This window comes from Heterodontus francisci, chromosome 41 (genome assembly GCF_036365525.1).
Source record: "Heterodontus francisci isolate sHetFra1 chromosome 41, sHetFra1.hap1, whole genome shotgun sequence".
NCBI classification, from domain to species: Eukaryota; Metazoa; Chordata; class Chondrichthyes; order Heterodontiformes; family Heterodontidae; genus Heterodontus; species Heterodontus francisci.
This window is the reverse complement of record NC_090411.1, coordinates 16311872-16382583: the sequence shown is the minus strand read 5'-3', so window position 1 is coordinate 16382583 and position 70712 is coordinate 16311872. Positions and strand designations below refer to the sequence as shown.

The following is a 70712-nucleotide window of genomic DNA, read 5'->3' as shown; positions in this document are numbered from 1 at the left end:
TGGATGTGTCCGATCCACCGAAGCTGCCTCTGTTTGATCAGTGCCAACACACTTGGGAGCTCTGCCTTTGAGGGCTGCCACATTTGTGATTTTGTCCTGCCAGGATATACCCATAATGCCCCACAGACAGCGAAGATGGGAATTATTGTCAGCCCGCATTATGTCAAAATATTTATTTATTTATTTAGAGATACAGCACTGAAACAGGTCCTTCGGCCCACCGAGTCTGTGCCGACCATCAACCACCCATTTATACTAATCCTACACTAATCCCATATTCCTACCACATCCCCACCTTCCCTATATTCCCCCACCACCTACCTACACTAGGGGCAATTTATAATGGCCAATTTACCTATCAACCTGCAAGCCTTTGGCTGTGGGAGGAAACCGGAGCACCTGGCAGAAATCACTGCATGGGCTTGTCCCTCCCTATCTCTCCTCCAGCCCCGCAACCCTCCGAGATGTCTGCGCTCCTCCAATCCTGGCCTCTTGAGCATCAGAGATTTTAATCGCTCCACCGTTGGTGGTCGTGCCTTCGGCTGCCTAGACCCCAAACTCTGGAATTCCCTCCCTAAACCTCTCCACCTCTGGGGGCTGTGGCCTCTACTTTAAGACCCTTCTTGAAACCTATGCCTTTGATCGATTGACGCTCATCTGTCCGGCTATGTCCTACTGTCTCCGTGTCAAATTTTGTTTGCTCCTACATCGCTATATAGCGCCTTGGGATGTCAGAGGCACTATATAAATGCAAGTCGTTATTGTTGCTGTGAGATATCAATCCTGCTTGAGCTGTCGCCAATCGTTAAAAATCAGGCCACTTCTCGACTTCTTTTTTGAATCATCGCTATCGCAAAAATCAGCTTCCGAGACGGCCTGCATTCCGTGTGAACTGAACCCAGGGTTTGCACCTGCGAGATTGTGGGGTCCCTTGCATCCCCCGTGAAAACCAGACCCAGTTTACCAGTGGGGTTTACGCTGGAAACTGTGGGCAGTACCCTGGGAGGGCAGCTCGCCCACTCGCCCATTTATCATTGACATCCAGAAATGGCAGGGTTTCTGCTCCAAAAGTTGGTAACGTTGAGAATTCCCCCCCCCCACCCCCCCGTGTGACTGTTCACTACCCTCCCCAATCTCTCTGCATAAACACAAGGCACCAAGCTTTGTGATCTGGCTGAATATTAATTCCCACATTATAACATGTTACAAAGTGTTTCATTGGCTGAAAAGTGCTTTGGGATGTCCGAAAGTCACAATAGGTGCTATATAAATGCACATCCTTCCTTTCAACTTCAAGTTTATTAAGAGATAGAAATGACACAGAAACAAATATGGATCAATTAATGATTAGAACAGTCGCAGTATAATTTATTTTTCAAAGTCTCAAACAAAAAATTCCAAAACTCACATTGGGACCCACTCATACACAACACCACCCATGCACGCACGCGCACACACAAACACACACATACCACCACACTCTGACACACTCCTGCACTCTCACACACTCACACACGACCTCACGCACACAAACACACTTTCACACATCAACCACATACACACACAGCCACGCTCACACATGAACACACTTATGCTCACTCATGCACGCACGCACACACACACACTTTCACACACCACCACACTCCTGCGCTCTCACACACTCGACCGCACACACACACAAACATACACACATACACATTCACACACCAACTACATACACACAGACACATTCACACATGACCGCACTCATGCACGCACACATCCTCACACACGACCGCACTCTCACACACAAACACACACACGGGCACAAACACTGTTGCCTAAGGAAAGGACCAGACATGGCTACGAGGCCCTTTGTGGCTGAATAACCGATGCTGACAGTCGGGTCATCAGTGGACTCCTGAGAGAGTGGACTAGTGCCCATGGAACTGGCAAGAGGGAGGGAGTGCTTTAAAGATATCCAGAGAACTCTGGAACAAGCTGATCCAATTTGGCGGATGGTGCACTTCCTTCATGAATGTGCGTGCCATGTCCGCCATATTGGGTGCTTAGGGGCCTGTTTCGCGCCTGAAAGAATGGCGCTGCCATCAAATCTCTAGCCCATTAATTACCATTTATCTCACTGACGTTCTTGGGATCCTTCTATGCACATATTGGCTGCTGCGTTTTCCTGCACAGCTCCAGTGACGACTGATCCAAATTGGCTGAGAGTCACCCCCTGGATGATCCAGCAATGCTGCACTCGGGGTCTCAAACAGCAAGTTCGCATTTTCTTGACAACTCCCCCTTCCGATCCTTTCCTTCCTCCACTCACTTCTTGAAACTGCCTGTTTCGTTTCTTGGTGCTGTTCCTCTCTGTTTCACCAAACTCCAGATCAGTTCCCTTTCTGCTAACGTCCAATAATTCCAGCTCTACCCTGTATATTTCGAACGGGTTTTTCTTTTTTTTTGCTAAACGGCCGCCTTTGTTTCTTACGACGTAACCTACTCCAGCCATCCATCCCTCTGAAATCACTGTGCTCCTCCAATTCTGGCCTCTTGAGTATCCCCGATTTTCATCCCTCCACCATTGGCGTCCGTGCCTTCAGCTGCCCTGGACCCCAAGCTCTGGAATTCCCTCTCTAAACCTCTCCGCCCTCACTTTCCTCCTTTAAAATGCTCCTCCAAAATTGACCACTTTCACCAAGCTTTTGGTCATCAGTCCCACCATCTCCTTACGCGGCTCGGCGTCAAATTTTCTTTGATAATTGCTCCAGTGAAGCACTTTGGGACTCTGGATCATCGGGGGTGGGGCTTGGGGGGGGGCATAGGTGAGGGCTGTACTGTCGACTGCCTCTGCACTTGGTCCTCGGGTCCTCACTGGCCTGGCAGAAGCACTGAACAAGGAATTGTTGACCTGACATTATCTGCAAAACACTGGCCCCGGGTCGTGGGAGATGGAGTGGGTGTATGGAACAGGCCTTGTGAGTTGGGACTGACAGCTGCATTGGCCTGCCAGTGGTCAGACCCCCCATCTGGAGTACCTGTGTTCACTCCAGGTAGGATATATTGGCGTTGGAGGGGGTGCATTGCAGAATGATACCGGGGGTAAATAGGTTAGATTATGAGGACAGGTTGTACAAAATAATTTAGTATTCCAATGAGTGTAGAAGGTTAAGGGATGATTGAATTGCAGTGTTTAAGATGATCAAATGAGTTGACAGAGAGAAATGATTTTCTCTGGCGAGGGTGGGGGGGTTTAATCCAGCTAGAAAAAGGGGCCGTCACCTTAAAATAAGAGCCAGGCTGTACCCAGTGATGTCAGGAAGCAATTGTTCACACACAGTGTAGTAGTAAGGGCTTTCATCCTGTCAGTGTGGGCTGCATCAAAGCTAGGCCCGAGAGGTGAAAGGTCAGTGGTGCGAGACCACTGAGCCCCTGGAAGCAAAGCAGCACTGAAGGAACCGCCAGTCAGTCCGGGCCTCAAAGGACCTGCGACTGATACAAAGGCCTCGACTGAAAGTTCAGTCATGAGGGACAGAAGGCGAGCAAGGCACTGAACAGCTGGTAACCTGCGGCCACGGCCTTCAAAAGGGATTGGTTGGAGGCAGAAGGTGGGGGCCTGGTTTAGCTGCTTTGTACTTTTTACTAATGTCGGGATTCATTGGGACACAGGTGGCCTAGCTTCCTGGAGTGGGGCCTTCACCACCAAGGCACATTGGAAAGATCACGCGTGTGAAACTCGGAGGCACAAGCATACCAGCAGAAAATATCCCGACTCCAGCTACTCTCTGGTACCTCGTCGAAGGAAACTCTCTCCATAAGTGAGGGGTGTGGTGGGGGGGAGGGGAAAAGGGAGGGGAAGGTGGCAGAGCGGAGATAAGGAGGGTGGAGGTGAGGAGAGGGAGGGGAGAAGAGAGGGAGGGAAGGGAGATAGTAAGGGGGGTAAGAGAGAGTGGGGACAGGAGATGGAGAGAGAGGGGGAAGGGTGAAGAAGCGGAGGATGAGGGTGTTGGGGAGGGGAGGGAAGGGAGGAGAGGTGGGGAGGGAGCGGAGGGAAGGGTGGAAAGGGGAGAGTGAGGGGGAGAAGAGATGAAGTGGGAAGGAGGGGAGGTGGGGGAGGGGGAGTCGGGGGTGGAAAGATGGAGAGGAGGTGAGGAGGGATGAGGGTCAGAAAATAGGAGCAGGGGAAGGGGTCCCGCTCTGAGTCATCACTGAGTCAGCTCTGTTCTGGAAGGTTCCATTTACAGGTTACCTCCTGACAGAGAAGACATGACCAGCATGAGTTAGCACCATTGGACACCCCTCCTTCTCTAGAACTTTCCAGAGCAGCTGTTTTACGAGAGCTGCAACAATTGCGAAACACCCCATTCCCCCCTACTGCTGTGTCAGTCCTGATTGGGGCACAGGCACTGTTTGCCCACACTGTCCAAACTGCACCCCCCCCCCCCACTCCCCCCGCCCCCCCCGTTTGAGGCAACCCTCCGCTCCAACCCTGCTGCCCCACATCTTCTGATGGGAATCGCTGGAGAGTTGGATTGTGGATTCACTGATCCTGAGTCCTGTTCAAAGGCACCAGGGTCAGAGACGGGGTCATGACCCCTTGCCGCAATCTCCAGCCTATTTGGGTGCAGGAATCTTTCCCCAAGGGGCCCCTTTACAAATACCTTCAGCCCGGTGTAAAAAGTTACTGCACGAAACAGGCCATTCAGCCCGTCCGGCCCAGACCCTCCACATGAGCAAATAGATCAAAATCAGATTTACCCTCTCTCTTCGGTCCCCTTTAACCCCTTTCCCTTCATTCAGCGACTCAATCTGCTCTCGTATGTCGACAGTTACTGCCTCAATGTCCGCCCTGACTCAGCTGGTATCTTTGAGTCAGGAATTTGTGGGCTCAAGGCCCACTTCAGTGCTTCAGCACGAAATCAAAGCTGACACTCCAGTGCAGTACCGAGGGGGTGCTGCACTGTTGGAGGTGCCGTCTTTTGGTTGAGGCGTTAAACCGAGGCCCTGACTGCCCTCTCAGGTGGATGTAAAAGATCCTGGGCTGCTATTTTGAAAAAGATTTCCCGGCCAATATTTTTCCCCAACCAACATCATCCAGCCATTTTTGTTTCCATTATTGTGTGTGGGATCTTGCTGTGCACCAGTTGTGTTGCGCTGCATGGTACATGCCAGCAACACATCCATACAACATAGAGGGAACATTGATCACAGCTCAAGGTGTTTCTCCTGCCCTTTGTGGTAACGCTGTGGCACTGGCAGTCGAGGAGTTAAACCTCATGTCAAGCTGATTGCTCACCAACTCAGCCTCTAACTGTGTGACGGGAGGCCAAAGGTTTAACAGAACAAATAACACAGGGTAGGGTTTTGGGCCGTCTCGCGAGTCAGTCGTGTGGGGAGCGGCGCAAACTGCTGAGGAAGTGAAGTCAACATCCTTTCTGTGCAGAGTCTTTGTTGCTGAGGTATCATGTGAGATTTAAATGGTGGGAGGGACCTACCAGCTCCAACAAGAGAACTGAACTGCAACCTCATGTGACTGCACTCCAGATAAAAGGGTCCGGAATTCTCCACTTCCATCAGAGCGTTCAGCAAGCAGCCAGGAATCAGTCAGAGAATCCGAAAGAGAAACACACCATGGATACTAGGAAGGAAACTGTCAGCCACATGGACACAGACAGGTAGGCGATGGCGGTTAGATCCATTTGTGAACCCGGAGTGAGGACAGTGTCTGAACCCGGAGTGAAAGCAGTGTCTAAACCCGGAGTGAGGGCAGTGTCTGAACCCAGAGTGAGGGCAGTGCCTGAACCCGGAGTGAGGGCAGTGTCTGAACTCGGAGTGAGGGCAGAGTCTGAACCCGGAGTGAGGGCAGAGACTGAACCCGGAGTGAGGGCAGAGACTGAACCCGGAGTGAGGGCAGTGTCTGAACCCAGAGTGAGGGCAGTGTCTGAACCCAGAGTGAGGGCAGTGTCTGAGCCCAGGTGTTTCCTCTCTGCTTGGTGCGTTGGGACTGCGCGAGTGACATATTCTCCTACGATGTCACCCTCCCTCCCTCTCTCATAGGGCAAAGTGCCTGCCCATGGCCAATCTTGCCTCAGTGAAGGGTGGCACACAGCTTTGCTGCTGGCTGGCACTGTTTTAAAGCTGCTGCCAGCTGGGCCGACTGATCTGTGCAAAAACAACAAGGGATTAAATATTTACCCAGAGCAGGACAGGCAGTTTCAGTTTGCTGGTTACCAGGCAGTGGAGATGGGAGGAGGGGCAGGGCTCTGTTACCATGGTCCGGAATTTGCCAGCAGTTTCTCAGGGTTGGGGCAAATAGCCTGACCAATCCTGAGTTAGATGATTGTAAATGGGGCAGCGTTCCTCTCCTGATGGCTGATGGTTAATCTGTTAATCGTGTGTCAATAGTTTGATTATATGCAGGTGAAGGGTGTTAATTGGGGTCTTAGTTGAACACTTATAAGCAGGCACTCACTGAGTCTGGGGAAGGGTTTGAGTGAGGAGCTACGTGTTTGTAATCCTTTGACTCTGCACAATAAATGTGAAACTGAGTAAATATAGGCTCCAGCATTATCCTTCTATAACAAGCTTTCTGGAATTTAACACTCATCGCCACTACTTAGGCCCTGAGATCACCCCTGGCCCAGTTAGGGCATTAGTGTTTATTGATTGTGTCGAACGAGCGACGCAGATGCAGTGCAGTGTTCGGGACCTGGAAGTTATCTGGGTTCCCAACCCTAATTTGAAAATCCACCAGCCCTTAGTGTCTGTCCTCGTGTGCAAATAAGGGCGACACGGGCGAGTGGGCAGTGACTGTGGAACCTTGCTGCATTAGGGAGTCGGCTGGAAGTGAGCTCCATTGGCAACTAATTGAGTCTTATTCTTCCCAGTGTCCCAGCTGGCTAACCATACCCTTTGACCTCTGTTTGTCTCAGTGTGACGGCCTGACCACACTCACTGTTTTAGATTCCCACGCGGAGGATGCAGAGGGGAATCTGGTAAAAGCTCCATTTATGTTTTGGGTGGGGCGGTGCGGTGGTCGGAGGGTTCATTGTGCGAATGAGGGAGCCGACCCGTGGCTGCTGCTGGATAAAGCCAACCTAACCCTTCCCTTTGACCTCTTCGTCCCAGCATGCCTGCCGACCTATCAGAAGCGCTGAAGCTGGCCACCAAGGAGTCGCACGAGCTGGCCGAAAATTCGGAGTTCATGAGAAACTTCCAGAAGGGTCAGGTCACGCGGGATCAGTTTGAGGTAAGGTTTCATCTCTAGATTCAACCAAATACGTGCGGAACACAAGAAAACACAGTGCTTAAGCAGGAGGGAAGTGAGTCTGGGGACCTCTTAATCTACCTATGCATCGCTCTTCCTATCTACAGTTAATCAATCCTGTATTCATACATCAGGTGATCTCTCTGGAATAGAATCACTGACTCTTTCTGCACAGAAGGCCATTCGGCCCATCATGGCAATTTGTCCCACACCCCTGTTCTTTCCCCATTGCCCTGCAAATTACCCCCCAACCCTTCAAATATTTATCCAAATGTATTACTGAATCAGTTTCCACCACCCTCCCAGATCACCACACCTCACTGCGTAAAAAAAAATTCTCCCCAGCTCTCCCATGGTTTTTTTGGGCAAGTTTGTGTCTTCCTATTTACCAACACTCCTGCCTCCTTTCTCATTTTATCCTCATTTACTCTAACAAAACCGTTCATGATTTTGAACGCCTCTATTTAATTATCAGAAAGTGCTGGAAATACTCAGCAAGTCTGGCAGGAGAGAGAAGCAGAGTTAACGTTTCAGGCCTGTGACCTTTCAGCAGAACTGGCAAAGGTTAGAAAAGAATTGGGTTTTAAGCAAGTGAAAGGGGAGGCGATACTGCTGATTGGCTGGCTGCTCTTGGAGGTGGGATTTCTGTCTTTAAAGGGACGGGGATCCCGCATCCAGAAACTTTGATTAAAGAAGACCAGAGGATCTCTCCTGGGGGGGGGGAGGTTCCCCCAATCCTTTCGGCCTAGTGCCAGGAGCCCCACCTCCAGTACAATATCCAGCCCAATTCGTCTAAAAGAGACCCGGATATGAGGTGAGGAAATCCCAGTGGTGGAGGACTTTGGGAATCATCGGACCAAACTCATCTGTTCCTCCCAAGCTACACTCACCGTACATTGCTCATACTGTATCCCAAAATAGAACTTTCTGGAAGGAATCGAACTTGTCAAATGTGGTTCAGTTGGTAGCACCTTCACCTCTGAGTCATAAGGTTCTGGCTCCTCATGATTGTCCTCAATCATTCTGGTTGCCCTCTTCTCTGTCCTTTCAGTAGCTGCAATGTTCTTTCTGTACTTTGGTGACCAGGACTGTACACAGTGTTCGAAGTGAAGTCGCACCAATGAGTTATGAAGTGCTCCTCAGGCTACAATTATAAGCCCCTGCCCCTAAATATGGGGGTAAGGGGATCCCCTGCACAGTCTATTCCTTGCCCTTTGCCTCCAGGGATTTCTGAACTGTGCCCCTCCCCTCCCCCATCCCGAGCACAGGCTGCAGCTCCCAAGGACCGACTGGGTAGCTGGGTGCAGAGGACCTGGTGGCACCCTGGATTTGACCAGCAGAGCTGCCAAGGCGACAAGGTGCCAAAGGGATGATTTACCAGGATAACACTTTAAGAATGTATAAAGAAAGCTCCCGCATCGCCACCCACCCCCCCCCCCCCCCGATACTGTCCTTGACACAATCAGCTGCCAACAAATCCTAATTTGCATTTTTATAGCACCTATCACCAGCTTGGGACATCCCAAAGCGCTCTACAGCCAATGAAGTCCAGTTGCAATGTAAGAAATGTGGCAGCCAATTTTCACCCAGCAAGATCCCAAAGAAGGCACCTCCAATAATGCAGCACTCCCTCAGTACAGTTTGGTGAGCAGGCGGAACCTGCCATTGGCACTCTGTCAGTGCCCTCACCCTTAGTTACCTCTCCCTGTATCCCCTCGCCCTCAGTGTCCTCAGTGTTGACATTCTGGCAGTGAGTTGAGCCGAGCCCTGCTGACCGTCCTCTTGCCTTTCCTCCCTCCTACAGCTGTTACTCGACTCTCTGTACTTCATCTACGCGGCCCTGGAAGAGGAGATTGAGAGGAACAAGGACCATCCGGCCTTCGCCCCCCTCCACTTCCCCTCGGAGCTGCACCGGAAGGAAGCCTTGGAGCAGGATCTGGAATATTTCCACGGGCCGGGCTGGAGGAGCCACATCAAGTGTCCGGAGGCCACAGGGAAATACGTGTCCCGGATCCAGCACGTGGGGCGGAGGGAACCCGAGCTTCTGGTCGCCCACACATACATCAGGTACATGGGGGACCTGTCGGGGGGCCAAGTGCTGAAGAAGGTGGCCCAGAAAACATTGCAGCTTCCGAGTACGGGCGAAGGGGTCGCATTCTTCACCTTTGACCGGGTCACCAACGCCACCAAGTTCAAGCAGCTGTACCGCTCGCGAATGAACACTTTGGAAACCGATAGAGAGACACAGCAAAGGATTCTGGGAGAGGCGAACCGGGCCTTTCAGCTCAACGTGGAGGTAAGAGAAAGATACTGATCAAATTTTGCATTGATTGTTTTTATATTATGAGATCTCACAGGACTTTGTTTCTGATGCTTCCTCAGCCTTGGTACTGACCTGACCTTGGCTCGGTCTCGGCCTTCATCATGAGGCCTGCTCAGCCTTGTTGCTCAGCCTGCCTTGGCCTTGCTCTTGTTACTGTTTCAACCTTGGTCCTCATGAAGCTTTAACCACCTGGTCCTGAGGCTTCTCTGGCCTTGATGCTCGGGTTGGCTCAGCCTGAGGCTGCCTCAGCCTAGCTCCTGAGGCTCACCCAGTTTTGGCCCTAAGGCTGGATTCTTCCTTCGTCCTGGGCCCTCATCTTGTTTTGTTTCCAATGCAGGTCTTTGAAGAGTTGCAGCAGCTGGGAGCTCAGAACCAGAAACATGGTGACTTCAAGAGTGACAGGTAAGAACTATACTCGCCAGGCCTGTAACTCTGTACCACAACCACATCCGTAGTAGATTAGATACAGAAAAAAAGCTCCCTTTTAACGGCTCATTAACCTGGCTCAGGCCCAGCCTCAGAGATCCTTCCTTCACATGCTGGAAAGTATAAACTTGGTAAGATACAGTCAGTAGTACAGGGCCTTGTGAGGAGAGGTTACTCTCTGTATTGGTGGGTCAAGTGCGGTTATTTGACCAGGATACTGGCAGGTGGCTGACTTCTGTGGATCGGTGTCCTGTTGAGAATCAGCGCCGTTGTGAGAGGACGGGACAGTCGGCACTGGACTCTATCCCCACTGGAAGTTCTCTGGACACTTCCCAACAGCAGTCTGAGGCCAACAAATCTACTGGATCGAGGAAATGCATGTGTGTGCGGTGGGGGAGGGGTTGGGGAGAGGAAGGAGAGGGGGAGGTTCCTCTTCAACATGGGTTGCAAATCCGCCACTAGTAGGATCGGCCTGCGAGAATCCCGCTGGTGAAAGGCTGCTCTGATAGGAATTTCCGAGAGATTTTCTACAGAGCATGGCCATGGATTGTTGCTATCAAACTGATGTCAGCTACACCAGCGGACCCCCGCCCCACCCCCCCCACCCCCCTGCCCCTGAGGAGATGATATCCGCGGCCCCTTTAAGACAGTGTGTGGTTCAGCCAGAAGGACATGGCTTGGGGGAACTGGGGCTCTAATTCAATGTGCAATGAGCCCAGTTGCAAAGTGCATGCCTGCACACATCAGGACTGGGCTCGGTGTGACGCCCTCCACAGTCAAAGAGCCTGCTGAAACTCACTGTCCAGATTCAGGCCTGGAGGATTAGGCTGTTCAGGTGAGCAGGAGGGAAGCAGCTGGTTTTCTGTTGCTGGTGGGGGTTTCTGTATGAATAAGGCCTGGCTGCCACTGGATGAAGCCAAACTAACCCTTACCCTTTGACCTTTTTGTCCCAGCATGCCCGCCGACCTATCAGAAGCTCTGAAGCTGGCGACAAAGGATTCGCACGAACTGGCTGAAAACTCAGAGTTCATGAGAAACTTCCAGAAGGGCCAGGTTACGCGGGATCAATTTAAGGTAAAGCGAAGATATTGGTTCTTTAAATCATATACTCTGTTCTCTTCCGCACTGCTTTCCCCTCCCCCCTTCCCCATCAATTCTCCCCTTCGACGTTAATGGATTCTGGCACATGGTTACATGGGACAGTACAGGGTCCTCTGAGATTAACACACAGGCTTGGACAGCGAGTGGTGGTGCGTTATTTGACTGTGGGAAGCCTTGCAGACAAGCCCGATCCTACTCACTGGTCTGAGGTCAGGAGTAGGAACCTCAGCTGGTCTCACTGCTCCTTCGCCCAGGGTCACTGAGGTAAATTATAGCCCTATCATGGCTGAGGGCAGCTAATTCAGACTCGAGCTTAAACCCAGGGGTCTGTCTGGTCTGTATGACTCAGTACCAATATGGGGGAAGAAAGGATCCATCGAATTGGAGAGGTTCCTCAGGTTCCACTGCTGTACTGTCCCTCCGACAGTGCAGCACTCCTTCAGAACTCTCCCTCTGACAATGCAGCACCCCCTCAGTCCTGTCCCTCCGAAAGTGCAGCACACCCTCAGTCCTGCCCCTCCAACAGTGCAGCACTCCCTCAGTCCTGCCCCTCCGAAAGTGCAGCACACCCTCAGTCCTGCCCCTCCAACAGTGCAACACTCCCTCAGTACTCCCTCTGACAATGCAGTACTCCCTCAGTCTTTGAGGAAGTGACAAAGTTGATTGATGAGGGAAGGGCTGTAGATGTCATATACATGGACTTCAGTAAGGCGTTTGATAAGGTTCCCCATGGTAGGCTCATGGAGAAAGTGAAGGCGCATGGGATCCAGGGTGTACTAGCTAGATGGATAAAGAAGTGGCTGGGCAACAGGAGACAGAGAGTAGCAGTGGAAGGGAGTTTCTCAAAATGGAGACGTGTGACCAGTGGTGTTCCACAGGGATCCGTGCTGGGACCACTGTTGTTTGTGATATACATAAATGATTTGGAGGAAAGTATAGGTGGTCTGATTAGCAAGTTTGCAGACGACACTAAGATCGGTGGAGTAGCAGATAGTGAAGGGGACTGTCAGAGAATACAGCAGAATATAGATAGATTGGAGAGTTGGGCAGAGAAATGGCAGATGGAGTTCAATCAGGGCAAATGCGAGGTGATGCATTTTGGAAGATCCAATTCAAGAGTGAACTATACAGTAAATGGAAAAGTCCTGGGGAAAATTGATGTACAGAGAGATTTGGGTGTTCAGGTCCATTGTTCCCTGAAGGTGGCAACGCAGGTCAATAGAGTGGTCAAGAAGGCATACGGCATGCTTTCCTTCATCGGACGGGGTATTGAGTACAAGAGTTGGCAGGTCATGTTACAGTTGTATAGGACTTTGGTTCGGCCACATTTGGAATACTGCGTGCAGTTCTGGTCGCCACATTACCAAAAGGATGTGGATGCTTTGGAGAGGGTGCAGAGGAGGTTCACCAGGATGTTGCCTGGTATGGAGGGCGCTAGCTATGAAGAGAGGTTGAGTACATTAGGATTATTTTCATTGGAAAGGCGGAGGTTGAGTGGGGACCTGATTGAGGTGTACAAAATCATGAGAGGTATAGACAGGGTGGATAGCAAGAAGCTTTTTCCCAGAGTGGGAGATTCAAATACTAGGGGTCACGAGTTCAAAGTGAGAGGGGAAAAGTTTAGGGGGGATATGCGTGGAAAGTTCTTTACGCAGAGGGTGGTGGGTGCCTGGAACGCGTTGCCAGCGGAGGTGGTAGACGCGGGCACGATAGCGTCTTTTAAGATGTATCTAGACAGATACATGAATGGGCAGGAAGTAAAGAGATACAGACCCTTAGAAAATAGGCGACATGTTTAGGTAGAGGATCTGGATCGGCGCAGGCTTGGAGGGCCGAAGGGCCTGTTCCTGTGCTGTAATTTTCTTTGTTCTTTGTTCCCTCAGTACTCCTTCTGACAGTGCAGCACCCTCTCAGAACTTTCCCTCTGGCACTGGAGTACACCCTCAGTCCTGCCCCTCTAATAGTGCAGCACTCCCTCAGTAACTACAGCACACATACAGTGGTGTCGGTGCCCTCGGCCTCGATGCCTTCGCCCTGTATCCCCCTCACCCTCAGTGCCCTCGCCCTGTACCTCCTCGCCCTCGGTGCCCTCGCCCTCGGTGCTCTCACCCTGTATCCCCGCCCTCGTGTCCTCTCCCTGAATCCCCTCGCCCTCAGTGCCCTCGCCCTGTACCCCCTCACCCTTGGTGCCCTCACCCTGTATCTCCCACCCTTGGTGTCCTCTCCCTGAATCCCCTCGCCCTCGGTGCCCTCGCCCTGTATCCCCTCACCCTCAGTGTCCTCAGGGTTGACATTCTGGCAGTGAGTTGAGCCGAGTCCTGCTGACCGTCCTCTTGCCTTTCCTCCCTCCTACAGCTGTTACTCGACTCTCTGTACTTCATCTACACGGCCCTGGAAGAGGAGATTGAGAGGAACAAGGACCATCCGGCCTTCGCCCCCCTCCACTTCCCCTCGGAGCTGCACCGGAAGGAAGCCTTGGAGCAGGATCTGGAATATTTCCACGGGCCGGGCTGGAGGAGCCACATCAAGTGTCCGGAGGCCACAGGGAAATACGTGTCCCGGATCCAGCACGTGGGGCGGAGGGAACCCGAGCTTCTGGTCGCCCACACATACATCAGGTACATGGGGGACCTGTCGGGGGGCCAAGTGCTGAAGAAGGTGGCCCAGAAAACATTGCAGCTTCCGAGTACGGGCGAAGGGGTCGCATTCTTCACCTTTGACCGGGTCACCAACGCCACCAGGTTCAAGCAGCTGTACCGCTCGCGAATGAACACTTTGGAAACTGATAGAGAGACACAGCAAAGGATTCTGGGAGAGGCGAACCGGGCCTTTCAGCTCAACGTGGAGGTAAGAGAAAGACTCGGGGCCCATAACCAGTAACCATGGTTACTGTTGCTCTTTCCTCATGTGAGGTAAAAATTCACAGTCTGAATAACAGTCGGACACCGTGGTGTTCTTGTTGTTTTTTAGTATCTTCACACTCATGGACTCAATCAGCTGAATGGCCTCCTCCTGTGCCGCAGTGACCCTATGACTCTTGTCCTGGGGAAGGGTATGGGGGCTGGCGAACAGGCCACAATTTGAACACTCCATCCATGGCTCAATCTGAGCTAATGGGGCAGTTGCTCCAATATGGTGGGAGGGTTTTATCGGGTCCCAGACACCTATACAATGAGGAGATGGAGGGCATTCATCAGACACGAGTATCCCACTAGGTGACAGCCCAGAATTCGGAACCGGTTTTCCAATCCCTACTTACTGGAACTGTATGGTGGAGTTAGGAGCCTACCTTCTGATCTACAAGTGTGAGTGTTTCCACAGAGCTAAAGGCTGGCTCTGGTAACCATGGTTACGTGACACAACATTTCAATGGCCATGTTTATTTATCTGAGCCGGGCCTTCCTAAACTCTGCGGGTCCCAGTTTCACAAGGATGGACAGGGAACCACTGATTCAGTGATTGGCAGCCCCCACCGTCTAGTCACGGGTTTCTTTTTATTCTTTCGTGAGATGTGAGCGTCACTGGCCAGGCCAGAATTTGTTGCCCATCCCTAATTGCCCTTGAACTGAGTGGCTTGCTAGGCCATTTCAGAGGGCAGTTAAGAGTCAACCACATTGCCGTGAGTCTGGAGTCACATGTAGGCCAGACCAGGTAAGGATGGCAGATTTCCTTCCCTAAAGGACATTAGTGAAGCAGACGGGTTTATCCGGTGATAGTTTCACAGCGCGAGTGAAGCCTTCAGAATAAAAGGTCTTTCTCCTCCACATCTTGCTGCAGCTTTTCAGCGAACTCCAAACTTTGGGCTCAGGATCGGAGAAAAACGGTGCCGTGCACAGGAAAGGCACTGAGACCCGGAAACGCGCCATCATTCAGGGTAAGGGACATGTGACAGAGAAGGTTGTGAATGAGAGTGGCACCGGGGAGGTGCGGTGGGGGAGGGGGTGGTGTAGAGGGAGTGTGAGACTGGGGGTGTGATTGCCTGGGTATGAGTAGGAGGGTGTGAATGAGGGTGGGAATGGGAGGGTGTGATTGGGGGTGGATCTGGGGCTGTGACTGTGTTAAAGGGAAGGTGGAACTGGGGTTAGTGGGTTATTGCTGCCTGGGGTCCACAAGAACCTTCCCACCAGCAGGAGAGGGAGTCACTAATACATAGAACCCAAAAGGATTTCCGGAGTTGAGAACCAGTGTGTGAATGTACAGGAGACAATCGGAGCTCAGAGATAAACACGTCGACAACAGGGCGGATCAGTTACAACTACTGGCCAGTCCCAATCGACCAATGACGGTTATCTGCTTACTTCACAGGGCAATCAATACCTGCAGGAGCCAATCAGGACCTGCCAAAGCAGCCACGTGATTCGCTGACGTCCAGTCCAGCCCTGCGATTGGCTCTCCTCCTTGGTTTAGCAGCAGCATCGCTCGCTATTGGATGGTATCTGTTGTGAGAACGCTGAACGATGAGGCAGCAACGGTTTCACCCTGACTTCTTTTCCTACATTTTTGTATCGGCAGCATTAACTGAATTTTATCAGGTGTCAGCCACGCTGGGCAGCACTCTCACCTCGGAGCCAGAAAGTTGTGGGTTCAAGTCCCACGCCAGGGACTTGATCCCATAATCCAGACTGACAGTCCAGTGCAGTACTGAAGGAGTGCTGCCCTGTCGAAGGTGCTGTCTTTTGGATGAGACATTAAACCTTGTCCCCCCTCTCAGATGGATGTAAAAGGTCCCGTGTTTACTATTTCGATGAACAGCGGGGTCGTTCTCCCCGGTGTCCTGGCCAATAGTTATCCATCAATCAAAATCACAAAAAAAATAGATCATTATCACATTGCTGATTGTGGGAGCTTGCTGTGCGCAAACTGCCTGCCGCGTTTCCTACAGCGATGGCATTTCAAAAAGTACGTCATTGGCCTGAGATGGCGAAAGGCGCTATATAAATGCAAGCTCTTTCTCTAAAGCTCTTGGTGAACCGGGCGTCCGCTGTGGACAACACCAAGTGTGATCCTGTGCAGCAAACATGCTCCATATCAGTGGGCTGTGGGTTAGGGCTCGATTCCCATCAGCTCCCCTGTCTTTTGCAACTGGGTCAAAGGGACTAAGAGATTCTGGTGAGCAAGTAGAATTTGCCCCCGTCCGTGGGGCTTTTCCAATCACTGTTACTCGCTGCAGCGTGTGACACTGGTCTCTGGTGCTATCTATCAGGTACTGGGTTAAGAAAAGCTCAGGGAAGGGAACATAGGAACAGGAGGAGGCCTTTCAGCCCCTCAAACCTGCCCCGCCAGTCAGCTCGATCACAGCTGATTGGTATCACTGTCTCTGCTGCACATCCATTAAAACTCTGACCCAACCAAAATTGAACAAACTCAAGTTTTGTAAACTCCAATTAATCCCTCAGCCTCCACAGCTTTTTTGTGGCAGGGGGAAAGAGTTCCAGATTCCCACTATCCTTGCGGCTTCACTCCTGAACGACCAGGCTCTCATTTTAAGATTCGGGCCTGTTGTCCTGGTCTCTCCCATCAGAAAAAATATTCTTTCCCTCTATCTAGTCTACTGAATCCTTCTTCACATTCTAAACACCGCGCTCGATCGCCCTTTCAACTGTCTAAGCTCAGGGGAATACACAGCAACTTTATGCAATTTGTCGTCATAATTTCACCTTTTACCCCCTCCCCCACCAGTCACATTCTGGTGAATTTATACCCGTCAGGACCTCACCCTCTCCTTCATGTACGAACGGATGATTGGAATCTATAGAGTATTTGGGACTTTTGATCACCCGTCACAATAACTCCTTATGTGACTCACTGTCAAGTTTTGCCTGATAATCGCTCCTGTGAAACGCCTTGGGATGCTTTTCAATGTTAAAGGCGCTATACCAATGCAAGTTGTTGTTAAAGTCACAGACATTGAGGCGGCCACTGCAGGAGGTTCCACGGTCGGTATCAGGTTCATGAAACTTTTGCCAACTTACCTTGCTCTGATTCTTTAAAAAAAAATCATCTGATCATTCTCACATTCGTGGGATCTTGCTGTGTGTAAATTTCCTAACATTACAACAGTGACTGCACTTCAAAGGTATTTAATTGGCTGTAAAGCACTTTGGGATGTCCTGATGTCATGAAATATATAAATGCAAGTTCTTTCTATTTTTTTATTAGTCTGTTTGTGTGTGTATATATATATATATATATATATATATATATGTACAAATTATATTGTGTTTCTTTTAACAGTTGTAGGGATGGATGGAATAAGATAAGAGTGTCTGATCCCGGGAATTGAGTGAATAAACTCAGGAGCAAGACATACAGGCTCCAGAATTCCACCTTTGATCCCTGGTCTGTTCTCATCCTGGTTGGTGTTATACTAGGGGTGACAATTTGTCCCAGTGCCACTGGACTCAGGAAAGGTGGGGACAGGGTGAGAAATCCTGCAGGCTTCCTGCTCCCTGACCCATTGTGTGCGTGCGAACATCAGGATCGGCCTTGGATGTGATGCCGTTCACAGTCGAAGAGCAGTGGCCAAGTGGATGAGGTTCCAGAGGGTGGCGAATGCCTTTACTGGCCACCTAAGGGGCCGGCAGGCACAGAACCCGAGGGCTCCGCCCCTCACCCTCTCATCTGGAGAATGCAACCTTTAAAGTTGCAGAGAAGGCAGAGCTGGTGCCTGAGAAGTGGTTGCAGGGGGTGGGTTATAATACTTGCCTGGTGGAGGGAGGGGGGTGAACAGGAGTGAGGTATTATACTCGTCCTGGCTTCCATGGGAGAGCCTGGTTCTAGAGGGATGGGTTTCGATAGGATAATTAGGGACCAGAGGGATGGGCTGTGATGGAAAAGTGAGTGTAGTACTGAAGGAGTGCCGTATTGTTTGAGATGCTGTCTTTTGAATGAGACAGTAAATTGAAGCCCCACCTACCTGTTCAGGTGAGCATGGGAACATGAGGCCATTCAGCCCCTCAAGCCTGATCTGTACCTCAAGACTACTTACCTGTCTTTGCTCTATGTTTCTTGATGCCCTTTACCAACATCAATCTATCAATCTCTGTCTTATTATGAAAGTGACTCTGTTCTGTTAAAAATATTTTTAAAAAGAGATATATAGCTAAGCTAAAATAAATGTTTAATATCAAGGGGTCAGTGAGGGCTGGATTAGCAACAGTGTTACCGTTTGTCACCTGGTTTGGGCTCGGCTTAAGGCAGAAACCATAACAACAGAGGCAGAAAATTGGCAACTCTCCTTTGATTGGACAAGCCTAGTGGTGGGCACAGAACATCTGGGTGGGAAAAAAAACTGCCAAGCTGTTCGGCTGTTAGTTAGTGAGTGCGTGTGTCAAGTCTGGAGAAGTCAAGAAAGAACAGAAGACCACAATCCAGCTTCGTTTTCCAATGTCTCTGAAGGATCCTGTGAAGTCCACCATGAATTTGTCTTGTTTCCTGTATTTCAAGAAGGCCTGCTAAATTACTTTCAACGCCGCCTAAAAAGAACTCATTTCTGAAAGATTCTATCGATCCTAAAGAATCATGCTCGGAAGTTCGGACTGTATGTCAGTTTGGAACAACATACCTCATCTGCTGTTTACTTCAAAAAATGAGCAAGGGATCTATTTGTGTTTTTTTTGTCTGTCACAGAGCTCTGACCTTTTTTACTTTCTCCGGTTAACAGATTTTTATATAGGAATATATATATGTGTGTGTGTATGTGTGTGAGTGTGAAGGGACTAAGGTTAAAAAGGGACTTTAAAAAATTGGTTAAGGTAGAAAAGAGGACTTTTTCAAAATTTAATGTTGGATATTTAAAAATTTGATTTATGTGCTATTGTTTTACTTCATTACTAGTTAAGACTTGTTTGATAATAAACTGTTAATTTGTTATTCAGTAAAGAAACCTGGTTTAGTGTGTTCTATGCTGGGGGGAGAAATAGTGCATCCGATTGACTGTTTCAACAAGTGGAAAAGAATATGTTGTGACCTGTGGAGAAGCGGGACTGAATTAACAGTGCATTCCTCCCACCTTGGTCATAACAGTCCTAATAATTTCAATTGACCCAGCATCGACATGGTAACATCAAAAGACGAGCAGGTGTTCTGGCCAACATTCATCCCTCAACACGTACCTCCGAAAACAGAATAACCAGTCCTTTGCACATGTCTGTTTGTGGGATCTTGCTATGCACAAAATTGACAGTGACATTTTGTCTACGTTACAAAGGTAACTGCACTTCCAAACTATGTCATTGGTTGTAAAGTGTTTCCAGGCAACCCCAGGACATGAAAGGCACTGTATAAAAGGAATAGGGGTCGAAGTTCATTTTGGCTGGTGATTCATTGGCCGCTTGTGAATGACTTCAATGGAGCTGATTATTGGGTGGGGCCAATAACTCGTCATCCATGCTTAACTGCCCGTCTTGTGCCAGGCAGATTTCTACGCCATAACTGTGTGTTTAATTTTCAGTCAGACATAGCAACATAAATGACATGAAAGTCCCATTTTTCTGCCCAATTCCCAGAGATTTGTCACACAAGGCCTTTGGATCGTACTGACAGCCATGACTTGTATTGAGTTGCAATACTGACTGTGGACAGTGCAGGGAATGCTGTCGAGAACAAATTCACCTTACCATGCTGCAAATCATGTCACGGGGTGGCGGGCAAAGAATCTTGAACTAAATTATCAGACTGTTTGTCCAATGAGCAGAAATTTCCTCCAAATAAATATAGGGAAGTCTGGAGCCATTGTCTTCAGTCCCTGCTACAAACTCCGTTTCCTAGCTACTGACTCCATCCCTTTCCCTGCTAACCGGATGCTGAACCAGTCTGTTCGCAACCTTGGTGGCATATTTGAACCCGAGATCAGCTTTTGACTACATTTCCGTGCCATCACTAATACCGTCTATTTCCACCTCCATTGCTTTGCCCGAACCTGTCCCTGCCTCAGCTTATCTGCTCCTGAAACCCTCATCCATGCCTTTGTTAGCTCTAGACTTGACTATTCCAAGATTCCCACGGCCGGCCTCCCATATTCTACACTCTGTAAACTTGAGGTCATCCAAAACTCTGTCCCCATGTCCTTACTCGCACAAGGTCCTGTTCTCCCATCACCCCTGTGTTTACTGATCTATATTGGCTCCTGGTCAAGCACCTCCTCGATTTTAAAATTCTCATCCTTTTTCAAGACCCTCCATGGCCTCCCTATCTCTGTAACCACCTCCAACCTCACCGCCATAGAATAGAATCATAGAATAGCTGCAGCACAAAGGAGGCCATTCAGTCCATCGAGTCTGTGCTGGCTCTCTGCTCAGCTTGTTCCACTCCCATGCTCTTTCCCCCATAGACCTGCAAATCTTTTTCTTCCGATAATTGTCCAATTCTCTTTGACTGTCCAGACCCCTTGTGATTTTGCACATCTCTATCAAATCTCCTCTCAACCTTCTCTTCTCTAGAGGAGAACAACCCCAGCTTCGTTAATCTATCGATGTAACTGAAGTCCTCATCCCTGGAACCATTCTCGTGAATCTTTTCTGCAACCTCTCTAATGCCTTCACATCCTTCCTAAAGTGTGGTGTCCAGAATTGGACACAATACTCCAGTTGAGGTCGAACCAGTGTTTTATAAAGGTTCCCTGCCTTTGCTCTCTCCGCCTCTAGTTATAAAGCCCTCTAATTCTGGTCTCTTCAGCATCCCTGATTTTAATCGCTCCACCATTGGCAGCCGTGCCTTCAGCTGCCTGGGCCCTAAGCTCTGCAATTCCCTCCCCAAAACCTTTCCACCTCTCTCTCCTCCTTTGAAGCTTTTAAAACTTTCCTTAAAACCTACCTCTTTTTGGTCATATTTCCTTCTGTAGCTCAGCCTCAAATATTGTTTTATAGCGCTCCAGTGAAGCACCTGGGGACGTTTTATTATGCTATGGGTGCTATGTAAACATAGGTTGTTGTTGTAGCGATGCAGTGGTCACGGGGCGATAGACAGGCCTTTCTAGAATCACTGATGTGAGTCCCTCATGGTGTGGTTGCTCCCTAGTGCCAGGGTAAAGAACAACACTGAGAGGGTGCAGGACATTCTGAGTGGGTGAAAGGGAACAGTAAGAAGTTGTACTCCACAAATAACAAGAAGGAAAAGGGCGGAGATCCTGCGGTCACAGAGTTTCAGGAGCTCGGGAGGAGGCTGCAGAGCAGGACCTCAAAGGTAATAATCTCCAGCTTCCACGCAGTGCCTTGCGCTATCGAGTGCAGCATCAGCAAGGTCAAGGAGTTTTACACAGTTGGGGAATTGATGCAGGAGGGAGGAATTCGGATTCCTGGGCCATTGGGACCAGTCCTAGGGCAAGAGGGACCTGTTCAAAGTTGGACGGGTTGAACCTCAAGAGAGGGGGTATCCTCAAGGGAAGGTTAACTCATGCTGTGGGGGAAGGTTTAATGTAATTTGGCAGAGGATTCGGCACCGGGATGAAACATTGCAGAGGAGAAACCAAGTGCACAGAGGACTAGGACAGACAAACTGCATGAGAGTAAAGAATAGTTCAATAATAGGAGACATCAAACAGGGAGCAAATGCAAAGTGTCTAAGATGGGTTTGGAGTGCATGTGTGTAAATGCACGGAGAGTAGTCAGTAATGGGCGGTCATCTCCTTGTAGCTGACGTAATGTACAAAAATGCTCCGCTGCGATTAATCCCAGCTCAAAACAGCGAGCGGCTGACCGTCCTCCAGCAGCTCCCACTGCTGCTGGCGACGTCCAGGCCGGTCATTCTAGGATGTGACTTCAACTGCATCATCGATGCGCCTGGATGATCCGGCAGTGACGACAGCAAAATGGACGCTACGTCCAGACTCCTGATGGAAACAATAAAAGACGCCAAGCTGCACAATGTCTTGAGCAACCCTGCAGATGGAGCAACACACAGATACACATGGTCAAGGCCAGGAGGGTCCATCTGTTCCAGGATTGACTTCCTGTTTGTGTCCCGTGCTGTCACGCTCAGATCCACCGACGTCAACCAGTGTTATTCTCCGACTACTACCTCCTACTGGCCGACTGTCACTGGTGGGAGGCGATCAAGGAGAACATCAAGAGGTTCTTTATCCTCAAAGGTGTTCAGAGGGCGAGGGAGAGACAGAGGGTAATGTCCCGACTCCAGAAAGGAATGCAGAGTCTGCTCCAAAGAGTAGTACAGCACAGGAACAGGCCATTTGGCCCTCCAAGTCTGCGCCGATCTTGATGCCTGCCTAAACTAACACCTTCTGCACTTCCGGGGCCCATATCCCTCTATTCCCTTCCTATTCATGTATTTGTCAAGATGTCTCTTAAACGTCGCTATCGTATCTGCTTCCACCACCTCCCCCGGCAGCAAGTTCCAGGAACTCACCACCCTCTGTGTAAAAAACCTGCCTCGCACATCCCCTCTAAACTTTGCTCCTCACACCTTAAACCTGTGTCCCCTAGTAACTGACTCGTCCACCCTGGGAAAAAGCTTCTGACTATCCACTCTGTCCATGCTGCTCATAACTTTGTAAACCTCTATCATGTCGCCCCTCCACCTCCGTCGTTCCAGTGAAAACAATCCGGGTTTTTCCAACCTCTCCTCATAGCTAATGCCCTCCAGACTAGGCAACATCCTGGTAAACCTCCTCTGTACCCTCTCCAAAGCCTCCACGTCCTTCTGGTAGTGTGGCGACCAGAATTGCACGCAATATTCTAAGTGTGGCCCAACTAAGGTTCTGTACAGCTGCAACATGACTTGCCAATTTTTATACTCTATGCCCCGACCGATGAAGGCAAGCATGCCGTATGCCTTCTTGACTACCTTATCCACCTGCGTTGCCACTTTCAGTGACCTGTGGACCTGTACGCCCAGATCTCGCAGCCTGTCAATACTCCTAAGGGTTCTGCCATTTACTGTATACCTCCCACCTGCATTAGACCTTCCAAAATGCATTACCTCACATTTGTCCGGATTAAACTCCATCTGCCATTTCTCTGCCCAAGTCTCCAACCGATCTATATCCTGCTGTATCCTCTGACAATCCTCATCATTATCCGCAACTCCACCAACCTTTGTGTCGTCCGCAAACTTACTAATCAGACCAGCTACATTTTCCTCCAAATCATTTATATATACTACAAACAGCAAAGGTCCCAGCACTGATCCCTGCGGAACACCACTAGTCACATCCCTCCATTCAGAAAAACACTCCACTGATACCCTCTGTCTTCTATGACCGAGCCAGTTCTGTATCCATCTTGCCAGCTCACCTCTGATCCCGTGTGACTTCACCTTTTGTACCAGTCTGCCATGCGGGACCTTGTCAAAGGCTTTACTAAAGTCCATATAGATAACATCCACTGCCCTTCCTTCATCAATCATCTTCGTCACTTCCTCAAAAAACTCAATCAAATTAGTAAGACACGACCTCCCCTTCACAAAACCATGCTGTCTCTCGCTAATAAGTTCATTTGTTTCCAAATGGGAGTAAATCCTGTCCCGAATAATCCTCTCTAATAGTTTCCCTACCACTGACGTAAGGCTCACCGGCCTATAATTTCCTGGATTATCCTTGCCACCCTTCTTAAACAAAGGAACAACATTGGCTATTCTCCAGTCCTCTGGGACCTCACCTGTAGCCAATGAGGATGCAAAGATTTCTGTCAAGGCCCCTGCGATTTCTTCCCTTGCCTCCCTCAGTATTCTAGGGTAGATCCCATCAGGCCCTGGGGACTTATCTACCTTAATGCTTTGCAAGACACCCAACACCTCCTCCGGCTGCAGTCGATGGGGGTCGAGGTCAAGGAGGATCTCCAAGAGGTGAAGAGCCAGCAGGCCTCACTCTTTGTCACAGAGGCTCCAAGATCATCATCCGGTCCAGAGTCCGCTCCATTGAGCAGGATGAGACGTGCTCGTGTTATTTCTTCCAAAAGGTACACAGAGAGAGCTCTGTTATCAGCAGCCTGAAGGAAGAGGATGGCTCGGTAACGTCTTCACAGTCCGACATACTAAGGATCAGCAAATCCTTTTATGCTGGGCTGTATGACGCGAAGCCCATAGACAGCAGAGCCTCCCAGTCCTTCCTGTCATCTATCACAGAGGTCTTAGATGACAGCATGAGGCAGAGTATGGAAAAACCGCTAATTCTGGACGAGCTGACAAAGGCCGTCGAGTCCTTCGAGACGAGTAAAACTCCCGGAAGCGACGGCTTACCAGTCGAGTTGTACTCGGCCCTGTGGGACTGGGTCGGCCCGGACCTGCTGAAGTATACGAGAGTATGCTCCTGGCTGGCAGCATGTCAGAATCCATGAGGAAAGGCATCATCACCCTCATCTACAAGCAGAAGTGGGAGAGGGCGGAAATCAGAAATTGGCGGCCCATCTCACTGCTTAATGTTGACTACAAGATTCTGTCCAAAGTCATCGCCAGTCAGGATCAGGTCTGCTCTGGAGTTGGTGATCCACCCTGAGCTGCCCAGTACTGTACCGGCAAGAAGATCTCTGATAGTCTCACGCTACTATGGGATATGATTGCCTACGTGCAGGACAAGGAGGTGTAATATTCTGGTAACTCTTTACTTAATACAGAATATATATATATATATGTATGACACTGAGGGTTAAAGTTTTTTACACACGTCTTGCATCTAAATACCGATTATGTTACATCACTTCCTGTGAGGCCGCTCCCAGTTTATTTACATATTCTGCCCAGTCATAACCCTATATTGCATATACAACAGAAGGGTAGACACCTGCCTCATAAGCTTGGACGAGGAAAAGGCCTTTGACAGGATATCGCACACCTACATGACGGACGTGCTTTCCAAAATGGGGTTTGGGGAGGGAATCTGCAATTGGATCAAACTGCTCTACACAAACATCAGCAGCGCAGTCTCAATCAATGGCTGGGAAGTGCGTTTGATGTTGTGTATGTTGATTTTCAACTGGTATTTAATGAAGCACCAGATAATAGACCTTTTTGCAAAATATTAGCTGATGGGATTAAACAGGCAGTGGTAACATGGGCATGAGTTTGGCTAAGGGACAGACGCCTGAGAGTGGAGGTGAATGGTTGTTTTTCAGATGAGAGGAAAGTGTACAGTGGTGTACACCAGGGGTAGGTCTTAGGACCACAGCTGTATAATAGATCGTGCTGCCCTGGATTTGGATACATAGGGCATTATTTTAAAGTTTACAGATGTATGAAGCTCAGAAACAATGAGGACGATAACAGCAGACTTTAGGAGCAGATAGACTGGTGATATGGACAGACATATATTAGTTGCAATTCAAGACAGAAAAGTGTGAAGTGGTGTATTTTGGCAGATAAACAAAATGTTACAATTTTAAAGGGGTGCAGGAACAGAGAGACCTGATGGTTTAAATACAGCAATCTTTGACTCAGGCAGGACATGTTGAGAAGGCTATGAAAAAAGTGCGAGGGATCTTTGGCTTTATCAACAGAATCAAAGTTTTCAAATTCAAGAAAGTTATACTTGACCTTTATTAATCACTGGTTCGGCCTCAGCTGCAGTATTGTGCTCAATTGTGGACACCACATCTTGGGAAGGATGTCAAGGCCTTGGAGAGGGTGCAGAGGAGATTTACTAGATTGGTTCCAGGGATGAAGGACTTGTGTTATCTGGAGACGGGAGAAGCTGGAGCTGTTCTCCTAGTGGTTAACTTTTTTTTATTCATTCATGGGATGTGGGCGTCACTGGCTAGGCCAGCATTTATTGCCCTTCCCTAATTGCCCTTGAGAAGGTGGTGGTGAGCTGCCTTCTTGAACCACTGCAGTCCATGTGAGGTAGGTATACCCACAGTGCTGTTAGGAAGGGAGTTCCAGGATTTTGACCCAGCGACAGTGAAAGAACGGCGATATAGTTCCAAGTCAGAATGGTGTGTGACTTGGACAGGAACTTGCAGGTGGTGATGTTCCCATGCATCTGCTGCCCTTGTCCTTCTAGGTGGTAGAGGTCGCGGGTTTGGAAGGTGCTGTCGAAGGAGCCTTGGTGAGTTTCTGCAGTGCCATCTTGTAGAGGGTACACACTGCTGCCACTGTGCATCAATGGTGGAGGGAGTGAATGTTGAAGGTGGTGAATGGGGTGCCAATCAAGTGGGCTGTTTTGACCTGGATGCTGTCGAGCTTTTGAGTGTTGTGGAGCTGCACTCCTCCAGACAAGTGGAGAGTATTCCATCACACTCTTCACTTGTGCCTTGTAGATGGTGGATAGGCATTGGAGAGTCAGGAGGTGAGTTACTCGCCGCAGTCTCTGACCTGCTCTTGTGGCCACAGTTTTATATGTCTTTTATATATGTCTTTTATATATAGAAACATAGGAAATAGGAGCAGGTGTAGGCCATTCGGCCCTTCGAACCTGCCCCGCCATTCATTACAATCATGGCTGATCATCCAATTCAGTAACCTGTTCCCGCTTTCTCCCCATAACCTTTGATCCCTTTAGACCCAAGAGCTATATCTAACTCCTTCTTGAAAACATACAATGTTTTGGCCTCAACTGCTTTCTGTGGTAGCGAGTTCCACAGGCTCAGCACTCTCTGGGTGAAGAAAGTTCTCCTTATCTCAGTCCTGAAAGGTTTACCCCGTATCCTTAGACTATGACCCCTGGTTCTGGACTCCCCCACCATCAGGAACATCCTTCCTGCATCTACCCTGTCAAGTCCTGTTAGAATTTTATAGGTTTCTATGAGATCCCCCCTCACTCTTCTGAACTCCAGCGAATATAAACCAAACCGACTCAATCTCTCCTCATACGTCAGTCCCGCCATCCCAGGAATCAGTCTGGTAAACCTTCGCTGCACTCCCTCTGTAGCAAGAATATCCTTCCTCAGATAAGGAGACCAAAACTGCACACAATATTCCAGGTGTGGCCTCACCAAGGCCCTGTATAATTGCAGCAAGACATCCCTGCTCCTGTACTCGAATCCTTTCGTTATGAAGGCCAACATACCATTTGCCTTTTCTACCACCTGTTGCACCTGCATGCTTACGTTCAGCGACTGGTGTACAAAAACACCCAGGTCTCATTGCATATTCCCCTCTCTCAGTTTATAGCCATTCAGTAATAATCTGCCTTCCTGTTTTTGCTACCAAAGTGGATAACCTCACATTTATCCACATTATACTGCATCTGCCATGCATTAGCCCACTCACTCAAACTGTCCAAATCACCCTGAAGCCTCTCTGCATCCTCTTCAAAATTCACCCTGCCACCCAGTTTTGTGTCATCTGCAAATCTGGAGATATTACATTTAGTTCCCTCATCTATATCATTAATATATATTGTGAATAGCTGGGGTCCTAGCATCGATTCCCGCGGTACCCCATGAGTCACTGCCTGCCATTCAGAAAAAGATCCATTTATTCCTACTCTTTGTTTCCTGTCTGCCAACCAACTTTCTATCCATCACAATACACTACCCCCAATCCCATGCGCTTTAATTTTACATGCTAATCTTTTATGTGGGACTTTGTCAAAAGCCTTCTGAAAGTCTAAATAAACCACATCCACTGGCTTTCCCTCATCAACTCTACTAGTTACATCCTTGAAGAATTCTAATAGATTTGTCAAGCATGATTTCCCTTTCGTAAATCCATGCTGACTCTGCCCGATTCTACCAATGTTCTGGTCCAGTTCGGTTTCTGGTCAATGGTAACCCCAGGGTGTTGATGGTGGGGGATTAAGTGATGGTAATGCCATTGACTGCCAAGGGAAGGTGGTTGGATTCTCTCTTGCTTGAGATAGTCATTGCCTGGCACTTGTGTGGAATGAATATAACTTGCCACTTATCGTCCCAAGCCTAAATGTTATGAAGGTCTTGCTGCATATGGACACGAAATGCTTCAGTATCTGAGGAGTCGTAAATGGTGCTGAACATTGTGCATTCATCAGCGAACATCCCCTCTTCTGACCTTATGATGGAATGAAGGTCATTGATGAAGCAGCTGAAGATGGTTGGGCCTTGGACACTGCCCTGAGGAACTTCTGCAGTGATGTCCTGGAGCTGAGATGATTGACCTCCAACAACCACAACCATCTTCCTTTGTGCTCGGTATGACTCTAACCAGTTAAGAATTTCCCCACGATTCCCATTGACTTCAGTTTTGCTCGGGCTCCTTGATGCCACACTTGGTCAAATGCTGCCTTGATATGCTATTTAATAGAGGTGTTCAAAATTAAGAAGGGTTCTGATGCAATAAGTAAGGAGAAACTCTTTCCAGTGACAGAGGAGTCAATAACCAAAGGACAGACACTTATAATTACGAAAAGAACCAGCGGGGAGATGCTTTTTTTTTTAACTCAGTGAGTTGTTATAATCTGACTGATTGAGATGGCGGTGGAAGCAGATTTAATAACAACTTTCAAAAGGGAGTTGATTAAAAACATGAACTGGAAAAACTTGCAGGACTCCGGGGAAGGAGCAGTTGAGCGAGAGTAACTCTTCCAAAGGGCCAGCACATGCACAATGGGCCGAGTGGCCTCATTCGCCGATTCTCGTGCTGGAACCTCCTTCACTTCCGGCTCCCTGAGCCTTTCGCGCCAGAAAGTGACAATGGGGCGGGGCCGCGGGTCCGAGCGACCAATGGGCTGCCGGCGGCGCGGCGGACAGCCAATGGGAACGGAGTGGGCGGAGTCAAGCCAACATCTTGGCGCGAAACCCGCTGCAGCGCGAAAGCGAGAAGAATCGGAGCCGGAGAATCAGCCCCGACACTGAGACCGGGGACCTCAATACCCCCCTCACACCCTGAACCGCCTTCTCCCCCGGGCAGACTCATTCACTCGCCGCCGCTCTGATCCTCGGCCCCCGCCATGTCCGGCTTCGATGATCCCGGTGTGTTTTTCAGCGACAGTTTCGGGCCCGACCCGCAGGGAGACTCCGGGCAGCTCCGGCGGAGTCAGATCCAGAAGCGGCTGCGGGACTTCCTCAAACAATACCGGGTGGGGAGCGACCGCACTGGCTTCACCTTCAAATACAGGTCGGTCTGGGCCGGGCGCTGGAATGGGTGGGAAGGGGGCAGTGGGTTTGTGTCTGGGGGGGTGGGGGGGGGATGGTGGGTTTGTGTCGGGGGTGGTGGTGCGGTGGGTTTGTGTCTGGGGGGGGGGGTGCGGTGGGTTTGTGTCTGGGGGGGGGGTGCGGTGGGTTTGTGTCTGGGGGGGGGGTGCGGTGGGTTTGTGTCTGGGGGGGGGGGTGCGGTGGGTTTGTGTCTGGGGGGGGGGTGCGGTGGGTTTGTGTCTGGGGGGGGGGTGCGGTGGGTTTGTGTCTGGGGGGGGTGCGGTGGGTTTGTGTCTGGGGGGGGTGCGGTGGGTTTGTGTCGGGGGGGGGTGGTGCGGTGGGTTTGTGTCTGGGGGGGGTGCGGTGGGTTTGTGTCGGGGGGGGGTGGTGCGGTGGGTTTGTGTCTGGGGGGGGTGCGGTGGGTTTGTGTCGGGGGGGGGTGGTGCGGTGGGTTTGTGTCGGGGGGGGGTGGTGCGGTGGGTTTGTGTCTGGGGGTGGTGCGGTGGGTTTGTGTCTGGGGGGGGTGCGGTGGGTTTGTGTCTGGGGGGGGTGCGGTGGGTTTGTGTCTGGGGGGGGGGTGCGGTGGGTTTGTGTCTGGGGGGGGGTGCGGTGGGTTTGTGTCGGGGGGGGGGTGCGGTGGGTTTGTGTCGGGGGGGGGGTGCGGTGGGTTTGTGTCGGGGGGGGGGTGCGGTGGGTTTGTGTCGGGGGGGGTGCGGTGGGTTTGTGTCTGGGGGGGTTGTCTAGGGCTCTGCCTCCACAGTCTTTTCCCCCCACCCCCTTTCTGGAGCTGTTATGTTTTTTCTGTGGCACAGCCACAATGGGGTTGCTGAAGAGACCAGAATTAGAGGAACACAGATCTTTCAGAGGGTTGTGGGATTGGAGGCCATTCCAGAGACAGGGAGGGTGAGGTCTTGGAGGGATTTCAAAACAAAGACAAGAATTTTATATGGACCAGTTGCCGGGAGCCAGTGTAGCGCTGCAAGCACAGGGAGTGATGAGTAGGGTTTGGTACAAGTTAGGACTCAGACAGTGGAGTTTTGGGATGAACACATGTTTATGGAAGATGGAAAACGAAAGGTCAGCCAGGAGTGTGTTGGAGTTGCCAAGTCTGGAGTTAACATAGGCAAGGATGATTGTTTGGTCAGCAGATGAGCTGAAGCGGGGGTGCAAGCGGGTGATGTAATGGACTGTTGGCTGGCAGTCTTAGTGATGGAGCAGATATATTGTCGGAAGCTCATCATGGGATCAAATAGGATGCCAAGGTGCACAGTTTGATTCAGCCTTGGGTGGCTTCCAGGGAGAGGGATGGAGCTGGTGGTGAGGGAGCGGAGTTTGTAACTGGGACCGAGGACAATGGATTTGGTCTTCCTACTGTTTCGCTGGAAGAAACATCTGTACTGACAATTTAGACAGTGGAGGGACTGAGAGAGGTGGTGATGCACTCGAGCTGTTCACAGTAACTGCACGTTGGAAAATGCTTCATTGGCTAAGACTTTTGGGGGATCCTGAGGTCGTGATAGGTGCTGCAGAAATGCAATTTGTTTCTTCCTTTCCCACCTGGCATTGCCTCTTTTAGCCTCAGCAGTTTGGGGAATGAGTTTTACTGTTTCTGTTCTGACTATATAATCTCTCACTCTTTGATTTTTTGGGATTTAATTTTCTTTATTTTCTCCCCTCCCCTTGTCGCGCAGGGATGAACTCAAACGTCATTACAACCTGGGCGAATACTGGATCGAGGTGTCGCTGGAGGATCTGAGCAGTTTCGATGAGGATTTAGCTGACTACCTCCTCAAGCAGCCCTCCGAGCACCTGCCTCTGGTAAAGATCGAGCGCAGTGTCCCTCCCACTCAGCAGGACCACTGACCAGGGCCAGGAGGGGCTCGGCTGGCCTCAGTGCCCCTGGGTTGGGATGGGTCACCCTCGGGGATCCTGCTCTTGCTAACTCTGGAATGACTCCCCTTCTAGAAAGTTAACAAATGTTGGATGGAGTTGAATAGTCCAGTGCTATCCAGAATCACTCATGGAGATTGGGAAGTTTGTCGGAGGTGGAGAGGGGGGAGGGTAGTTCGGGGTGGCTGGTTCCCATTGGACCTGGAGTGCACTGGATTCGGGGATCACTTGTTATGCCCTCATGCCATGGCGTTACTCATCAGTTTGGTGATGGTGGTTCTTTACCTGGAATCATACAGCGCCGAAGGGGGACATTCGACCCATCGGTCCACTGCTGGCTCTTTGAAAGAGCTGTCCAATTAGTTCCACCCCCTGCTTTTGATGCTCAACCCAGCAAGTTTCTCCTTTACAAATGTTTCTGTAATTCCCTTTTGAAAGGCAGTGCATTCCAGATCACAACAACTCGTGCTGCCTTGATAAAAAAGAGGTTTCCTCATGTCACCTCTGGTTCTTTTCCCAGTTATTTAAAATCTGTTTCCTCTGGTTACTGACTGCCAAGGGAAACTGTAAATACGGAGAAACAATCAAAACCCCTTTGTGATTTTGAACACTTCTTAAATCTCCCCTTAACCTTCTCTGCCTTAGGGAGAACAATCCCAACTTCTCCAGTCTCTCTGTGTGGGTTTGCTCCTTCATCCCTACTATCATTCCAGTAAGAAGGTCGGATTTAAAAATGCTATTTGGTAGGGAGGAGGGGGCAGAGAGAGCTGGTGCTCCTGTGTGTACTGTAACTGCGTGTCTTGCCAGAGAGAGGCGAGTTTGGTGTCCGTACGACTCGTATCAACACTCACTTGGGCCCAGCGGAGAGGACTGTGCCCTGAGTCCATTGCTGTAGTTATACTGTTGTCTCTTGCCTTCCCTTTCCCTGCAGTTGGAGGAGGCGGCGCGGGAGGTGGCGGACGAGGTGACTCGCCCACGGCCGGCCGGTGAGGAGGCCCTACAGGAGATTCAGGTCATGCTGCAGTCTGATGCCAACTCTGCCAATATCCGCAGCTTGAAGGTAAGTTGCGGGGAGGGGGCGGTGGCAGTCCTGGGGACATGGGGAGGGGGGAGGGCAGCTACTTGTGGCCCCCTCTCCTGATTCGACTTGCAGTAATTTCTACCCCCACCAAACAAAGGGCATCTGCACTGCGATGCCATTCATGGCTGAATAGCTAATGGTTGGGCAGGGTCTTGCAGGATTCGCCTATGGATGGAATTGTGTCTGTGCCGCCTCTTCCCACCCCCTACAATGAATTAAAGATGGTTGGCAAGCAGAGAGGAGGAGAGGGTCTCTGCACTGTGCTTCATATCCATGATCATACTTACCCCCCACTGCTTAAAACAGCCACGTTTGGAACTGGCAGATGCTGCTAATTGTACATTGATTGTTTACTGCTGAAAGTATAGACATGTTGTCAAAGCTTTTCATCTTGCACTCATCAGGACAATCGCAAGAATACCAATGTAAGGGAGAACAACAACGTTTTACTGTGAGAAGAGAGTGCTGATTGGTTGGCAAGTGAACTCTGATTGGTAGAGACGTTGGCATGGAGAATGTACCAGTTTAAGGTGACTGACAGTTAAGCGCCAAGCTTTGTTTGAAATTTAAACCAAGCATTTTGACTCTGATTGGTCAAGGCATTGCCCTGAGGAATGAACGAGCGAATGGCTGTCGCTTATTTTGTTTAGCTGAAACAGGCGCAATGTGCGTACATATTCTTTCTGTCTGAAAAGAACAGGGCCCTGTGTATTCATATACTGGCAACCTGGTAAATAGGGCCTGAACCATTTGCTCATCCTGCAAGTTTAATGCTGAAATAGGGTGAATCAAAGACATCCTGCGTGGCAATGTCTGCCTCGATCAGATAATTTCTTGCTGTATATCGTGCAGACTTACGAGTGGGCCTGAGGCTGTCATTTTTGGCCCTGAAAAGTGCTCAGTCTACCTCGGATTACCCTAGAAGGGTAATTTATCCCAAAAATTTGAGCAATAGGTGAAGCTAGCTGTTTCACGCTGCTACTATGCAGTAGCAACACGTGTGGTGTTCGCCAGTAACGGGATGCTGCCATCAAGCCAAAAAGACGTCTTGCCTATCACACAAATGATTACGTGATATATGAATTTCAATCCCAGTGTGATGCTCGGTATATAGGCCATACGCCCCAAAGATTGGTGGATCGTATCAAACATGTCCCCTCCGCTGTTCGCAGCGGGGAAGGTACAGACCGTACCCAACCAGTCTGTGCTTGCTAAACTCAAAACACAGTGTCCAACATTAGATGTGATTCTGCGATTGGACAACATTTGCTAAATAATCCTCAGTGTGCTAAGAATTTCGCCGACAATCAATTTAAGATAGTCGGTAGGGCTCGCAGTGTGGCACATTTGTGCGTACTAGAAGCTACATATGAATACACAGGGTCCTGTTCTTTGCAAACAGAAAGAGCATGTACACACATTGCGCCTGTTTCAGCTAAACAAAATAACTGACAGCCGTTTGCTGGTTCATTGGTCAAGGCATTACCCTGAGGAATCAGTCAAGCTGCCCGGTTTAGGTTTCAGACAAAGCTTGGCAGTTAACTCAGTCACCATAAACTGGTGAATTCTCCATGGCAACGCCTCTACCAATCAAAGTTCACTTGCCAACCAATTAGCACTCTCTTCTCATACAGGATAAAGTTGTTCTCCCTTACATTGGTATTCTTGCGGTTTGTCCTGATGAGTGCAAGACGAAAAGCTTTGACAACCTGTCTCTATTTTCAGCAATACTCAAGTTCTGAACTACCAAACGACTATTAATTGTTTAATTGCATCGCAAGTGGAAGGCATTAAGATCTCACTTGAGAACATATAAAGAGACACTTGTTGAAACTGTGGGGTGGTTGAGTTAGGAGGTGCATGCTTGTACTGTTTCACTCTAGGTAAATGTTAGACTGAGTAAAAATTGGCTCCAGTACTATCCTTCACCAACTGGTTGTCGGGATTAGAATAGTCACTTGTATTGGCCAAAAGCACTAACCGTTAGCCGTTTACATTGACATCAATTTTGAGGCTGCTGGTTATCGCGTCTTCAGAGCTAATTTATTTTGGGCAGAAAGTATTCAGCTTATTCACTCGTTTTCCAAATACTCCTGTTTATGTACCCCCTGATAATGTGCCGCTTCATAGGAGCAATTATCAGACAATACTCAGTCCGTTAGACTGGCATGAGACACAATTACCACGTCAAATCAACCCAGAACAGGAGTGTGTGCTGCTCAGTGATTTGAAGGAATTAATACAACAGTCCTGAAAGTGGTGGAGCCCCAAACGGGGAGACTGCTCACAATGGACATTAATGCAAACGGGGGACATGCAGGAAATACAGAGCCTCCAAGATTCTGACTGACCTGTGGGTTCAAAGATTAACATGGTCAAAGATGACCACAAGAGGTGATAAAGTATTTCTGACCAAAAAGTGAAACTAAACAATGCCCCCAGGAAATAACCTAAATTCAGGCACTTTTTCAGACGATACCCAGTTTCCATGCGGTCTCGGATACAGTGCTGCGTTGCAGTCATGGGTCATGTTTGTTTGAATGTAAGATAGTTTGGTAATCTGTCTTTTGGAAATCAGTCAAATTTACCTTTAATGGCAACAGTCTAACCAGGGTCTAATTGTCTCTGACCAGAAATGTCAAATCCAGTGCAAAGATTGCCTCTGCATGTTTAAATATTTTTCGTTCAAATGCTCATTATCGCGGGCTGCAGGCGCCGTTGAATAAACTGGGCTCATCACATTGGCACAAACACATCAGCTGTAAGTGGTTTGCTGTTGGTGCAAGGAGATAGTGTAGCACTGGCTTAGGTTGCTGCTACTCGGAGGTACAGTGGAGCAGGCCAGAGTTGCCATGGACTGGGGTGAGCAGGGCTCGCTCTTAGTGGGGGTCCCTTTCTCAGGATCATTAGGTGCAGGAGAAGGCCATTCAGCCCCTCGAACCAGTCCTACCAGTCAATTAGCTCATGGCTGATATGCACCTCAACTCCATTTACCTGGCTTCACTTGATCCAACAAAAACCTCGTGATTTCAGCCGTGAAAACTCCAATTGGCTCCTCAGCACCACCGCCTTTTGGGGAAGGGAGTTGCAGATTTCCGTTCCCCTTTGTGTGGCAAAAGTGCTTCCTAATTTCACTGAACGGCCTGGCTCTAATTTTAAGATTATGCGCCCCCACCAGTGGAAATCCTTTCAACGTTGTAAACACCTCACGTGAATCGCCCTTCAATCTAGGGCAAAAGCCATAGTTGGAAAGAGCAGGGTTAGGAAGCAAAGGTTTGAGGTGACAATATAACGGGATATTGACCAGGGCATGAGGGCCCCAGCATAAAACACCCAACAAAGTTAAACCCAGCAAGGATTGCACCAGGAAAGCTTGTCGCACCTGGAGCATTGTGTGTACATTTTGGTCTCCTTACCTAAGGAAGGCTATACTTGCCATAGAGAGAGTGCAGCCAGACTAAGCCTTCTGTGCCGTAAATGACTGTATGATCCCTGGGATGAGGAGAGATTGAGGAAACTGGACCTGTATTCTCTCGAGTTTAGAAGAATGAGGGGGTGATCTCATTGAAACATACAAAATTCCTAAAGGGAATTTTTCCCTCAAGGGAAAGATTTTTTTTTATTCCTCCCTGTCTGGGGGGGGGGGGGAAGGAGATGGTGGCTAAAACACAGGGACACAGTCTCCGAATAAGGGGTAGGCCATTTAGGACTGAAATTAGGAATTTTTTCACTCATCGGGTGGTGAATCTTTGGAATTCTCTCCCCCAGAAGACTGTGGAGGCTTAATCACTGAGCATGTCAAGATAGAGATAGATTTCTAGATATTAAAGGTTTCAAGAGATGTGGGGATAGTGCAGGACAATGGCATTGAGGTGGAAGATCAGCCATGATCAGGTTAAATGGCGGAGCAGGCTTAAGGGGCCGAATGGCCTACGCCTCCCATTTCATATGTTCCTATGATTTTAAAAATGGAATATAAAGGAGATACAAAGCTTCACTCAGTTAGGAACTTTAACTTCAAGGAGCAAGGCTGTGAGCAGTTCTGGATTGGAATCTGTCACGATCGCCAACTTTTCACTATGTTCTGCTCTGCACAAAGTTGAAGATGAAAGCTTTGGAACAATGATAAACGTGGTTCATATTCAGGCAGGTTACTGTCTCGAGCTTTTCAAATCTGTTCTTGACAAGGTTTTAAGGTTTACCCAGTGCGTTTTCATTCTCTTTTTCTTCTCCTTCAGTCAGATCAGATGTCTCGGTTGGTGAAGATCCCAGGGATCGTGATCTCTGCGAGTGCCGTGCGCGCCAAAGCCACCAAAATCGCCATTGAGTGTCGAGGCTGTCGCAACGTCATGAGCAACATCGCGGTCCGTCCCGGGCTGGAAGGATACGCCCTGCCTCGCAAATGCAACACGTAAGCGCAGTGCCGTTAGCTGTTTTGTGTGTGTGTGTGTGTGTTGGGGATAGATGAGCCAGGGTCGTGTCGCGCAGTGTCTAAACTCAGTTTGTTCCAGGCGCAAAAGATTTGTTTCCTTCCTGACCCGATTTGCAGTTGCACCGGCAGAAGCCAACGAGTGCAGTAGAAAGCAAGGTCCAGAGGGAAGCAATATCCATTACTAAAATATCCTACCTGTTGGTTCCTGAGCCAGTCTGTCTGTTCCTCTATTTCGTCACATATTGGGCTGCAGATACATTCAATTCTTCAATGGGCCGCTTTAGTTGTGGCTTAGTTGTTGCTATGAAGATTCGGGGCCTATGAGCAGTTTTCCCTCAGCTTCCTCTCAACTAACAACATCCAGTGTCATTACCTGATCTGTCAGAGAGTGACACGTCTGCACAGATTGGCTGATATATTTCCTAAATTTACACCAGTGACTTCAAAAGTACTTCATTGGCGCTATATAAATTAATCTTTTTCTTTTTACCTGGGTTAAGAGCCCAGAATATCGGAGGCTAGTGGGACAGGCAAATGACGGGTGCTCTCCCCTCCCAGGCTCAGTGCAGTGTTGTGCGGGCCACATTGGCCCTTCCTTGAGCCTGGAGCCAGTAGGGGATGGGAGAGGGGGTGTTGGAGCAATCACCAGGCTGGCCTTCGGAGTCTGAGGCCCGGGAGCAGGGCTGCGTGGTGTGAGCGGGGGATGGGTAACGGAGGCTGAGAGTGGGGGGTGGGTAACGGGGACCATGTCTGTGAGCGGGAGATGGGTAACAGGCTGTGTCTGTTTTGCAGGGAGCAGGCCGGTCGACCCAAGTGCCCCGTCGACCCCTATTTCATCATCCCGGACAAGTGCAAGTGCGTGGATTTCCAAACCCTGAAGCTCCAGGAGTCTCCGGACGCTGTGCCTCATGGAGAGATGCCCAGGCACATGCAGCTTTACTGTGACAGGTATGGTGAGAGTGTTGGCGGGTTGGGGGGGGGAACTGGGGGAGGGGAGTATCGGGTGTGGGGCCTCAGTCACTGGGTAGTTGCCTCCAAATGTGCCTTCCCGGAGGGCCAACGGCAACAGATCTTTCCTCAGGCCCAGAGGCCGGAGAGCGAGTGATGGGCTAGTTACTGTCGCACGACTGGTGTCGGTTTGTTGGGTGGTGGGGGGGGGTGGGGTTGTTGGTATGAGAGGGGTGTCTGCTACTGCCCAGTGTGGGACTGAGCTGCATGTATCAAGGAAGGGACGGGAGGGGTTCGATCCCTGGTACTGCAGGAATGGTAGCACAGAACGTAAAGTTACTGGGCTAGTAATCCAGAGACCTCAACTAATCAGGGGACCTGGGTTCAAATTTCTCCATGGCAGCTGGGGAATTTTAAATCAGTTAATTAAATAAATCAAAAGCTAAGCTCGTTCATGGTGGCCATGAAACTACTGGATTGTTGTTAAAAATCCATTTGGTACACTAATGTCCTTTTTGGAAGGAAATCTGCTATCCTTACCTGGTCTGGCCTACAGCAATGTGGTTGACTCTTAACTGCCCCTCTGAAGTGGCCAAGTCAGTGACTCACTAGCACCCTGTGGTGGACAATAAATGTCGGTCTTGCCAGTGACATCCTGTAAATAATTGAATTTTTTAAAAAACCCTCAGTGTGATTGTGGGACTCACTCTGACCTGGGGCGATGGTTGAGGGGTGACTGTGATGCCGTCCAAGGTGGAACAGCCTTCCAGCATTCGTGGTTGAGTCTCCTAGAGGGATGGCTGCCTTGCTGGGGATGGGGGTGTGTGATTAACCCTCGAGCTTCCTAGTGGCTGAATTCCACCTTCTATCTCACGGCGTCTGCTCTCTCCCACAGGTACCTGTGTGACAAGGTCGTCCCCGGCAACCGGGTCACCGTCATGGGCATCTACTCCATCAAGAAAGCGGGCGCGGCCCGCAACAAAGGCCGTGACCGAGTGGGTGTGGGAATCCGGGGCTCCTATATCCGAGTGGTTGGAATCCAGGTGGACACCGAGGGCACGGGTATGTTATCCCCTCGCGGGCTCTTTGCCTCCCTTGCTCTGTGCCATATGCCCGTCAAGAGTCCCTCCTAACGGGCAGGCCTCGGGACTGTGTTAACACTTCGGCCTGCAGGACCCAGGCAAATACATGAACCCTGTTAAAAACGTTGAATGAACTCGACTGTCTGCGCCTGGACCAAGTTTCAGTGACGAGTGCACTCTCCCCTCGCAGTCAGAAGGTGGTGGGTTCAAATCCCACTCCGGAGACCCAAGCATGTTATCCAGGCTGACACTACCAGTGCCGTACTGAGGGAGTGCTGCCCCGTCAGAGGTGCCGTCTTTATGATATGGCGTTAAACCGAGGCCCCGTCTGCCCTTCAGGTGGATGTAAAAGATTCTGTGGCACTATAATTGTTTTAATGGATCAGGTGTGAGGAGCCCCAGGAATTCTGAATCTGATTCTGCCCTTGAGTGTTGCCTGGTATCCACGGAGACCACTGCAGCTCACCTCTGCCCCTCAGGAGGGGTCGCCTGAGGTCGGCTACCTCGGCACGGACCCTGGGCTCTGTCAAAGTAATTACGGCGTAGAAGGAGGCCATTTTTCCCATTGGTGTGGGATCTTCCTGTTCTGCATGGATCAGACCCGCGCAGCCTCCTCTAATGAACTCAACCGGCCGGGGGGGGGGGGGGGGGGGCGGGTGGCTTGTTTTATTTAATTGGTTTATAAATTCCAGGGGAGGAGTCTAGTGAGGAAGCCACAGTTCATTCCCCACATGTCTGACGGTTGTCGCCATGGCAACGGGGCCCTTTTTCTAATGGAATCTTTGACCTCAGGACACGGCCTGTTGGGGACCACGGCTCCGCAGGATGAAGAGGAGATCCGCCAGCTGGCTGCCATGCCCAACATCTATGAGACCATCGCCAAGAGCATTGCTCCCTCCATCTATGGCAGTGCCAATATCAAGAAGGCAATTGGCTGCCTGTTGTTCGGGGGCTCCAGGAAGCGGTGAGTGTTGGGGAGGGCTGAACCAGTCTGTTCACGAACCTCGGCGGTTGGACCCAGAGCTGAGCTTCTGCCCCCATGTTCTGTCCATCACCAAGCCTGTCTACTTCCACCTCCATAATATCGCCTGTCTCTGTCGCCGCCTTGACCCATTTGCAGCTGAAACTCTCCTCCGCGCCTTTGGCCAGACTTAACTCTTTCAGCTCTCTTTCCACAGGCCCTCTTCCACCCTACGGAAACTTCAGCTCATTCAAAACTCTGCTGCCCGTGTCCTAGCTCGCACCAAGTCCCGTTCACCCATCTCCCCACCCCCCCCCCCCCTCAACTGTGCTCGCTGACCCACATTGGCTCCCAGTCCAGCAACACCTCAGTTTTAAAATTCCCAAACTTTTTTTCAACTCCCTCCGTGGCCTCGCCCCCTCCCTATCTTTGGAATCTCCTCCAGCCCCACAACCCTCCGAGATAGCTGCACTCCTCTAATTCCGGCCTCTTGCGCATCCCCGATTTTAATTTCTCCACCATTGGCGGCCTTGCCTTCAGTTAGCTGGTCCCTAAGCTGAATTCCCTCCCCAGACCTCTCCATCTCCCTACCCCTCTCTCCTTTTAAGACCCTCCTATCTTTAACCCAGCTTTTGTACCTGGCCTACTACCTCCTTATGTGACGTATCAAATTTTGATTGGTAATCAAACCGTGCTCCAGTGTGTGTGTTCTACGCTCAATTCCGCCTCACAGTCCATGCCCAGGTCCTGTGTCTCTTTCCCGGGAAGGTAGCTAACTGCGGGAAGCTTCTTCCCAGCTCGGCTGCATCCTGCTGGGCAAAGTCCAATCAAGTCGACTTTAAACTGACCATTCGGCCCGACTGGTCCATACCAGTGCTTATGCTCCAGCCTCCTCTCACCTTACCTCATCGAACCCAATCAGCATATCCTTCTATTCCAACTTCCCTCGTGTTTATCTAGCTTCCCCTTAAATGTATCTGTGCAACCACTCTCTGTGTTAGTGGATGACACAAAGATAGGCAGGAAAGTAAGTTGTGAAGAGGAGGTAAGGAGGCGACAAAGGGATATAGCTAGGTTACGTGAGTGGGCAAAGACCTGGCAAATGGAGTATAATGTGGGAAAATGTGAAATTGTCCATTTTGGCAGGAAGAATAAAAAAGAAGCATATTATCTAAATGGTGAGAGATTGCAGAACTCCGAGATGCAGAGGGATCTGGGTGTCCTAGTGCATGAATCGCAAAAGGTTAGTATGCAGGGACATCAAGTAATCAGGAAAGCTATTAGGATGTTATTGTTTAGCGTCATAGAGTTATACAGCACAGAAACAGGCCCTTCGGTCCATCGTGTCTGTGCCAGCCATCAAGCACCGATCTAATCCCATTTTCCAGCCTTGTATGCTATGGCGTTTCAAGTGCTCATCTAAATACTTCTTAAATGTTGTGAGGGTTCCTGTCTCTACCACCTCTTCAGGCAGTGTGTTCCAGATTCCAACCACCCTCTGGGTGAAAAAATCTTTCCTCAAATCCCCTCGAAACCTCCTGCCCCTTACCTTACATCTATGCCCCCTGGTTATTGATCCCTCTGCTAAGGGAGAAAGTTTCTTCCTATCTATCCTATCTATGCCCCTCATAATCTTGTACACCTCGATCAGGTCCCCCCCTCAGCCTTCTCTGCTCTAAGGAAAATAACCCTAGCCTATCCAGTCTCTCTTCATAGCTGAAATGCTGCAGCCCAGGCAACATCCTGGTGAATCTCCTCTGCACCCTCTCCAGTGCAATCACATCCTTCCTATAGTGTGGCATCCAGAACTGTACACAGTACTCCAGCTGTGCCCTAACTAGTGTTATATACAGCTTTACTGAGACTACATCTGGAGTACTATGTACAGTCCTGGTCTCCTTATTTAAGGAAGGATATAAATGCATTGGAAGCAGTTCAGAGAAGGTTTACTAGACTAATACCTGGAATGGGTGGATTGTCTTGTGAAGAAAGGTTGGACAGGCTGCGCTTATATTCGCTGGTGTTTAGCAGAGTAAGAGATGACTTGATTGAAACATATAAGATTCTGAGGGGTCTTGACAGGGTGGATGTGGAAAGGATGTTTCCTCTTGTGGGAGAATCTAGAACTAGGGGTCACTGTTTAAAAATAAGGGGTCGCCCATTTAAGACAGAGATGAGGAGAAATTATTTCTTTGAGAGTCGTGAGTCTTTGGAACTCTACCTCAAAAGGCAGTGGAAGCAGAGCCCCTGAATATGTTTAAAGTAGAGGTAGATAGATTCTTGGTAAGCAAGGGGGTGAAAAGTTATTGGGGGCAGGTGGGAATACAGAGTTGAGGTTACAATCAGATCATCCATGATCTTATTGAATGGTAGAGGAGGCTCGAGGGGCCGAGTGGCCTGCTCCTGCTCCTTGTTTGTGTGTTCTGCATTTTTACCATTCTGCAGGTGAAGAAGTTTATTCTGAATTCCCTATTGGATTTATTAGTAACTATTGTGTAGTTATGGCCCACAGTTATAGTCACAAGTGGAAACATGGGATGCAGACATCGCTGGCAAGGCCCGCAATTGTTGCCCATCCCTAATTGCCCTTGACAACCGAGTGGCTTGCCCGGCCATTAGCCTGGGCCACTGGATTATGAGTTCAGTGACATCACCACCCAGTCACCTCTATCAGGTTACCCCTGAGTCTCCTTTTTTTCTCGAGGGAAAAAACCCCAGCCTGTTTAATATTTCCTGATAGATATAACCTCTCAGTTCTTGTTAATCTTTTTTTTTTGTTTTGCACCTTCTGTAGTTGATGTATGTGCTTTATGTTGGAGACCAGGACAGTGCATGTGTGGTCTAATTGCACCTTTCTTTACTTCTCCTGCCTCCTCCAGTCTGCCGGACGGTCTGACCCGGAGAGGTGATATTAACCTGCTGATGCTCGGAGACCCAGGGACGGCCAAGTCACAGCTGCTGAAATTTGTGGAGCGATGTTCACCCATTGGGGTAAGTCATGGCATTCGGGGCCCTAGTTTAATGGATCTTTTTCGCCCCTGCCCCCCTGGAGTTGGGGCTCTGGGGGTACAGACAACCTCCACATTAGAACGCGACTCTACTTCAAAAAAAAAACTACACGTCGACAAAGCTGTTAAGAGCTTGAAGACGTCCTAAGGTGATGAAAGGCGCTGTATAAATACAAGTCTTCTCTCACTCTCTCTATTGGCAATGCCCGTTGTGCCATGTGAGATGCTCCCTGCGCCAGGCACAGTGCCCCAGACAGGGGACGCTCGGCACCTGGTTGCCTACGGAGATGAAAATGCAAATTGCTGGAGATACTCAGCCGGTCTGGCAGCATCTGTGGAGGGAGAAACAGAGTTAACGTTTCAGGTCTGTGACCATTCATCAGAGTTTGTCGCTATTGCAGACGTTAATGAGCCTACCCCAGCCCTGCGGAAGGGCGAGAGCGATCACTCTGAGCCATAGTTGTCACTAGCTTTGTCTCGGTTAAAGCTCTAGACTTGTATTCGGGGCTTGGCCTTTCAGCTTTCAATAGGGCCTAGCGGTGGTGTTACTGGACTTGCACTGTTGGGGAATTGGATTCAATGAATTTATGGGCTGGCACCAGGTTACCATAGAAACCCAAATGGTTCAAAGTCCTGGTTGCAGTGGGGAAGAGAGAGAGATGGTGTCTGATTGCTGTGGCCCATTCCTCCACTGATGGGTGTGGATTTTTTTTTTTTGCTTGCTTCCGCAGGTTTACACCTCCGGGAAGGGGAGCAGCGCGGCTGGGCTCACTGCCTCTGTCATGCGGGACCCATCCTCTCGGAATTTCATCATGGAGGGTGGGGCGATGGTTCTAGCCGACGGGGGTGTGGTCTGCATCGACGAGTTTGACAAGGTATGCCAGCGAGCGATCCGAGCCATGCGTCGCGAGGGGATCCAGGTGATGTTCTCCGGCTCAAGGGGGCTGGTTAACATAGACGTGAAACGCTGTTGACGCGATAAAACAATGTCTGACTACGTTCAGTTCATTTGCTGACTTTTCTGTCGTCTCAGATGCGGGAGGATGACCGGGTGGCAATCCACGAAGCTATGGAGCAGCAGACCATCTCCATCGCCAAGGTGAGGTGGGCAGTGCCAGTCTTGCACGCCTGCTTTGGGGCTTGGGGTCCAGAGCTCTGGTTCCAGGACTGGAGCCGATTGAATGAGTGGAAGGAGACAGTGGCAATGGCCCAGACTAATTCCCTGGGGACACGGGTTCAAATCCCACCAGGGCTGCTGGTGGAATTTAGTTTAGTTTAGAGATACAGCACTGAAACAGGCCCTTCGGCCCACCGAGTCTGTGCCGACCATCAACCACCCATTTATACTAATCCCACTCTAATTCCATATTCCGACCACATCCCCACCTGTCCCTATATTTCCCTACCACCTACCTATACTCGGGGCAATTTATAATGGCCAATTTACCTATTAACCTGCAAGTCTTTGGCATGTGGGAGGAAACCGGAGCAGACACAGGGAGAACTTGCAAACTCCACACAGGCAGTACCCAGAATTGAACCCGGGCCGCTGGAGCTGTGAGGCTGCGGTGCTAACCACTGCGCCACTGTGCCGCCCATTAAATTCATTTAACTTATAAAAATCTGGAATTCAAAGCTAGTCTCAGTAACGGTGCCATGAAACTAACATCGATTGTCATAAAAGCCCATCTGGTTCACTAAATGCCCTTTCAGGAAGGAAACCTGCCGTCCTTACTTGGTCTGGCCTACATGTGACTCCAGACGCACAGCAATGTGGTTGAATTTTAAATGCCCTCTGAAATGGCCCAGCAAGCCACCTGAGTTGTCGGGCAATTGGGGATGGGCAATAAATGCTGGCCTTGCCAGTGGTGCCCACATACCACAAATGAATTTTTAAAAAAATGAATGGGACACGAGTTAAGCCACCATCTGGCAGGACGATTCACGAGGTGCAGCGTACTTTCTGAAAAGGCCAGAAAGGTTATTTAATACCAGCTGAGAGAGTTGAGATTGGGAGGAGTTTGTCAGCTCCTAGAGTGCAGGGAGCATGTAGAATATCCAAGATAAATCGGAGTAAGGATGGGAGGGGGGTATTAGCTGGGTTACTTTGGAGAGTCAGCATAGGCTCGACAGGCCGAATGGCCTCTTGTGCTGTAACCATTCTATGATTCTATTTGGTGAGGATGGACGGATTAATAAAGGGTGGCTGATGGGTATGGAGGGAGGGATAGCAGAGAGTAGGAGGTGAGATTCTTACTGACGGAGGAGTGGTGTCCCATGTTGGGCTTGATTGGTCCAACAGTCTTTTCTGGTTACCGCTCTGTGAAGGCCCGGCTGAGTGTTGCCCTGGTTACTGTTGGCCTGGGCGTGAGTTGCTGTGGGTTGTGTTGTTTGGATTATCTGAGACTGAGAGAATTGACTGGGAATATTTTTCCTGCACAGGCTGGGATCACGACCACCCTGAATTCCCGCTGCTCGGTCCTGGCTGCAGCCAACTCCGTCTTCGGGCGCTGGGATGACACGAAAGGGGAGGAGAACATAGACTTCATGCCGACCATCTTGTCCCGATTCGACATGATCTTCATCGTGAAGGATGAGCACAATGAAGAGAGAGACATGGTGAGGGATGGGGGATTGGTGGATGGGGGTTCAGTTTGGGGGGGGTGGCGGTGTCAATGATGGGGGCTGGGGGAGGGGTGGGACTTACCGGGGAGAGTGGGCGCTCCGATTCCGTGCTCTCCCATTGAGGCGACTTCTCTCCCATGGGCCCTTGTCTCTGGTGTGGAGCTGGGCCTGTGGTTCATCGGTTAAGTGGTCTGTTCCAGGTGTGGGATGAATTCTTACCCAATGGAAGGACCCAGCTTTACCCCTTGCTCTGTGCCTGCAAGTGCCCCTGAAGTGGGCACTTTGGCCATGAAGGTCTGATTTGGCTCCTCCTGCCAGTGATCGGGACTTGAGTTGCATCCCCGCTGATTGCCCTTTTGTTGTCTGACCTTCGATTTCTTCTCATTTTACAAGACTAATTGTAATCCTTCTGCCTCCTCCTCCCAGACGCTGGCAAAACATGTCATGAATGTGCACCTCAGTGCCCTGACACAGACACACGCTGTGGAGGGAGAGATTGAACTCAGCAAGCTGAAGAAATACATCTCATACTGCCGCACGTGAGTGAGGGGGGTTTGTGGTATGGGCCGGGGTGGGGTTTGGGTGGGACTGAGATTGGTGTCCCACCCACTGGGCCATACGATTCAGGGAGGCCCCGGGATTTGAGCCCTGGCCTATGCAGAGTTAGCGGAGGTGTTGGTTACTCATTGGCGTCTGTGCCCTGGGTATGTTGCGATAAGGGGGAAGGGATTTGCTTTGGATGCGATGCACTTTGCGGCGGAATTGCCTGGCAGTGCCCAGGTGGGGTGCTAGTTATGAATCCCCCTGACTAGGTTGCCCCCTCTGGGGGAGAAGGGGACACTCAGGTGGCACAGCGCCAAGTGTAGTGGGTGATTTTTTTTTTTGGAATGTTACGCTCAAGACAAAGCCACCACTCAAATATATGATTCTGATTTCGGTGGGAGAAACACACTGTTGAGTCAGTCCCGTCCCTCCAGAGATCACTTAACATATCACTTTAAACTTTCCAAATTAAAGAAATCCACAGCCAAATTGACCATCTGTTAACCCCCGAATGAGGCTAACCAAACCAGGTGACTTTAGATCAACAAATTAAATATTTAATTAGAAAAACTAAATTCTTAGACACTAAGATATAAACAACATTTAAAAAAGAAAAAATTAGCATCCTTGTAGATTTACGCTCCTGCCGCACTGGAATATTCCAGTGTGGAACAGCCCAAGATTGCTTGAAGTCCTCGCATCCATCTGATGGGAATAAAAAAAAATGTCCAACATCCGAAACTTCAACTCCTCTTTCATCCAGCGATGACCTCAGCTGATCAACAACTCGCAAACACTTCAATGAATCAATAAGGCTTTAGACTTTTGAGGGGTGAAAAAGTGATCAGTCTAAAATTCACCTTCAATTTAAATTATCAGAGAACTCTGTTAGGTTCATGCTGGTCCAGCTGTCTGTGTGTTAGAACAGTCTGTCTCAGCTAAAAAGCCAGTTCAAAAGATAATTGCAACATTTTATATCTCGATCCTCAGTCTCTGAATGGCTGTTGCCGGGTAATCAGGATGCATTCTTTGAAACTGGTTGGTTCCCTCTCCGTGTGGTTGTAGCAAATGGCAACCAAAAATGCATCATCTTCGAAGTTTTAGGCTTGCTTGTTCTTAAAGCAGTACCGATCCTTTTACAAACTTAAAGGCACATCGCATACTTCCCAGAAAAGAAAAACACTACAGAATCTAACAAATAGGTGGAGTTTATTCTTGAGTGGGGGTGGGGGAGGTGGTTCCGGAGGCAAGGGTTTGTGTGGCCTGTGTATAATCCCCCTCCACAACAATTTTCTCCCGCAGGAAGTGTGGGCCCAGGCTCTCGGCTGAAGCTGCGGAAAAGCTGAAGAACAAATACATTCTGATGCGCTGCGGAGCGCGGGAGCACGAGCGAGAGAGCGACCGCACCAGCAGCATTCCCATCACTGTCAGGTCAGTCCCTGTCTGCCCTCTGTCTGCCTCCTCCCTCCGCTCCCCCCACTCCTGTACCCATCCATCTCTCTCTCTGCTCCCCTCCCACAGGCAGTTGGAGGCCATTATTCGAGTCTCTGAGTCGCTGGCAAAAATGAAACTTCAGCCGTTCGCCACGGAGCGCGATGTGGAGGAGGCACTGCGGCTTTTCCAGGTGTCCACACTGGATGCAGCACTGTCAGGAAATCTGGCCGGTGAGTGAGTGTGGGGGAGGGGGACTGAGGTCCACGATTTGAAATCTCCAGTGAGATTGTTCTCTGTTGTCTTGTACACAAGAACATGCCGCAGTCACGGGTGGTGGAAGGAAAAGAGGAACTTGGTGAAATTGCAATCACCAGGGGAACGGTATTGAGCAAACTGATGGAGCTGCGGGCTGACAAGTCCCCGGGAGCTGATGGGTTTCATCCTAGCGTCTTAAAAGAGGTGGCTAATGAGGTAGTAGATGCGTTGGTGTTAATTTTTCAAAATTCGCTAGATTTTGGAAAGGTTCCATCAGACTGGAAAGTAGCAAATATAACCCCTCTATTCAAGAAGGGGAGGAGGCAGAAAACAGGTAACTGTAGGCCAGTTAGCTTGATGTCTGTCGTAGGGAAGGTGTTAAAATCTATCATTGAGGAGGCTATAGCTGGGCACTTAGAAAAGCTCAAGGTAATCGGGAATAGTCAGCATGGTTTTGTGAAAGTAAAATCATGTTGAACCAATTTATTGGAGTTCTTTGAAGGAGTAACATGTGCTCTTGATAAAGGGGAGCCCGTTGACATACTGTACTTGGATTTCCAGAAGGCATTTGACAAGGTGTCACATAAAAGGTTATTGCGCAAAATAGGGGCTCATGGTGTAGGGGGTAACATTATAGACTGGCTGGCTGACAGAAAACAGAGTATGCATAAATGGGTCCTTTTCTGATTGGCAGGATGTGACTAGTGGAGTCCGGCAGGGGTCTGTGCTGGGGTCTCAACATTTTACAAATTATATGAATGGTTTAGATGAGGGGAGCAATGGCAAGGTAACTAAATTTGCAGATGACACAAAGATAGGTAGGAAAGTATGTTGTGAAGAGGACATAAGGAAGTTCCAGACCAATATAGATAGGTTGAGTGAGTGGGCAAAAATCTGGCAGATGGAGTATAATGTGGGAAAAAGTGAAGTTGTTCACTTTGGCAGGGGGAATAAAAAAGCAGAGTATTACTTAAACGGAGAATGACTGCAGAATTCCGAGGTGTAAAGGAATCTAGGTGTTCTAGTGCATGAGTCACAAAAAGTTAGTATGCAGATACGGCAAGTAATAAAGAAGGCAAATGGAATGCGATCCTTTATTACGAGAGGCATTGAAAATAAAAGTAAGGATGTTGAGCTTCAGTTATACCCACGCGTCCCAGACAGGAGCAGCTGGATTGATTCAGGCAGGTGAGCTCCCACCGGTGGAAGGAGGTGCAGGGGTGGGCGGAGCCTGCTGAACCTAATCGTCCTGTCGTTCCCAGGGGTGGAAGGCTTCACCACGGCGGAGGATCAGGAGATGTTGTCTCGTATCGAGAAGCAGCTGAAGCGTCGGTTCGCCATCGGGTCGCAGGTTTCCGAGCACAGCATCGTGCAAGACTTCCTCAAGCAGGTGGGTGGCTCGCTCACGGGGCTGGCTGCAGCACGACTGGCTGAATGGCCTCCTGTAAAATACTCAAGTTACGTCATCCATTAGCCCTCCTCATGTTGGAGACTAGGGAGGAGCAGCTGCTCCAGGTCGAGTTCTGCACCATGTAGGCAGGGGCCCAGGCAACTTCACAGTGAGAATCTGTGTTATGCTTGTGTTCCCTTAACTATCCGCCCTCCCTACGCAGTTGGTCATCTTGCCACTGCATCAAATAACCTGTTTACAGGTGAAGGGATGTCTGGCAAGTGGGAGGCTTTTAAAAGTGAGATCGGAAGAGTTCAGGACCGGCATGTTCCTGTTAGATGGAAGGGCAAGGCTGGCAAGTTTAGGGAACCTTGGTTGATGAGGGGTATTGAGGGTCTGGTCAGGACAAAGAAGGAGGCATATGTCAGGTAAAGGCAGCTGGGATCAAGCGAGTCCCTCGAGGAGTATAGGGGATGTAGGAGTACACTTAAGAAGGAAATTAGGGCGAAAAGGGGCCATGTGTTTTCCCTGGCAGATAAGATAAAGGAGAATCCTAAAAGATTCTATAAGTATATTAAGAGTAAAAGGTTAGTTAGGGAGAGAGTAGGTCCCCTTAAGGATCAGTGTGGTAATCTATGTGTGGAGCCACGGGAAATGGGCGAGGTCTTAAATGAATATTTCTCATCTGTATTTACCGTGGAGAAGGTCATGGAAGCTAGTGAGTTCAAGGGAAGGAACACCGATATCCTGGAGCATATCAACATTACAAATGAGGAGGTTTTGAAGTGCATTAAGGTGGATCAATCCCCAGGGCCTGACCAGGTGTATCCTAGGATGCTATGGAAAGCAAGGGAGGAGATTGCTGGGGCCCTGACAGAGATTTTTGTATCATTGTTAGCCACGGGTGAGGTACCAGAAGACTGGAGGATAGCTAATGTTGTGCCTTTATTTAAGACGGGCAGCAGGGATAAGCCAGGGAACTACAGGCCGGTGAGCCTTACATCAGTGGTGGGAAACTTATTGGAAGGGATTCTGAGAGACAGGATTTATGTGCATTTGGAAAGGCATGGTCTGATTAGGGATAGTAAGCATGGTCTTGTGTGTGGGAAAACATGTCTCGAATTTGACTGAGTTTTTCGATAGGTGACCAAGAGGATTGATGAGGGCAGGGCGGTGGACGTTGTCTACATGGACTTTAGCAAGGCTTTTGACAAGGTTCCGCATGGTAGGCTGCTCCGGAAGATTCGAACACATGGGATCCAGGGTGAGCTAGCAAATTGGATACAAAATTGGCTCTGTGATAGGAGGCAGAGGGTGGTAGTGGAGGGTTGTTTTAAGTGCCCATTAGAGGAAGGACTGTGTGTGGACAGCGTCGATCCAGCGGGCGATATGCCAGCCATGGGAGACCATAGTGATGGGAGAAACTTGAGATGCTGGGACTGTTTTCCCAGGAACAGAGAAGGCTGAGGAGATTTAATGGATGTTTTGTATTATGAAGGGTTTAATTGGTGAACAGGGGGAAACCTATAGTTGGTGAATCATTGATGGGACAATTCAAAATTCACTCAAACCTCCGAGAAATGCTTTTACCAAAGGTGGCTGGAGCTACTTGGCCACAGGGGCAGTACAGACAATTGCAGCTCATGTGGGAAATTGGAGAAATATTTGAATTGGGAAGATTTGAGAACGGGGAGAGAGCACGACAGTGGAATTATTGTGGGATTGATGCTACAGAGCGGTTGAATTGCTCTGGGTTTGTGGCTATGGGGAGAGTGGGGCAACGGGATCAGTGAGGGCTTGTTCGAACAAAGAGCTGGCACAGGTAGGATGGGCCGAATGTCCGCCTCTTGTGCTGTCAACCACTCTGGTTCTGTTTGTTTCATCCTGTGCTGAGTGCCTCTCCCTTCGTGTGCTCTGTACCCCTTACAGAAATATCCGGAACACGCCATCTACAAGGTCCTTCAGCTGATGATGCGTCGGGGGGAGATCCAGCATCGAATGCAACGGAAGGTCCTTTATCGCATCAAGTAATGGCGGCCGCGGGGTGAGGCAGGGGGCCTGTGGAGTATTCCCATGCTGTCTGTGTGAGCACCTGTTCCTGTCGCTATCTGTCGGCTGTGAGGCCCTCCCCACGCCCTGTCCAGGCGAGGTCACCAGTGATGTGGCAAGTAGTGACTGGTAACCAGACCAATTGGTAAACTGCTGGGAGAGGGGCTGCAGCCGGAGAGCAGTGCTGGACATGCGGCACCTGGACTGCGATCGTTTTTTTTTTTTGTTCTTGTAGTAACTGGATCTTAATGAACTGAGGGGTTTGTTACATGGTGTCTGACTGCTCCTTCTATTCCTCAATAAAGTTGTTTGCCAGAGTGTGTTGTGTTCCTGACTCTGCTTGTAGTCATTGCGACCAGTACCAAGCCAGGGGCACTGACATGCTGCTTGCTCCCTGCGTTGGCACTGGAGTACAATTCCGTGGCCGCCTTCTCCCTCCTCCATGACCTTCTCCCAGTGGCCAGTCTCGACTTTGCCACACAGGTAATTCAACTGTCGAAGGAATCACAGCTGAGTCTGATTCTGTACTCTTGCCAACATCCAAATATGTTATAAGGACAGGGTTAATCAGACTGATTGGAAGGTGTCTTCTTGAACCACTGCAGTCCTTGGGGTGTAGGTACACCCACAGTGCTGTTAGGAAGGGAGTTCCAGGATTTTGAACCAGCAACAGTGAAGGAACGGCGATATAGTTCCAAGTTAGGATGGTGTGTGGCTTGGAGGGAAACTTGCAGATGGCGGTGTTGCCATGCATTTGCTGCCCTTGTCCTTTTAGTTGGTAGAGGTTGTGGGTTTGGAAGGTGCTGTCTAAGGAGCCTTGGTGAGTTGCTGCAGTGCATCTTGCAAATGGTGCACACTGCAGCCACTGTGCGTCGGTGGTGAAGAGTGAATATTGACGTGGTGGATGTGGTGCCAATCAAGCGGGCTGCTTTGTCCTGGATGATGTCTAGCTTCTTGAGTGTTGTTGGAGCTGCACTCATCCAGGCAAGTGGAGAGTATTCCATCGCACTTCTGACTTGTGCCTTGTAGATGGTGGACAAGCTTTGGGGAGTCAGGAGGTGAGTTACTTGCCACAGAATTTCCAGCCTCTGACCTGCCCTTGTAGCCACAGTATTTATATGGCTACTCCAGTTCAGTTTCTGGTCATTGGTAACCCCAGGATGTTGATGGTGGGGGATTCAGCAATGGTAATGCTATTGAATGTCATGGGGAGGTGGCTAGAGTCTCTTGTTAGAGATGGTCATTGCCTGGCATTTATTGGCCCAAGCCTGGATGTTGTCCAGGTCTTGCTGCATCCGGACATGGGCTGCTTCAGTATCTGAGGAGCCGCAAATGGAACTGAACGTTGTGCAATTATCAGCGAACATCCCCACTTCTGTCCTTGGGATGGAGGGAAGGTCATTGATGAAGCAGCTGAAGATGGTTGGACCTAGGTCACTACCCTGAGGAACTCCTGCAGTGATGTCCAGGGACTGAGATGATTGACCTCCAACAACCACAACCATCTTCCTTTGTGCTAGGTATGATTCCAACCAGCGGAAAGTTTTTCCCTAATTCCCATTGATTCCAATTTTGCTAGGGCTCCTTGACGCCATATTCTGTCAAATGCTGCCTTGATATCAAGGATATTTCAGAATACACAGAATAGATACATGCCAACGAGAAAGAAAAATTCCATCTGTGGTTAACTAAAAAAAGGTTAAAAGATAATATCAAATTTAAAGAAAAAGCATATAATTGCATAAAGATAGGTGGCAGGTCAAAAAATATAAAAAACAGCAAAGAACGACAAAGATTAATAAGGAGGGAAAATTTAGTGTACGACAAAGGGGCGGCGCAGTGGTTAGCACCGCAGCCTCATCGCTCCAGCGACCCGGGTTCAATTCTGGGTACTGCCTGTGTGGAGTTTGCAAGTTCTCCCTGTGTCTGCGTGGGTTTTCTCCGGGTGCTCCGGTTTCCTCCCACAGCCAAAAGACTTGCAGGTTGGTAGGTAAATTGGCCATTATAAATTGCCCCTAGTATAGGTAGGTGGTAGGGAAATATAGGGACAGGTGGGGATGTGGGATTAGTGTAGGATTAGTATAAATGGGTGGTTGATGGTCGGCACAGACTCGGTGGGCCGAAGGGCCTGTTTCAGTGCTGTAACTCTAAACTAAACTAAAGCCGGTGTGAAATAATATAAAAACAGATATGAAGAGTTTCTATAGATATTAAAAAGTTAAAGTGGACATTGGTCCTATAGAAAGTGAGTCTGGGGAATTCATAAGGGAAAATATGGAGATTACAGAGGAATTGAACAGTTATTTTCTATCAGTCTTCATAGAGGATACAAGTAACATCCCAGAAATAGCTGTAAATCAGGAAATGGAAGGGAGGGAGGAACTCAAGAAAATAATGTTAGAAGTTACAGACGTTATAGTAGGGCACTTAGAAAAATTCAAGGTAATCAGGATGAGTCAACATGGTTTTGTGAAAGGGAAATCATGCTTAACCAATTTATTGGAGTTCTTTGAAAAAGTAACGTGCTGTGGATAAAGGGGAACTGGTGGATGTACTGTACTTAGATTTCCAGAAGGCATTTGATAAGGTGGCACATCAAAGGTTATTGCGGAAGATAAACACTCATGGTGTAGGGGGTAACATTTTGGCATGGATAGAAGATTGGCTAGCTAACAGGAAACAGAGAGTAGGCATAAATGGGTCATTTTTCAGGTTGGTAAGATGTAATGAGTGGTGTACCCCAGGGATCAGTGCTGGGGCCTCAACTTTTTCCAATTTATATCAATGGCTTAGATGAAGGGACCGAAGCTTTTGTTGCTTAATTTACTGATGACACAAAGATAGGCAGGAAAGTAAGTTGTAAAGAGGACATGAGGGGGCTACAAAGGGATATAGATAGGTTAAGTGAGTGGGCAAAGATCTGGCAAATGGAGTAGAATGTGGGAAAATGTGAAATTATCCATTTTGGCAGGAAGAATAAAAAAGCATATTATCTAAATGGTGAGAGATTGCAGAGCTCTGAGATGCCGAGGGATCTGTGTGTCCTAGTGCATGAATCGCAAAAGGTGAGTACATGGGTACAGCAAGTAATTAGGAAAGCTAATAGAATGTTATCATTTATTGCGAGGGGAATTGAATACAAAAGTAGGGAGGTTATGCTTCAGCTATACAGAGCATTGGTGAGACCACATCTGGAGTACTGTGTACAGTATTGGTCTCCTTATTTAAGGAAGGATATAAATGTGTTGGAAGCAGTTCAGAGAAGGTTTACTCAACTAATACCTGGAATGGGTGGGTTGTCATATGAGGAAAGGTTGGACGGACTAGGCTTGTATCCACTAGACTTTAGAAGAGTAAGAGGCGACTGGATTGAAACATATAAGATCCTGAGGGGTCTTGACAGGGTGGATGTGGAAAGGATGTTTCCTCTTGTGGGAGAATCTAGAACTAGGGGTCACTATTTAAAAATAAAGGGTCACCCATTTAAGACAGATGAGAAATTATGTCTGAGGGTCGTGAGTCTTTGGAATTCTCTTCCTCAAAAGGTGGTGGAAGCAGAATCTTTGAATATATTTGAGGCAGAGGTAGATAGATTCTTGATAAGCAAGGAGGTGTAAGGTTGTTGGGGGTAGGCGGGAATGTGGACTTGAAGCTACAATCAAATCAGCCATGATCTTGTTGAAAGGCGGAGCAGGTTCTCGGGGCTGCGTGGCCTAGTCCTGCTCCTAATTCGTATGTTCGTAAGGGCAGCCACTCTCACCTCACCTCTCGAGTTCAGCTCTTTTGTCCATGTTTAGGCCAAGGCTCTAATGAGGTCAGGAGCTGAGTGGCCCTGGCAGAACCCAAACTGTCACTGAGCAGGTTATTGCTGAGCAAGTGCTGCTTGATGGCACTGTCAACAACACCTTCCATCACTGTACTGATGATTGAGAGTAGACTGATGGGGCGGTAACTGTCCTATTTGGATTTGTCCTGGTTTTTCTGGACAGGACATCCCTGGGCAATTTTCCACAGTGGTAGGTAGATGCCAGTTGTAACTACTGGAACAGCTTGGCTAGGGGCGTGGCTAGTTCTGGAACTATTGCCACAATATTGTCAGGACCCATGGCTTTTGCAGTATCCAGTGCCTTCAGCCATTTCTTGACATCACGTGGAGTTAATCAGATTGGCTGAAGACTGGCATCTGTGATGCTGCTGGGACCTCAAGAAGAGGCTGAGATGGATCATCCACTCGGCACTTCTGGCTGAAGACTGTTGCAAATGCTTCAGCCTTGCCTTTTGCACTGATGTGCTGGGCTCCACCATCATTGAGGATGGGGATATTTGTGGAGCTTCCTACTCCAGTTAGTTGTTTAATTGTCCTCCACCATTCACGACTGGATGTGGCAGCACTGCAGAGCTTAGAGCTGCTCTGTTGGTTGTGGGATCGCTTAGTCCTGTCTATTGCATGCTGCTTCTGCGGTTTGGCATGCAAGTAGTCCTGTGTTGTAGCTTCACCAGGCTGATGCCTCATTTTGAGGTTTGCCTGGTGCTGCTCCTGGCATGCCCTCCTGCACTCTTCATTCAACTGGGGTTGGTCCCCCAGCTTGATGGTAATGGTAGAGTGGGGGATATGCCAGGCCATGAGGTTACAGATTGTGATTGAGTACAATTCTGCTGCTGTTGGCCCACAGCATCTCATGGATACCCAGTTTTAAGTTGCTAGATCCATTCAAAATCTATCCCATTTAGCACGCTGGTAGTGCCACACAACACAATGGTGGGTACCCTCAACGTGAAGACGGGACTTTGTCTCCCCAAGGACTGTGCGGTGGTCATGCCTAACCGTCATGGACAGATGCATCTGCGATAGGTAGATTGGTGAAGACAAGGTCAAGTATATTTTTTCCTCTTGTTGGTTCCCTCACCACCTGCCACAGACCACGTCTAGCAGCTACGTCCTTCAGGATGCGGCCAGTACTGGTGCTACTGAGCTGCTCTTGGTGATGGACATTGACATCCCCCACCCAGAGTATATTTTGTGCCCTTGCCATCCTCACTGCTTCTTCCAAGTGGTGTTCAACATGGAGAAGCACTGATTCATCAACTGAGGGTGGGGAGCTGGGGTGGGGGAGGGTGTTAATTAGCAAGAGATTTCTTTGCCCATGTTTGACCTCATGGGATCCAGAGTCAATGTTGAGGATTCCCAGGGCAACTCCCTCCCGACTGTTTCCCACTGTGCCGCCACCTCTAATGTGTCTGTCCTGCTGGTGGGACAGGACATACCCGGGGATGGTGATGGTGTCTGGGACATTGTCACGTATGATTTGGTGAGTATGGCAATGTCAGGCTGTTGCTTGACTAGTGTGTGGGACAGCTTTCCTAACTTTGGCACAAGCCCCCAGGAGGACTTTGCAGGGTCGACAGGGCTGGGTTTGCCATTGTCGTTTCTGGGTCGATGCCGGGTGGTCTGTCCAATTGAATTCCTTATTGACTTCGTAGCAGTTAGATACAACTCTAGGCCATTTCAGAGGGCATTGCTGTGGGTCTGGAATCACATGTAGGCCAGACCAGATAAGGATGGCAGATTTCCTTCCCTAAATGACATTAGTGAACCAGGTGGGTTTTTACAACAATCGACAATGGTTTCATGGTCACTATTAGAGTAGCTTTTTAATTCCAGATTTTTTTTTTATTAATTGAATTCAAATTTCTGGCTGTGAGTTCCTGCGATGGCTCATGGATTGATCCTAGGGTCAAAGCCTGCAACTCTCTCCTGTTCCAGGACCATACTAGCTGAGCAGTTTCCTGGCCTTGCTCATTGTTCTCTGGAACCTCTGCTGCAACCACCCCCCACTCCCCCCACTCTGAGCACCGACCTGTTTTCTTTCCGATATTCGTACCATTCCATTCTAGAATCTTCTCGTTTGGAAGTAAACGACATGTGCTGACCCAGGGGAGCTGCAGCGCTGCTGTCCCTTCCCGCCCAAGCAGTGGAGCCGCAGGCTGGGGCTGTGAGTCAGAGGCGGAAGCTCTTCCCCCCCCAAGGGACCAGGCGAGATGCTGGAGCAGTTTCAGAAGATCGACCGGCTGACGGTGGCCATGGATGAAGCCTTTTACACTTGGACCGTCCGGGGCTGCGAGAGGCTGAAGGCCATCCCCTCTATCAGGCTTCTGCTGAAGTGTTTCCGATACTTGTTCGCCTTCCTGGGGAGGGGGCTGGGCTTCGGGCTGCTGGCCGCTTCCTGGGCCCGGCTGACGGACTGCATCAATGAGCGGGTGGCAGAATTTGAGGCTGTGGCCCAGCTCGATCTGAAAATGCCTCTCGGGGTCTGGGACGTATGCAGGTAATGGGGGCTGGGGGGGGAAGAGTCGGACAGTGTTCCTAACCTTGCTTGGTGGCTTGCACTCTCCTGATTGTGGGTTTGAGACCCCTCCAGAGATTTGAACCTGTAACCCGGGCTGACACTTCCAGTGTAGTACTGAGCGAGTGCTGCACTGTCAGAGGTGCTGTCTTTTCGTTGAGATTAAACCAAGGCCCCGTGTACCCCCTCGGATGGGAAGTAAAAGATCCCGTGGGGCTATTCGAAGAAGTGTAGGGAGTTCTTCCCATTGTCCTGGCAAATATTTATCCCTCATCCAACCTCAATAAAACAGGGTCATTATCACATTGTGGTTTGTGGGGCATGCTTTCTTACCCAGTGTGCAAGAATCCTAATGAGAGGAATCACTACAAGATCTCATGAGAAAAGAATCAGAGCAGATGAGAGAAGTAAGCATAGGGGATCATCTAGGCAATAGCAATCACAATATAATGTTTATATGTATATAAATATATATTATGTAGGAACAAATGAGTCAATAATGAGACATCATGGATGAATAACGAGATCAGAGTAAAATTAAAACTATCTTTACCTAATAGGTATAGTGCCTCAGTTCTGTTATCATTCTTGTAAATCTATTTTCACCTTCCCCAATGCTTCGAGGTGCAATGCACAGTGCTCTAAGTGTGGTCCAACCAAGCTGCTCTAAAGCATTAATGTACCTTCTGTTTCTTCAATTCTGTTCCATTAGAAATGAACTCCAGTGCTTTTTAATCTGTGTTGTTACTCCTTAATGATTTGTAGATCTGCACCCCTAAACTCCTTTGCTCCTCTACCCCATTTCCACTCTTGATTTCCAAGGAATACGTGGTCCCCTCCTTATTCCTCCCAAATTTCACAATCTCACGTTTGGGTATATTGAAATACATTTGCCATTTACACACACATTCTGCAAGCTTGGTGATGCCTTGTATTTTGTCACAGTTTTCCTCAGTATTAACTACGTCACCCAATTTGGTCCAACAGCGAAATACTGCGGATGCTGGAAATCTGAAATAAGAACAGAAAATGCTGGAAATACTCAGCAAGTCAGGCATGCGTCTGGAGAGAGAAACAAAGTTAACATTTGAGGTCTGTGACCTTTCATCAGAACTGAGTAAAGTTAGAAATGGAAATAGGCTTTGAGCAAGTGAAAGGGGAGAAGAGGAGAAGAACAAAAGGGAAGGTCTGTGATAGGGTGGCAGGCAGGAGAGATGAAATGACAAGAGTTGGTGGTGCGAGGCCAAAGGCAGTGGTAATGGAACAAGTAAAGAAACAAAAGATTTATCTAGAGGAGGTGTGAATGGTAAATAGCTGCCATCCGAAAGGAAAAACGAGAGAAAAACTGAAGCCTGCAAAGAAAAAGGAAACCAAATGGGGGCAGAGATTACCGACTGAAATTGTTAAACTCAATGTTGAGTCTGGAAGGCTCTAAAGTACCTAATCGAAAGATGAGGTGCTGTTTCTCGAGCTTCGTTGAAACACTGATGACCAATGATATTGATGGAAATAAACTCGCAGGTCTACGGGGTTGGAGTGGGGGGGGGGGGGAAATGGGACTCTATAGAGAGCCAGCATGGACTTAATGGGCTGAATGGCCTCCCTCTGTGCTGTAATGACTATAAACTGCAGGAGGCTGAGAACAGAGGTGTCAGCTTGAGAGCAAGGCGGAGAATTAAAATGACAGGCAACCGGAAGCTCAATGTGGCATTCACATATACTGAGATACGACTTCTGATTTTCCCCAGGCAATTTTGTTTATATCGATGAACAACTGTGTTTCCAGCATTGATCCTTGTGGAACACCATGTCCCACCTTTTGCTAGTCTGTGTAACTAACTTTAATCCCCACTCTACGTTTTCCGGTATGTAGCCAGCTCGCTATCAATCCTTCTTTCAGCCCCTTGACTCCATATTCACCTTAGTTATGAGTCCAATATCTTATTGATGGTCTTTTGAAAATCCAAATATATTACACCCACTGCATTACCCCGATCCGCTCTTTCTGTTACCTCTTCAAAGAGTTTAATAAAGTTAATCCAACATGGTCATCCCTGTTGAAATGTGTGCTGATTATTCTTTATTATAATTTCAGTATTTTTCTATTACATCTTTGAGTAAGATTCCATTATCTTTCCTACCACCAAGATTAAGCTGATTCGTCTACAGTTTCCTGGACTTGTTCTGTCTCTCTTTTTAAACACAGGAATCACATTAGTTGTCCACCTGTTTTCTGTCACTATTCCCTTTCCTATTGATTTTTGGAATAGTGCCTGTGCTACTGTTTCCATAACTTATTTTAAGGCCGATGGATGTAATCCATCCGGACCAGGGGGTCTTATCCCCTCAAAGTTTAATTAGTTTAGCAATTGTCTCTCCCCTTGGCTCTCTCACATACCCTTGTATCCCTTTTGATCTCTTCTGTCATGTCCACCTTGTTAGTCCCCTTAGTGTATACTGAGGCAAAATAATTAATCAGTATCTCTGCCATTGCCTGTGAGTTTATTTTCTGTATCTATTACTGGCCCTATCTCAGATCTGATTTTCCTTTTGATATTTGTGTTGGTAGAATACTGTACTATTTCTTTATATTCCTTGATAATTTAATTTCATAATGCCTCTTTGCCTTTTGTAATTTTATTTCGGACTTCTTTCTGAACCTCTTTGTTTTCTTTTCTAATAGAATTGAAAACCAGAAGTTATGTTAACTGTGATATAGCTCCTTGGTTAGACCATAATTAAAAGCGCTGTGCACAGTTTTAGTCTCCATTATAAAATGCATTTAGATGCATTGGAGAAGGTGCAAACAGGTTTGCATGAATGATATCGGAACAGAGTGGTTACACCTATCGGGAATGATTGACAGGCTGGGGCTGTGTCCTCCAGAAAAGAAAAGGTTGAGGGGTGACTTAATAAGAGTTTTTTTAAAGTTATGCAGGGATTTGATAGCATAGGCTTAGAGCAGATGTTTCCACTTGTGGGGGAGACCAAAACTAGGGCTGGAAACATAAGATAACCAACAATAAATCCAATGGGTAATTCAGGAAAAACTTTATTACCCAAAAACTGGTGAGAATGTGGAACTCTCTACTACAGGGAATGGTTGAGGTGAATTGAGGATGCATTTAAAGAGAAGCTAGATAAACGCATGGGGAGGGGGAGAAAGGAATAGAAGGATATTGTGATAGGGTGAGATGAATTAAGGTGGGAGGAGGTTTGTGTGAAGCATAAACAGTATGGGCCAAATGGCCAGTTTCTGTGCTGTAAATTCTACACAATGCTCAAAATTCTTGACGCCATCCAAGACAAAGCCCACTTGACTGGCACCCCATCCACCACCTTAAACATTCACTCCCTGCACCACCAACGCACAGTGGCAGCAGTGTGCACCATCTACAAATGCACTGCAGCAACTCACCAAGGCTCCTTCGACAGCACCTTCCAAACCCACGACCTCTCCCACCTAGAAGGACAAGGGCAGTAGGGACATGGGATCACCACCACCTGCAAGTTCCCCTCTAATTCACATACCATCACCATTCCTTCATTGTCACTGGGTCAGAATCCTGGAACTCCATCCCTAACTCGCAAGAATTGCAGTGGTTCAAGAAGGAGGCACACCACCACCTACCTACTTAAAGGGCAATTAGGGATGGGTAATAAATGCTGGCCTTGCCAGCGATGCCCAGATCCTGAGTGATTTTATTTTGAGCAGTCCATCAGTATTGAGGAGAAAAGGCGGGTTAAAGATTTGGGGCAATGTACTTTTCAGCTTTAATTATTTCAACTTGAAGTCAGAATAGAGTCTGCCGCTCTTTCTCCTCAAAATATATTTTTGTCTTGCTGTCCCATCGCTCCCCCTTTTTAAGGTTTTAAAGAAGGGCAGTTGGGAAGGTTTGTGCAAGGGAGAGGGGGAGGAAGGGGTGGGGTATTGGGAGAGGTTTAAGGCTGGGTTAGAGGGTGAAGGGCAGAGGGGTCTAGATAGAGTAGACAGGAAGGATCTGTTTTCCCTAGTGGAGAGGTCAATTACCAGGGGGCACAAATTTAAGGTAATTGGTAGAAGGATTAGAGGGGACATGAGGAAAACCTTTTTCATCCAGAGGGTGGTGAGTGTCTGGAATTCACTGCCAGGAATGGTGGTGGAGGCAGAGACCCTCAGTTCTTTTAAAACGTACCTGGACATGCACCTGACGTGCTGTAACTGGCAAGGCTATGGACCAGGTGCTGGGAGGTGGGATTAGATTGGGCGGCTAGTTTTTTCAGCCAGCACGATACGACAGGCTGAATGGCCTCCTCTGCCATAATATTTCTATGGTTCGACAGTGTTGGAGAGGTTTACAGTAAGATCTGACCACCTCCTCTCTTCTCCCTCCGCACCCACCCCCTCCCCCCCACCTCTTTCCTCCGCACCCCCTCTGCCTCTGCTCAGATGTCCGTTCTGTGTTTTAGGACTAAGTACAGTTATCACCAGAACCTGCAGAACCAGACGCTGTCACTGCGATGGCAGCTCAGTAACCACCTGGAGCAGGAGCTAGCCAGAACCATGGTCCTTAGGAAGTATCGCAATCATCTACTGGATGTGCTGGAGTGGGCCAATCAGATTGCAGAGAAGCACAGGTGTGCAGCGATTGGCTGACGGGTGAGATGGTTGTGGTTTCTGTGGGATAATTGTCACCGTCAGTTATTTCCTGTTTAATTCTACCCCCGCCCACTCCATTTACTCCTTTTGCTGGGATTCAGGAGCTGACTCCCTCCAGTACCTCACCCAAGTGCCCAGTCTGGTGTGAGCTTTGGTGGTGAGGGTGAGCAGGCTATTCTACTGTGGAGGGCACCATATCCCAAGCACATGCACATGTTCCATCTGGAACTGCAGCCCTGGCTATTTTCCACACTCCACTCCCACCCGCCCCAGCCCTGACCCCTGGCCTGACCCAAGGTGTCCTCTCCCTGCCTCACCCATGACCCAAGGTGTCTTCTCCCTGCCTAACTCATGGACACTGAGGGAAGGACAAGTGTGTGAAGGGGTGTAGTGGGGAGGGAGAGGGGGTGAAGCACAAATACAGGCAAAACCATCAGATGCTGCTCTTGTTTACTGCAGAATAATAATTCAGGAAGGAGAGCTGTCCAAAAATCTCCGAGCGTTGGAAGATCTGAAGAAAATTTGGAGGCTACTCATCGAAGAAGAGAAAAGGTTGAGCCGGGAATTGAAGAGGTGCCCAGTGCAGGGTTAGAGCCTAAGCAAGCCTGACCAGTATCATCCCAATCCCCTTGCCTCACCTCTCCCCTCCCACTGCCCCTCCTTCCCCCCCCACCCCTGCCTCGCCGACCCTCCCCTCCTCTCTCCATTCTTTCCTCTCCCTACCTTCCCACCTTTGGGTTACCAACTCTTGTTGGAGTTATTGCTGGAGTTTTGTCATGTGACTTCTGACCCTCAACCGCCCTACCCGGTTAATCAGCCTTTCTTCCACCTCCAAAATTTATAAAAACCAATAAACAAAAGTGTTCAAAGAAAAGTAAAATTAAACATTTGTTTTGATGCCCTTTTGACTCCAGGACAATCCTGGAGGGTTGGCAAGCCTCCTGTCTCTCTATAATTAGAACTAATCAGAAGTTCCCTTTAGGTCAAATAGGTTAAAACAAAATGTCGAATCCTGGCAACGATTTAAAATTTTATTTCCGGCATGAAGACATCCCATAACTTTCAAATTTAGCAACAGATTGTGAATTATTTTTCAGATAAAACTTTAAACCGAAGTCTCAGCTTCTCTCAGGTGGATGTAAACCATCCCATTGCTCTATTTTGAAGAAGTGTAGAGGAGTTCTCCCTAGTGGCCAATAGTTATCGCCCGACTAACATTGCTAAACACTGATTATCTGGTCATTTATCACATTGCTGCTTGCGGGATCTTGCTGTGCTCACATTGGCTGCTGCGTTTCCTGCATGACAACAATGGCTACGCTTCAAAGTTCATTGGCTGCAAAGTGCTCTGGGATGCCCTGAGGTCGTCAAAGGCGATATATAAATGCAAGCTCTTTCTCATTGCTAAATCAGCCTGTGATGCGTGTGGCACTTGTGCAGAGTGGTGACAGGAGATGGAAAGTGGAGCATGTCCTTTCGTACTATGCTTTCAGTTTTTTTTCAGCAACATTTTTGTGCATTGCCTATACAATGTACATAGTGATCCATACCGAGGGCTAAATTTTCGGGGCCCACCTGGAACAAGAACGGAGGTGGACGGGGCCTGAAAGTACCGGTGCTGGCCGGTTTGCCAACACTGCTCCTGGCACCCGCCTCATTTTTGGGGAGGCGGGTTTGGGGTTGGCGGGGCTACTTGCCCCCATGAGGCGGGTAGCCAATTAGGCTCATTTGAGAGCCTTGTTAACTTCAATCAAATTAAGCCAACTCCAGTTTCCCCGACCTTACGGCGGGGTGGTGGGGTGGGAGCCATTTTACTGCCTGGAGGCGGGCACCCAGTGGCAGTCTGGGGGTGGGGAAGGCAGGCCTAGAGGCCCTCCGTGCCTGCCTGGGTGCATGAGCAGCCACAAGCCGCCCTGTAGAGGTATTCCCCACCCTACCCCTCGCCAACAGTGCTGGCTTGGTTGCTGCATCAGTTTTCTAATTTAAGATTGAAACAGTTTAGTGAGAGGGCGTCTCCATCTTGAAGCACCCTCTCAGTTACTTACCATCCACTGCAGGCTGTTGCTCCTGTCAAGCTGGAAGGCCTCGGATTGGCCCTCTAGCTTCGAGAGCCCACCCCCCACTGCCCTTAATTTGACCGGAGACCTGTCTCCATGCCTATTAAGGGGATTGAGGGGGGCGCCCCCATGAGAATTCCAACGAGGGTGACTGTTTCCCCCCAGGGGGCGGGTTTGGGTCCCAGAAACACTCCCAACTCTTGTTTCCCGCCCCCAGATGGAAAGAAAATCCAGCCCCAAGAGTGTGGTTTAGACAATCATGATATTGAAAATCTATAGATATAATTTGCCCAATATTAGCATATCATTTTTAAAAATGCTTTAGGGGGATGATTTCTTCCATGTTTAATATGTGTAATGAAATTCGAAACCATTTATAAACAGGTTTACAATTTTGCTTCACTTAAGTGAGCAGAGGAAATCTTTTCCCCTGTATAACTAACAGGATAATGCTGCTGCAATTAGCCTTATAGTCATCACATTACAGAGGGGTGAAATTCTGTCAGAGTTTCTGCTTCTATGATCCAACAATCCACTTAAGTTTGCTTAACGTGGGTGGAAAGATAATGGAATCCTTACTGAAAGATGTCAAAAAAATAACTTGAAACTGAAAATATAATAATATAGTCAGCACGGATTTCAAAAAGGAAGTTATGCTTGACCAACCTTGCTAACTTCTTTGAAGAAATAACAGAAAGGATAGACAAGGGTAATTCAGTAGATGTAATATACTTAGATTTTCAAAAAGCCTTTTGATAGGATACTGCACAGTAGACTCATGACTAAGGTCAGAACATGTGGAGTCAGAGGATAAGTAGCAGAATGGATAGCAAGCTGGCTATAAAACAGAGAGTAGGGATTAAAGTTTTTTACTCAGACTGGCAAAAGTTAGGAAGTGGTGATCCACAGGGATGGGTGCTGGGACCACTGTTGTTCACCACTTACATAAACAATTTGAACTCAGGAATCAGAAGTACTTTGCAGATGTCATTAAATTGGGGGTGTATTTAGTACTGAGAACAACAGCGACAGAATACAAGATGCGGCACAGTGGCACAGTGGTTAGCACTGCAGCCTCACAGCTCTAGCGACCCAGGTTCAATTCCGGGTACTGCCTGTGTGGAGTTTGCAAGTTCTCCCTGTGTCTGCGTGGGTTTCCTGCGGGTGCTCTGGTTTCCTCCCACAAGCCAAAAGACTTGCAGGTTGGTAGGTAAATTGGCCATTATAAATTGCCCCTAGTCTTGGTAGGTGGTAGGGAAATATAGGGACAGGTGGGGATGTGGTAGGAATATGGGATTAGTGTAGGATTAGTATAAATGGGTGGTTGATGGTCGGCACAGACTTGGTGGGCCGAAGGGCCTGTTTCAGTGCTGTATCTCTAAACTAAACTTGCAGAATGGGCACATAATTAGCAAATTAATTTGATTATAGATAACTATAAGGTGGTGCATTTTGGTAGGAAAAATAAAGAGGCCACATACTCCTTGGCAAATCAGTGTCTAACTGAGGTGGGGGAACAGAGGGGGATCTGGGTGTACAGATACAAAAATCACTAAAAGTAACACCACAGATTAATAAGGCCATAAAAAAAGCAAAGAAAGCACGTGTTCATTTCTAGAGGGATAGAACTGAAAGCAGAGCAACTTTGTTAAACTTGTATAAAATCTTGGTTAGTCCACACCTTGCAGTATTGTGAATAGTTCTGGTCTCCATATTAAAAAGAGGATATAGAGGCACTGGAGAAAGTGCAAAATAGATTGACTAGAATGATACCAGAACTGAGAGGTTATGAAAAAGTTTTATAGGGTAGATGTAGAGAAGGTGTTTCCACTAGGGGACATAAATGTAAGGTAGATGCTAATAAATCTGACAGTCACCTGGAAATTACAAGAATAAACTGGGCACCAGAGGTCTTTAAATAAAATAGAGATCCCATGTTCCTCTCCTTTAACTCAGAGTAGAGGCGGTTAGAATTCCACTCGTGATCACATCCTGTGCTCATCCTAAGGGAAACTGCAGAGTTGGGGTTTCTTAAGAAGAGAGAGGGTTTAGGAACAGAAGGAGGCCATTCAGCCCTTCGAGTCTGTTCCGCCATTCAATTAGATCACGGCTGATATGTATCTTAACTCCATCTACCAGCCTTGGTTCCATAACCCGTGCTTAACAAAAATCTATCATTCTCCATTTTGAAATGTTCAATTGACCACCCCAGCCTCAACAGCTTTTTGGGGGAGAGAGTTCCAAATTTCCACTCCCCTTTGTGCGAAGAAGTGCTTCCTGACATCACCCTTGAACAGCCGAGCTCTAATCTTACTAATCTTAAGGTTATGCACCTCCCTCCTTGCTCTGGAAACTCCCACCAAATGAGGAGCGCCTATAATGTAATAAAACGTCCCAAGGTGCTTCACAGGAACATTATAAAACAAAGCGTGACACCAAGCCACAAAAGGAGATATTAGGTCAGACGACCAAAAGCTTGGTCAAAGAGGTAGGTCTTAAAGGAGGAAAGCAAGGTGGGGAGGGGTAGGTAGGGTATTCCAGAGCTTAGGGCCCAGGCGGCTGAATGTGCGGCCACCAAGGCACTGGTGGTCTTGGTATATTAATTGGAGGAACTTTCTGCTCATCCAGTACTGGATGTCGCACAAGCAGTTTGATAATTTAGCAGCAGTGGAGGAGTCTGGAAAAGTGGTGGTGAGGTAGAGCTGAGTGGCATCAGGATATATTTCTATCTACTTTCCAGCTACTATGTTTTGTAAGCTCTAGGGATCAGGGACTATTTATGCAGAACTTTAATGAGAGCTCCTCTCCTATTGGCTCATCCAGACAGTGAGCAGCAGAAATCAAACAGATTCCATGTTTGGACCCCTGGTTTGTGACTGAGCTGTTGATCTCCGCTGGGGAGCAGCTACAATTGGACTCGTTGCTCACGTGGCCAAACATGGGCCCTGGTCACTGCTCTTGTTGTGGAGGCTGGGTGAAGTATCAGGCTCTGTGGTGATGCACCATACAGTTGAATAGCCCACTGATAGTGCGGTGATGCACTGCATCATGAGTTAGTAAGACAATCTTAATTCATTGCTCCTGAGCCATCCTAAGATCCCCCATCATTTCTTTTGACCTCCAATAATCTTATCTGGAATACTATTCTGTGTTTGTGAAGCCCCCCATTGCTGTTAAACTTGCCTCTTGTTAGTTTGAACCTTTGGCTTGCTATCGAAAATAAAGTAATATTTTTGGTTTATCTTTTCCATTCACTAAAGTGCCGTACACCAGGAACACCTCCATTTAAAAATTCTCATCTCTGTTTTCAAATCCCTCCATTGCCTCCCTATCTCTGTCACCTCCTCCAGCCCCAAACCCTCTGAGATTTCCGCACTCAGTTAATTCTGGTCACTGGAGCATCCCTGATTTTAATCACAAAAGCAAAATACTGCAGACGGTGGAATCGGAAACAAAACCAGAAAATGCTGGAAGTGCTCAGCAGGTCAGGCATCTGTGGAGGGAAAAACTTTTCAGGTCCGTGTGTCCTTTCATTAGAACTGGCAAAAGTTAGAAATGTGACAAGTTTTAAGCAAGGGGGAGGTGGGGGGGGGGGGGGGGGGGGGGGAAGAGAACAAAAGGGAATGTGCTGTGATAGGGTGGAGGGTAGGAGAGATTAACTGACAAAAGGTTTCATGGTACAAAGCCAAAGCAGGTAGTAATGGGACAAATAAAGAAGTATCTGGATGAGGTGTAAATGATAGAATAGCAGTTGGCCAAACACAAAGTAAAGGGATTAAGAAAGAAGCACAAGGGGTTTGGGGAGGACAAAAAAAACGAACCAGCTAAAGCAGAAAAAAAAAATGGAGGCAGTGGTTATGACCTAAAATTATTGAACTCAACATTGAGTCCTGAAGGCGGTAAAAGTGGCCAGTTCTCGACCAGGAAACATCAAGACTGGTTTGAGGACAACGACCAGGAGATCCAGGAGCTACTAAATCACAAGCGCAAAGTGTTTCTGAACTGGAAGCATCACCAAAATTCGAGGGGGAAAGAAAAAAGACAATTGAAGGCCGAGGTTCAACAAACAAACCAGTGACCTAAAGTTGAAAGAGCGCTGGAAGTACAGCAACTTGCCGACTGCCACGACATGTGTGGATTCTTCAGCGCAGTCAAGACCATTTTTACAGCCCAAATACCCAAGGACCTACCCCACTGACAGCAAAGAATGGAGTGGCGCTGATCAAGGACAGAGAGGCAGTCAGCGCTCGTTGGATGGAGCACTTCGAAGATCGCCTCAATTGCGACTCAACCCTTGAGGCGAATGCCCTCGACCACATTCCACAGCATGCTACCTGCCACGACGTCAGCACAACCCCAGCCCGACATGAGATTGAAAAGGCCATCCGACTGCTAAAAAAACTATAAGGCCGCAGGCGTAGTTGGAATTCCCACCGAAAAATTCCCACCGAAATTCTAAAATATGGCGGAGAGGCACTCTTGACACAAATACATGGACTTATCTCCCTCATCTGGAAGGAGGAGAGCATGCCAGGGGATCTTCGAGACACCGTAATTGTGACCATCTTCAAAAAAGGCGACCAGACCGACTGCAGTAACTACAGAGGGGTATCCCTGCTGTCTGCCACAGGGAAGGTCATTGCAAGAGTCCTTCTCAACCACCTCCTCCCCGTGACTGAAGAGCTCCTACCGGAATCACAGTGCGGATTCTGTCCATCAAGAGGCACAGTGGACATGATCTTCACAGCAAGACAACTCCAAGAAAAATGTAGGGAGCAGCAGCAACCTTTATACATGGCCTTCCCTGACCTCACAAAAGCCTTCGACTCTATCAACCGCGTGGGATTATGGAACATTCTCCTCAAATTTGGCTGCCCGGAGAAATTCGTCACCATCCTCTGCCTGCTGCACGACAACATGCAAGCTGTAATCCTTACGACTGATTCGAGTGCAAACTGGGGCCAAGCAAAGCTGTGTCATCGCACCAACGCTCTTTTCCATCTTCCTCACCGCAACACTCCACCTCATCTCCTTGAAGCTCCCCGTCTGGAGTAAATCTACTCTACAGGACGAAGGGGAAACTATTTAACCTACGTCGCCTCCAATCCTGAACCAAGGCCATTCGAACTGCTGTCATCGAGCTGCAGTATTCTGACAACACTTGCGTACGCGCACACTCAGAGGCCAAGCTTCAACCCCTCATCGATGCATTCACAGAGGCGTATGAAAGAGTGGGCCTTAAGCTAAACATCCGGAAGACAAAGGTCCTCTACCAGCCTGCACCCGCAGTGCAACACTGCCCCCTGATCCACGGCAAACCACTGGACAATATGGATCACTTCTCATGCCTTGGGAGCCTCCTCTCAGCAAGGGCAGACATCGACAATGAAACTCAGCATTACCTCCAGTGTGCCAGCACAGTCTTCGGTCGTCTGAGGAAAAGAGTGTTGTGATGGCAAAGACCTCAAACCTGGCACCAGGCTCATGGTCTACAGGGCCGCAGAGTTACCTGCCCCCCTGTATGTGTCGGAAACATGGACACTGTACAGCAGACATCTCAAAGACCTGGAGAGAGATCACCAGTTGTCTCCGCAAATTTAGTGGCAGGACAGAATATTATCAGTGTCCTCTCTCAGGTCAACACCCCCAGTGTCGAGACACTGGTCATGACTAGTCAGTTACGGCCACATCATCTGCATGCCTGACACAAGGCTCCCAAAACAAGCTTTCTACTCCGAGCTCTGTCACGGCAAGGTGGGCAGAGTTAACACTATGAGGATGTCCTTAAAGCCTCCCCGAAAAAAAGTGACATCTCCACCGATTCATGGGAATCTCTTGCCCGAGACTACCCAAAATGGAGACAAAGCATCCGCAAAGGTGCCAGCCAGTTCGAACAACGTTGACATGCCCAGGCAGCGACCAAGTGCAAACAGCGGAAGGAGCATTCGGAAATTCGAGCATCCCATTCACTCACCTCATCAAACACCACCTGCCCCACCTGTGGCAGAGTGTGCAGATCCAGAATCGGACTATTCAGTCACCTAGGGACCCACGACCCTAGAGTGGAAGAAAGAGCCCAGTTGAGAGATGAGGTCCTGTTTCTGGAGCTTGCATTGAGCTTCATTGGAACACTGCAGCAGGCCAAGGACAGAGAGGTCAGAGTAGGAGCAAGGTAGAGAATTAAAAAGACAAGCGACTGAGCAGAGCTGTTCCACAAAGTGGTCACCCAATCTGACGTTGGTCTCCCCAATGTAAAGGAGACCATGTCGTGAGCAGCGAATACAGTATATTAAATTGAGAGAAGTACAAGTAAATTGTTGTTTCACCTGGAAGGAATGTTCAGGGCCTTGGATAGGGAGAAGATTAAATGGCAGGTGTTGTATCTCCAGCTCCCCACCCCCCTTCACTTGTTCAAAACTTTTCTAACTTTTACCAGTTCTGATGAAACGTTAACTAATTTTTTTTTTTCTCCAGAGGTGCTGTCTGACCGGCTCAGTATTTCCCCATTTTCATCAGTCCACTTTCAGCTGCCTAGGCCCTAAACTAGGGAATTCCCTCCCTTAACCTCTCCCCATCACTCCTCCTTGGGAAGGAAAGGCGGGAGCGTCGTTGACTGACATTCACTTTCACCAATCAGTGAGAAGGAAAGGTGGGATAGCTATTGATTGACATTTACCTTCGCCAATCAGTGGGAAGGAAAGGTGGGATAGCTGTTGATTGACATTCACTTTCACCAATCAGTGGGTAGGAAAGGCGGGAGTGTTGATTGACATTCGCTCATCAAATCGTGCAAATGAAAGGCGGGATAGCTGTCACAGATAATGATTGACATGATCATTAACCAATCAGTGCGAAGAGGCAATCTTCCTGTCAGTG

General features: G+C 48.8%; 2 protein-coding genes across 3 annotated transcripts; both read left to right on the top strand.

Moving 5' to 3' along the window:
- The first annotated feature begins 5435 nt into the window (after nucleotides 1-5435).
- On the top strand, nucleotides 5436-18957 carry hmox1a (heme oxygenase 1a). Its single transcript, XM_068019364.1, has 8 exons — nucleotides 5436-5660; nucleotides 7114-7234; nucleotides 9057-9548; nucleotides 9913-9977; nucleotides 10955-11075; nucleotides 13458-13949; nucleotides 14880-14976; nucleotides 15408-18957. Exons 1-8 carry the CDS (start codon nucleotides 5617-5619, stop codon nucleotides 15545-15547), a joined length of 1572 nt encoding a protein of 523 aa, XP_067875465.1. The 5' UTR covers nucleotides 5436-5616; the 3' UTR covers nucleotides 15548-18957.
- A 9777-nt stretch (nucleotides 18958-28734) lies between these two features.
- Nucleotides 28735-51114, top strand: mcm5 (minichromosome maintenance complex component 5). Of its 2 annotated transcripts, XM_068019362.1 has the most exons (16): nucleotides 28736-29081; nucleotides 30790-30916; nucleotides 31920-32048; nucleotides 36308-36480; nucleotides 37294-37449; nucleotides 38345-38511; nucleotides 39324-39495; nucleotides 42372-42483; nucleotides 43232-43375; nucleotides 43534-43599; nucleotides 44943-45119; nucleotides 45552-45664; nucleotides 46971-47099; nucleotides 47190-47332; nucleotides 48620-48747; nucleotides 50677-51114. In XM_068019362.1, the coding sequence occupies exons 1-16, from the start codon at nucleotides 28915-28917 to the stop codon at nucleotides 50776-50778; spliced, it is 2205 nt and encodes a 734-aa protein (XP_067875463.1). In that variant the 5' UTR covers nucleotides 28736-28914; the 3' UTR covers nucleotides 50779-51114. The 2 variants fall into 2 exon arrangements, with proteins under 2 accessions (XP_067875464.1, XP_067875463.1); XM_068019363.1 differs by lacking the exon at nucleotides 48620-48747 and having other exon boundaries at nucleotides 28735-29081.
- The last annotated feature ends 19598 nt before the right edge of the window (nucleotides 51115-70712 follow it).

Excerpts from the sequence above, each read along its gene's own strand:
- hmox1a (XM_068019364.1), top strand. The coding sequence starts at position 5,617 with ATGGATACTAGGAAGGAAACTGTCAGCCACATGGACACAGACAG. Across the intron at positions 13,950-14,879 it reads CCTTTCAGCTCAACGTGGAG|CTTTTCAGCGAACTCCAAAC; the intron begins GTAAGAGAAAGA and ends ATCTTGCTGCAG. Across the intron at positions 14,977-15,407 it reads GAAACGCGCCATCATTCAGG|GGCAATCAATACCTGCAGGA; the intron begins GTAAGGGACATG and ends CTTACTTCACAG.
- mcm5 (XM_068019362.1), top strand. The coding sequence starts at position 28,915 with ATGTCCGGCTTCGATGATCCCGGTGTGTTTTTCAGCGACAGTTTCGGG. Across the intron at positions 38,512-39,323 it reads GGTGGACACCGAGGGCACGG|GACACGGCCTGTTGGGGACC; the intron begins GTATGTTATCCC and ends CTTTGACCTCAG. Across the intron at positions 43,600-44,942 it reads AGACCATCTCCATCGCCAAG|GCTGGGATCACGACCACCCT; the intron begins GTGAGGTGGGCA and ends TTTCCTGCACAG.